The sequence below is a fragment of the Neolamprologus brichardi genome, chromosome 17 (assembly GCF_056152115.1).
Source record: "Neolamprologus brichardi isolate AB-2024 chromosome 17, ASM5615211v1, whole genome shotgun sequence".
Taxonomy (NCBI): Eukaryota; Metazoa; Chordata; class Actinopteri; order Cichliformes; family Cichlidae; genus Neolamprologus; species Neolamprologus brichardi.
The window spans coordinates 33,096,256-33,168,344 of NC_142120.1; the positions used below are offsets into that span (position 1 = coordinate 33,096,256).

Genomic DNA, 72,089 nt, shown 5'->3' on the forward strand with positions numbered 1-72,089 from the left:
TTCAAATGTAGGTGTCCTGGGTAGGGGTAAAAACATATAGGTAATGTAAAAAGTTATTTAGTTCTCATGTAAGCTCCCCCGTGGGCAGTTATCCTGAGGGATTTTCCAGAATTCTTAAAGCACCTTAAAATAAATATTTCACATGTGTTTCTATGGTTTTACCAGTGTTGTGTGGGGCTGTGAAGTTTCCTGTATGATGGCTCCCTTTCTACCTTGAACTGAACCTCTGAGTACCCATCAAATGCACGCACCTCTCTGTAATCCTGCAGCTGTGTCGCAGCCAAAGACAAAGGGCAGCTGAGTGAAACAAGTTTGGTTTCGCACTCCACTAAAAGTGGAATGCGAACAACAAGTCGCATCATACATCATGGACACTGTGGATTGATAAGAAAATTACAGATCCCACTTCTGAAGAGATGTCTCCACGGAAACAACAACACACGCAGAGTCACGAGCAAAAACACACACAAATGCACTCTGGCTACTCCTGCATTTTTGGCCTCCCCTGAGGCTGTGATAACCAGCAGTTACCATAGCTACTGGGCAACAAGCTGCATTTGTTTGCTTGCTACCAACGCATAAAGGACTTAAAAGTAGCAGCAGGGCATATTCCATGACCAATTTACACTAAGTATCAGAGCTCTGCATTCTTTTCCTCCCTTTTAGAGCCACCAAGGAAGTGAAAACCCTCTGATTAACAAGTCTCTGTGCAACTAGAAAGTCAGAACGTGGTGAGATAGAATCTAATATGGGAGGCCAGAGGAAAACAACATTGTACTACCGTGAAAGACTTGGCTGTTCTGGTAGGCTTCTACTAAATCTGTATTAACAAAGCTGTCAACAGAGTAGCACAAGTGACTGCATGAGTGCAGTGCAAGAAAGGATTTCAGCAGGTGACTGTTGGCATCGTGCTGGCAAAGAACTGAAGGAGATGAGGTTTCACTTATGGGGCAGGTTTCAAAAAACCAAGCTCAGAAGCTTCCTTTCACTAGAGGTAATTGAAAGATGAAAAAAATCAAATCAACTTTAACCCCCCCCCCCCCAATTGCTATGCGTCACCAGGTGTTTCATCAGATTCGAGGAGTTACCTCCTTTGCACAGTATCACCTTAAAGCACTTGTTGCAGGCTGCTGAGTTTGCATCTTTTGCTGTGAAGTTCAGCCAGACTTTTGACCGCTTCGCATTGGGCACTTTTAATCTGTAGCTCTACTCTAAAAGAACGTACGTACCTGGGCCCACCTACTACGCTTGCAAAGGTAAAATGATTGGCTACAATCCAAAGTGTATGACATCTCAGTAAAAAATAAAGCACCAAAATGTGCGCTGCTTTTCGGTCTGGTTACTACCGTTTATGTCAGACCGGATACAGGTACCCATCCCTACTGGTCCCTCACACTGTGCCTGTAACATCAGAGTTTCAGGCTCGCTCTCAAGCTACTGAGTATTAGACTTAAAATCTCCAGTTGAAAAGCATGAGGCAAAAACACATGGGCCTTATTTTGAATACTCTCTAACTACATGTCATAATCTTTGATGTGTTTATGTCTCCAAGAACCAGGCTCCCTGTCTTGAGTCTTTATTGGTGAGTTTTGGCAAAAACAAGGTATCAAATATATGTTTTCTGACTTTTCACCTCTAACCACCACAATTTCTCTTTGAGTTCAGATGACTGTTTCACCGTACTTCCCTTAAGATATTTAAAAGATATCACGTTAATAAGAATAAGATGAAAGGATGGATGGGCTGCCATAAAAACATAAAGCCTCTGGAAATGGCTGTTGTTATTATAAAGGCGCACAAAAAACAAAAAACAAAACAAAAAACAAAGAGAGAAATAGGACTAAAATGTGCTCATGCTGTCATTCTAAAAGAGTCAGTGAGTAAGATCTCCTCCCACACCCACTGTCCTCTCAGGCTGTGCCCCTGGACTGGTGGAGGGAAGAAGCAATCTGAAGCCACCAGTGTTGTTGATGATGCAGGACGCTAAAGGCACCGTGCCTTGGAGTGGTACTGCATGAATGTAACATCAGTACAGACACTCGGGCTGATCTGGAGTGGGAGTGTGTCTGTGTACTGTAGTGTAGTAAATGGCGGGCTGAGTCAGTGCATTTCTGAGGAGAAATCTATGTGTAAATTCTATGTGAAACTCACTGCTGGTTCAGGCCCTGTTTCCACAGACAGAAAACATTTTCCCAATTAGGATCCAACTGTATATTGTAGGGTAGACCCTACAATAATACATTCAGAGAAAAAAAACCCAACAATCATATGACCCCCTAGGAGCAAGCACTTTGATGACAGTGGGAAGGAAAAACTCCCTTTTAACAAGAAGAAACTTCTGGGAGAACCAGGCTCAGTGAGGGGCGGCCAGAAACCAAACCAGATTATTATGACTACTGCCAATCCCACACCTCCCACTTCCACGTTGTCAACAAGACATTGATAACTATAACAGTTAATAACTTGCGAATACATCCATACATCTATATTTGACTGAATGTCAAAAGGCCATAGTGAATGCGATTCAACAACCTAACTTAAGAAATTTGCCACATTAAACAAGGCAAAAAACACCACCTGACAACAAAATGGAGCTTTATCACCAGTCCTTCAGTTTACAGTGCTTTTGGCGTGAGCCTTCCTCTGCTCTTCCTCGTGTTGTGCCTCAGGTAAAAGTGCAGATGAGAGCAGTTCTTTTCCACTTGGTGGTACTGCCTGACAACCAATCAGTGTAACTTTTGCGACAAGTGGGCAAGTGAGTGATGTTGGAGACTTGCCTACGCAGGTGCTATAGTACATGCCGTGCGCTAAGAGACAGAGCTGCAGTGAAGCTTTGCTGGTCCAGCAGCGGCCCTCCCCTCCGCTGAAACTGCTAGCTGACTGCGAGGTGCTCTTCTCAGCCGTTCTCAAGTGTGACACGTTTGTGCGTTCACTCCAGTGGTTCCCCCTCAGAGAAAGCTCAATTAAATAAAGACAGGATCCGCTGCATTCCCAGTGCTCACTTCTATTTCAGAGGCACTCAGCAGCCATCTGTAGTCCACTAGTCTAGTCTCCTTGATGGTGCTCATATTGCTTTCATAATTTCTGTGTATGCCCTCTCTCAGTGGGCCACTGCTGCTGTTCTATTTTCCAATTATTTTGCTGTATCAGTTAATCAATCAGAAAAAATTTATTTTTTCAATTCACTCTTGTCAGCCAGCAGGTCATCAGCTGTTCACTTGGTTTTGGACACCACCAGTATTTCGTCACCGTCTTGGATGCTGTAGGAGTGGAGAGCTCGCGTGTTGTACTTCATTTCCTCTGGACCGAAGGCACTGCCCTTGTCGATGTAGTAGAGCCTCATGCTGTTGGTAGACAGCTGGACCACTGTCGTGAGCTGCTTTTTCAGCTCGGCCACTGTCTGGTCCAAACGGATGCTCAGCTGGCACAAAGACAAACAATTTCTACGTTCGCGACTTTCAGAGTAACAGCAAGAGCACAGCAGGTTAAAGTTAGGAGCCATCTGTAGGCTGACAGCTATACTGTTAAAAGTGAACCAACCAGGTCATGAACTCAAGAAACTGCAGTTCACGCTGTTACGAACAGTGTCGGGAAGGTTACTTTTAAAATATATTCCACTACAGATTACAGAATACATGCCCCAAAATGTATTTTGTAACGTATTCCGTTATGTTACTCAATGAGTGTAACATATTCTGATTACTTAATATATTATCATGCTTTTTACAACTACATGAACTGCTGTGTGATTTATTACTTTTACTAAAGGATACTCTTCATACCAATACCAACTAGATTTTTAAATCTTAATATAAAATGAAAAACAGTAGAGTGGACATTAGGTAAGGCTGCACTTTTTGCAGCGATCTCGTATAGAAAACTATTCCGTGCATATATAAAACGGCTCCGAACCGTAGTAAAGGGACCTCTGGCTTGTAGCTGAAAACAAGTTTTACTTTGTTATCTGGGTCAACTTTGCTAGCGAGAGACAGAGAGATGTGTTCAAAGGCTGCTCCAATGGAACTTATTGTTTTGGAGGAAAACACGAACACAGCGTACAGTCAAGCTTACTTACAACTGGGCTTGTCAGGCACTCTTTTTGGCTGCAGTGGTTATTATTATATTTACATGCTTCCATCTCCCATTTCTGGTGGGTGACAACATGTACTTCTTCTCCCTCCCTCAGACTCACAGACACATAACGGGTATGGCAGTCCATTCTCCCTGCAGCATGGCCTATACTGCCCATTAGGCTACATTCTTTAGGGCTATGCCTGTAACACTCTGCCTTTTGCCTTCTTATTAAATAATTTTTGTGAATAATTTTTAAAAAAATATTTCTTCATGTCATTTTGCGGGCCGCAAATAGTAGTGACACGGGCCACGAGACTGACACACAGGCATTAGAGCCTCTTAATGCTGGCTTTGTTTAGGAAAAAAGAGAGAGCATAGCCTAATATATGAAACAGGAAAAGACCGCCGTGTAATCCATTTCTTTCAACAAAGTAACTGTATTCTGAATACCACCCTTTTAAACGGTAACTGTAACGGAATACAGTTAGTCATATTTTGTATTTTAAATACGTAACATTGGTTACAAACCAGAACACAGATAGTATTATATTAATCAGCATGAACACAATGCTTTGACAATCTGCGCATAGACTAACTCTTTCATTTTTTTGTTTTAATAAAAGTAACTAAAAATCTACTTTTGACTGCTGCCTTATTCACAAGTGGCTAGCTCCACATATTTGATTTGCCAAATTTTTATGCCAGATGCTCATCCTGACACAACCCAAAGAGATTTGTGACATGAAGCAAAATAAACTAAAACAAATTGCACTAAAATGCTTTGCAGACCTGAAGGGAACTACACAGGCAAGTAAAAATAAGCTGTGGGGTTGCCACTATCAGTAACTCCCTCTACATTACATGCAGCTGTGGGGTTTATTGGTAATATAAAAATACTGATTCAAGCACCTGTAAACTATGACTGAAATGTCAGTGTTTGGGACAAAAATGCATATTTTTATATATATTTCACTACAATTGTGTCTAATATATGTGCAATCTTTTGAAAATTTAGGATTTGCAAATAAATGTAAAACTGTATTTTTTTAAGGTTTTGTTGTTTTGAGTTTTTGTGGGCTTGAACAAACATGTGCACTGATTACAACATTGATAAAGTATACCCAAGCAAAATAAATAATCTCCAGGGTCCTTCACAGCAAAGGTATTTTAAAATGTTAAACTGGTGCTGATTGAAATATTAAAATTGTTTTATAGTACTAGTTTTTAACACCGAGTTTTGTAAACTCTGTGTTAAGAGATTTCATCTACTTCTAAATGTCAAGTGCTTAGGCACTAAGGGCAAAGTACAAAGGCATAGTCATTTACTAAAGTGATTCAAAGTGGTATGAGTAGTAGAGAAGGAAAAGAAAGCAACGGTTACATTTTATAATTTCGAAAAGGTATTTTTCATTCAAGGATTCTCCAGAACAGCAGATTATTAAATGCCACACTGACCTGTTCTACTTTTTCCTCACAGTGAACCTCCACCTGGGCACAGCAGCGAGGTCGGAGGTCAATCTCAGCAAGTGGTTCAAGCTTGCCATACTTGTTTACGAGGGAATGGTATCTGAGGAGGAGAGCAGGGTGTGTCGTCTGTTTTAACAGCACTTACTGTAGCACACATAAACCAACACTCATACCACTGCTCATACAGTGTAAACAAGGGCGTGGGTGTACCTATAAGGCAGCTCCTCTTCAGGGTAGTCTAAGTAATAACGGATGAAGAACCTCTCTGCGTCCTCTCTCTCACTGTCACTCACAGCACTGCCATTTAGCAGTGATACTGAGGGAAGCCTGAAGAGGAGAGATGACATATTGTGCAGGTATCTGTTTATTGACCTTCTGCAGGTCAGAGTACAGCTCAGATCTGTGGATTATTCAAGCTCTCATCAATGTCCTCTACTTGCTGTGAAGGATGTCATTTCTCTCTAATGTCACAGACTTACTGCGCTATCATGAGGCTGCGTCGCTCTGCATTGGTGTAGGCCTGCAGTAAGGGAATGCCCTGCAGGCGCACCTCCTCCAGCCTGGGGAAGAAGTTCAGCTTCTCTATATCTTCCCACTGGTTTAGACCTGACAGTGCACGTGCGCGCACCAGCACACACACAAACACAAACACACACAGATGTCATGTTTCAAGCTTGCACACCAAAACGTCTTTATAGGGATGGGGTGTGAAACTGCATATGTGATGAAAGTTGGACACTGTGCACTATTTTTATTTATTGAGGAAGCTGTGTGATAAATGCCATCAAGTGGAGTCAACTGAGTTGGGATCGGGGGTGTAACGTTAAAATTAAGCCAGCTCACCAGACCTCTACAGTCTGGTTCTGTAGTAGCTACTCATGTCCACTTAAGACAGACAACCTGAGCCTACCTTACTTACAAGACATTATATATACAGTATAATATAACAGATGCAATATAATATCACACAAATGATCCTCCATCATATTACACAATATACATATAACATTATATCACTCTATTTAAACATGATACTTCATGTTAGTTTTAAAATGGTCCTATTGTGCATTTCCCCATTTATATATCTACTATTACAATGATGGATATGCATATTTAACCTGGTCACAGTTTTAAATGGTGTGATCAGAGCATAAACAAATAGATCCTTTGAGCCAGAAGCTCAAGCTCAGACTGCTGTAGCCTAAGCTTTTGTGCCTGACAGTTTTTCCTACCCTTGACTCTGCATGATGTCAATTACAAAGGAGTGTTCTACATTAGCTGATACTAGAACAGCTATATCTGCAGCTGAACCTTCAGAGGTCATGTATTGCAGGAAATCTAGTTGTCAGGTTCTGATAAGGAAGAACCCTGTGCATGTTCATCTATGCTCTCCTTTTTTTCCTCTTATTTTTACCCTCAACCCCAACAGGACCTGGTAGATGGCCGCTCCTGACTACAGAATCAGAATCAGAGAGACTTTATTTATCCCCAAGGGGCAATTAAGATACTGCATGATGTTAAAAATAAGGACAGGGCATAAACAGGCAATAAGAATGATATAAAAAAAAATACTTAAAATATACAGTATATACACAGTTTTAAAATTAAAGTGACTGAATAAGTGAATAAATAACTGTAAGTGACTAAAACTGAATAAAGTGTCTAAAAAAGAGTGTAGAGTAGTTTATGGGCGTAAGATATGGTCTGATTGGCTGGAGTTAAAAAGCAGAGTGGCTTTGGGGACAAAGGTGGCTCTCCTCCTCTCAGTCCTGCAGGAAGTGCAGCGGACGCGCAGCGCAGCAGGGAGCCATTGAAATGCGGGACGAAGAATGCGAGAGGGGTCATTAATAATTTTGGCTGCCTGTCTAAGGACCTGTTGGCTGAAAACCTGTGCAAGAGTTCTGACAGGCAAGCCAATGATTTTTGAGCACACTGATGCAGTGTGCTGCAGTCTGCTCCTGTTCTGAAGGCTGAGGGAGTGGAACCAGCAGGTAATGGAGACGGTCATGATGCTTTCCAGGAATACATAGTTAAAAAGTCATCATGATGGGTGTGCTGACTCCAAAGGAGCTGTTTCCTAAGGAGGTATAGCCGTTGGTGGCACCTCCTGAGAATCTCCTCTGTGTTAGTAGAGAATTTCAAGAGGTTGTCAAAGATGGTTCCCAAGTATTTGTACTCCTCAACTACCTCCACTGGCTTCCCATGGATGGTGGTGGTGACTGAAGCAGCCAGATCCCTCTGCCTACTGGAGAAGGTCACCACCATCTCTTTGGTTTTGCTCACGTTCAGTTCAAGTTTGGAGCTGTCACACCACTCTACAAAATCCTGAAGAGCGGGTCCGTGGTGTTGTGAGGGGCCTGACAGCAGTGACAGGAGAACTGTGTCATCAGCATATTTCACCAGGTGACAGTTGGGCTGTGTGGATCTGCAGTCATCGGTGTAGATGATGAAGAGCAAGGGGGAGAGCACACAGCCCTGGGGGGAGCCAGTGGAGGTGGAACGGAGACCAGAAAAAGAGTTGTCTTTTGTTGACCAACAGGACTTTCTGAGTCCTTTCTGAGGACTTTCTGAGTCCTGTTGGTCAAAAAGTCCAATATCCACAGGATTAGCTGATCATCCAGGTGAAATCGGGAGGAAAGTTTAGTGGCCAGGATATGAGGCTGCAGAGTGTTGAACGCTGATGAAAAATCAGCAAACAGAAGTCTGGCGGAGGAGTCAGGGAGCTCCAGATGTTTGTGGATGGAGTCCAAGATGAAGATTTTTGCATCATCGATGCCTCTGCGTGCACGGTAAGCAAACTGAAGTAGGTCCATCAGGGGGTCAGTTGCTCTTACAATGTGTTGTTTTATGATCTTCTCCGTGGCCTTCATTACCAGGGAGGTGAGGGCCACAGGACGAAGATCATTCAGAGACTTTGGGTTGTTTCTTTTGGGGATGGGCATGACTGTGGAGTGTTTCCGCAGCTGGGGGACGGTGTGACTGTCAATTGAGTGTTGAAATAGACAGAACACACTTCCTAGTTCCCCTGCAAAGTGCCTCAGAACTTGATGGCTGATGTTGTCAGGGCTGGGTGAGCTCCTCTCCCTGGTCCTCCTGAGGGCTCTCACCACATCCTCAGTCTTGAAGATGAGTGCAGAGCTGGCATATTTAAGTGAGGATCTGCACTCCTCAAGCTGGGTGATATCGTCTGTTCAAACCTGGTGTAGAAAGCGTTGAGGTCATCAGGGAGGGAGGAGGGGTTGCTGCCCTCTACCTGGATGGTTCTGGGGGTGGTGACCACAGTATTCACAGAGGCCCTGCCTGGCTGAGCAGAGGTCCCCTGTGGTGATTTTTTTTACCCTGGTTCTGCCAGAGATCTATTCCTGTTAAAAGGGAATTTTTCCTCTCCACTTTCACCAAGTGCTTGCTCATAGGAAATTGAATTAGTGCAGGGGTTTTCTCTCATTGCTGGGTTTTTACCTTACAATTAAAATCACCTTTAGGTGACTGTGTTTGTGAACCAGTGCTATCTAAATAAAATTTAGAATAAACAAGCAATAAAAAAAGTACTATATATGCTGCCACTGCTGGTGTGCAGCAGCAGTGGCACTAGTAGGAGGAGGGGGGCTTTTTAAGTTTCTGTAGATAAAACAGGAAAAAAGTTAATGGAGTCTGATTAGAATAGTGACAGTGCACAAATTAATAATGCTAAACTAGATTTCTCCTAGAGCATGGGAAATATATACGTGTAGGTTTGTATATATTCTGAGTTTATGCTGAATAAGTGATGGTAAGTAATTTTTTTGATTCTTGGTACTCTCATTTGGTCTAGCTAACAATGCTAATTACCTTAGCACATATATGAGAATTTACATTTTATTTCCATTATTTTCCATAATGTTATATAGTACCTGTGTGTCATGAACGTAGAAGTAATCCATTAAAAATACACAGGGGACCAGTTTGTGGAAGCCACAAACCCTATGAAACCCTTGGCCATCTCTCAGTGCGCTTCATGATGTAGTAACCTGAAATGGTTTTCACTTCTCCAGTGTGCCTTGTTAGGGTTCATTTGTAGAATTTCTTGCCTTCTTAATGTGGATAGGACTATCAGTTGTGCTGTGCAGAAATTACAAGCTAACAGTACCTCAGATTAGAGCAGGGGTGGGCAACTCCAGACCTCAAGGGCCGGTGCAGATTTTAGATGGGTCCTTGATCCAACACAGCTGATTTAAATGGCTAAATTACCTCCTCAACATATCTTGAAGTTTTCCAGAGGCTTGGTAATGAAGTCATCATGTGATTCAGGTGTGTTGACCTAGGGTCATATCTAAAACCTGCAGGACACTGGCCCTCGAGGCTTGGAATTGCCCACCTCTGGATTAGAGCCTAGAAAATGCCACACAGTTCCAGTAGCAGACACATCTCTACATCAACTGTTCAGAGGAGACTGTGCGAATCTGGCTTTTATGGTCAAATAGCTGCTAAGAAAGCACTACTTAGGAAAATCAATGAGCAGAAGAGATTTGTTTGGGCCAAGAAACAAAAGGAGTGAACATTAGACCAGTATAAATCAGTGATTTGGTCTGATGCATCTAAATTTGAGATCTTTGGTTCCACCTGCCATGCCTTTGTGTGGCGCAGATAAGGTGAATGGATGGTCTCTACATACATGTCCCACCCTGAAGCATGTGATGAGGTAGAGATGTGATGGTGTGGGGATATTTTGCTGGTGACATTGTTGGGGATTTATTCAAAATTGAAGGCACACTGAACCCCCATGGCTACCACGGCATCCAGCAACGACATGCCATCCCATCCGGTTTGCATTTAGTTGGACCATAATTTATTTTTCAACAGGACAACAACCCCAAACACACCTTCAAGCTGTGTAACAGCTATTTGACCAAGACGGAGAGTGATGGTCGCATGTCTGTGAAGGTTCTCAGTCATCCAGGTCATCATAGTCTAAGAAGCTTGGAAAGAAAAGCGTCTGGACCTCTTTAGGTTTCTTGAAGACGTTTCACCTCTCATCCGAGAAGCTTCTTCAGTTCTAATTCAGTTCAATTTTATTTATATAGCGCCAAATCACAACAAGAGTTGCCTCAAGGCGCTTTATATTGTACAGTAGATCCTACAGTAATAGATACAGAGAAAAACCCAACAATCATATGACCCCCCTATGAGCAAGCACTTTGGCGACAGTGGGAAGGAAAAACTCTCTTTTAACAGGAAGAAACCTCTGGCAGAACAAGGCTCAGGGAGGGGTGGGGCCATCTGCTGTGACCGGTTGGGGCGAGAGAAGGAAAACAGGATAAAGACATGCAGTGGAAGAGAGACAGCATGTATTTATGGAATGAGTTCTAGAGCAATTGGTGGAGAGTCCCAGATTTTAAGCCCTATGGGAATATCCCCAAAAGAATCACAGAACCCCTATTGATCCTCTACTTAATCACACGAGCCAAGGTGCAAAAACAGGTGTGGGTCATAATCAGCCAAGGTTTCCGGTGAACCCATTGTGAAAGCTAGCCCACCCTATCATGTGATTTACTGAGGTCACAAGGCGCCGGATGTGAGTGGCGTCTGGAAAGGGATCTCAAAACTGGATTATTAGTAGCAGACAGTTGGTGTCAAAATCCACCTCCTCTGTTCAAAGATGGTCATTCACAGTGGACATAGCTTCTTTCACTCCTCTTTCAAACCATCTCTCTTCTCTGTCCAAAATGGGAACATTGGCATGCTTGAAAGAGTGACCTTTGTCCTTTGGATGCAGATGAATAGCTGAGTCTTGTCCCGTTGAGGTGGCTCTTCCGAGAGACAAGTTGCCTTCAACATAGAGTCCAGACGCTTTTCTTTCCGAGAAGATGCATCCAAACCTTTGACTGGTAGCGTAAAACAGACGTAGGCACCTGTCATATTGACAGATGAGGTAGAAGTGAACTGACAGCTATGCTCACTCCAGAGTTTGAGGTGACTAAGGAGTAAAAACATACCATGAAATATTTAATTGCCTTCTATCAGTTTTTCATTTCTGATTTACTGCCAAGTATTGATATTATTAAAATATGTAAAATATTGTGTGTATAAAAATGTTTATATAACATATAAGCTAACTTGCATCTGAATTCATATTGTTGAACCCTCCTTTTTCTCTCCGTAAAAAAAACAACAACAAAACCTCATGAGCCTTTTTATACTATGACACAAAGGAAGTTTTGGTTTTGCTGATGAAAAATCTGCTGCTTAAAATCCTGACAATCCTTGCTGCCTTGTTATTTCTTCTTTCAAGCCACTTCTAAAACACCCTAAATAATGGAAGCTGGACTTTGAATGCTACATTTTAAGAATTAAGGGATAAATATGAGCCATAATGGCTTGTTCCTTGCCTCAGGCGTAGGAGATATAACTAATGGATGAACTGCAGTCAATATAAGCATGTCTTTGTATACTGTTTTTGTTCTTTTTTTTCCTCTGAAAAGAACTCTAAAAATAGACTCAGGACTGATAATCTCCAAATAGAAACAATTCCTGAGATAAAAGCTGACACATGGATAAATCTGTTTTAATAAACTACAAAGCCTGTAGGATTCAGTGCTATGTTTTCTCATGCTAATTTTATCAGTTGTTACCCAACTGACTGCTGCACACTAAGCTATGAACAGGAACATTTCAGCATTCCCTTCTGAAATGACCCTATCATGGCTAACCACTCACCAAGTATAAATAGTCCCATGTCTAAAACTAACACACAGAACAAGCTGGGAATGAAATGCACTTACCTGAGTTGTGCAGGTTGATGCTGCGTAGTTTGGGGAAGAGCCTTTGCAGGATATCCTTGCTGTCCTGGATGGAGGACAAGTTGTTGTTTGCCATAACCAGAGTGTCCAGACAGGGGAACATGGAGCCAAACTTGCGGACCTCGGCCCAGTCCTTGAGGCAGTTGTCGGTGATGTGAAGAAGGCGCAGGGTGGAGCAGGCCACGCTGGAGGGACTCACACTGCTGTACTCATTATGGCACAGAAACAACTCCTCCAGCCTGCACAACAACAAGGAGAGAGCATTCAGTCACAACCTTTTCAATAAAGACCTACATAAAGCCCTGCTCTACTCCAGAATTTCACAGATTACTACATGGCATAACTTAGTTGTCTATACTGTGCTAAACTACACTACAGTGGAATTGATTATACTGTACTATAGTATGTTGTACTATAGTGTGCAATATATATTCACTGGTCACTTCATTAGGTACACCTGTTCAACTCCTTGTTAGGACAATACTAATCAGCCAATCATATTGCAGCAACACAGTGCAGTTAGGCATGTAGACATGGTCGTTATGGTGACGATTCACTTTGATTGTGCCATGGTTCTCAATACCACATGAGCTAGTCTGAGTATTTCAGAAACTGGTGATCTAATGGGATTTTCCTGCACAACTATCTCAGAGAATGGTCTGAAAAAGAGAAAATATCCAGAGAGCTGCAGTTCTCTGTGAAATAATTGTCACTTATTACAACCAAGGTATGTAGAAGAGCATCTCTTGAAGCAGAAGGCTGCAATTTGCACAGGCTCACCAAAATTAGACAACACAAAATTGGGAAAACTTTGCCTGCTCTGAAGAGCCTTGATTTCTGCTGCAGCATTTGGATATTGAAGGCTTCTGATGGCTGACTCCAGGAGGATAACATTCAATGTCACAAAGCTCACATCATCTCAAACTGGTTTCTAGAATATGAAAGTAAGTTTACTGTACTCATACCGCCTCTACAGTTACCAAATCTTAATCTAAGAAAGCACCTTTGGAATGTGGTGGAATGGGAGATTCCCTGTGCAGCCAATGAATCTCAATCCGTGCTGAATTCAAACCATGAAGGTGAGAGCAAACGTGGCTGCAATCCAGAACTATCAAGGTGTACCTAATAAAGTGTCTTTTGATTTAATACTGTCTATGATGTACCATGTTGTCTACTAGTCATGGTCCTGGGTTGTTTGAGCTAGTGTTTGAGTTTTTGAATTCTGGTTCCTTTCATCTTAATTATGTACTTCATTTATTTTTCATCAGCATATTTAGTTTTGTTCCTAGACCCTGGTTGCTTCAGAATTTAGTTCTCTCTCAGTGTTCCTCTTGGCTCAAGTCTCCCATATTTCAAGTTCATGTCTGTGTTTTCCCCATGTAGCTATCTCACTTCCTACTTTGTTTTAATAGTTAGTTGCTCCTTGTACCTTACTTTTAGTTTCTCTTCCTTTGTCTTGCCTTCTGTCTCATCATGTCCTTTCAGCCTCATTGTCCACAGCTGTCTCCAAACCCCCAATTCTCCTTCTGTTTATATAGATTTTACTGTCCTCTCATTAACCCTCTGCAGAGTGTCTGGTCAGCTCACCCCAGTGTTTTCCCAGGCTTTATATTTCAGTTGTTACAGTTTTCAGTTCCCTTTTTGAAAAACCGGCCAACAGTGTGAATGAACAGCTTGCCCTATGTTGAATTCTGTCCATCTGAGATTCTGCATATTGTTCCTCATCTACACAAATTAATACTATACTGCACTTCAAATGTTATTTATCATATGATACTACCTGCACAAAACTATGTATTCATTGTACCTGGAAATTTTCTATTCTTCCTTTATCACCTTTTACATTCCTACACAAAGAAAATAAAACTCAAAAAAGCTTATCTTATATTGAATCTTAGTTATGCATTGGTTATCTAGTGCACTATTTGGAGGCAAAGATGAGAAAAAAAATTTATTTAGTTTTTTCTTTTATGTCTTTTAGTTCTTTTATTGATGTGCTTACACTTGCTGATGATCAATTATTATATATGCATTTGATTAACAGCACATAGCATACTTACCCTCTTAATTCCAAGGCTGTACTTTCTTCTACCTTGAAATAAACTAAAACATGGAAGCACGGCTCATGGAGTAAGTAAGAAAATATGTTTGTTATCATTTGGTTAAACTGCCATCATCAAATGCATTCAGTGATTTATCAGTGTTAGTTATGGATAAGGAAGGTGTTGTGCTAGTCATAGTGAGATGAAGTGAAATAAAGCAATGCTGTGTGTGCTTGGAGTTACACCCAGCTTAGGGTAGCTGTTCTTCTTACTCTGGTATTTCTCGAGTGAGCAGCAGCACAGTGTCCCAGGACACCTGAGTGTTGTTGAGGACAAGGCGTCGCACGCTGGAGAAGGCTTCAGCCCACCGTGGCTCAAGGGTCATTCCTGCCAGCGGGTTTGAGCTCAGGTTGAGGAATTCCAGGTTGGGGATGTTAGAAACAATTTTACTAATCTGAAAAAGGACAGTAGCATCTTTCTTAAATACACTTGGTGCTGTCGTCAACACTATCACCACAGGTTAAAGCCTTAAAAGAGAAAAGTGATTTCCTAAAACAAAAAAATGTTACTGTCAGAAACCCAGGGACTGCACCTCATGCCAATCCTGCAGCTTGTTGTGAGACAGGTCCAGCTCCACGACATGAGCACAGAAGGCAGCAATCTCAGCCTGGTCCCCTGACCTGCTGATCCCACAGCTATTCAAAACCAGCACACTGGGAAGGTTCAGACGGTCTAAGAGGAAGGATTGAATTATTAAGAATTAATCAAACAGAAAAGTGTATGCTGATGCTCCAAACAAAAGAACGTGAAATTTTAAACATTTCCCAAAATAACCTCTAAGTATCGTGTTGTATCCTTTGATCATGTCCTTTCAGTTGTGGGTCGAGTTCAACCACACACAGTTTACCTTCTAGAGGGAAAAAAAAAACCATTCCTAGATAAAGATTTTATTTTGTTTCAAAACCAACAAACTTTATAAGCAGCTTTTATCAGCTCTGGTGACTATATACGTGCAGTTTTTAAGTCCTGTAACCACTGACATTTTTTGTATTTTACAGAGTTTCAAAATAAAGGTCCAAACAAAGTGCCTTGTGGCTGCTGAATGTGAAGGCTTGCTTCAAGAAGGACTTTGGCTAGATTTATTCATGTTACATGATTATTTTAAAACTAGATGTCTAGTTAGGTGCTTGAATATTTTGTACAGTGAAAAATGCCTCGCTGTGGTAGTGAGTGCCACAATCCCAAAGTTTATTATGCTCACTGACATTTCTTTGCTTATTAGTGAATCATTACCCTTATTTCACTTCATATGCTGAATTATTATTGTTTCTATTAAAATCATCAAATATCAGTCATTCTCCGGGAAAAAGTGAAAATCTTCCAGAGAATCCTTCTGTAAACAGAAAAAGCTGTCCCACAGCTCTCCTTTGGATTTCTTGCTTTAGCTGGTGTGTAAATGGAGAAGCTCTAAGGATAACCCAGCTACCACAGAAATTCAATTTCAGGATCCCAGGAAAGTCCACAGTTAAGAAATATTCAAAAGGCCTGAGTCAGATGTTTGGATTTCCTGAGATCCCACACTTCAGATCAAGAGCCAATCTACAGGGCTAGAAAATGCAGCTAACCCAAAGTGAATAAAATCATAGTTAATGTTAACCGATGATGGCTCCAAGAGCAACTCAATCCCAACACACTGTCAGATTCAAATGTGCAACAAAAACACAATTAAAACTTTTGCATGAGTATTAATAAGTGAAATTCTAATATTTCACTGTTACTTTCCCTAATCGCCTGGACGCTAATCTGATAATTAGCACTAATTAGCAGATCTCTGCCTGTGTGTAGTGTATGTACAGTTTATAGTCGCAACTTGCTAATCAAACTTGTAATATAATAACAAATATAAGCAGATAACCTCACTACCTCTTCTCATCCAAAAATGCTAACTTCCAGCTTAAATGTGGAGTCACATTGCCTGCATCTATCTTTTATATATAGTTTGTAGCTCAGACATCGCCAAAATTCTTCTGAAGGAGTTATCAGAGTTTCTAGCTAAATTAACATGAAAACAAAGGAAACGAGATGACAGCATTTTTAATACTAGGTCTATGAGTTCACTGTCGTGGTGATGACACTGAATAAAGTGCTCGCTATCACTTGGAGGTGCTAAGATGTGACAAAGAGACCCGTTAGCCTTTTCAGTTGCCCAATAGTTCTCCTTGGCTCACCTTTCATAGGGGAACCTTGAGGACCTCCAGTGGACACCACTACCACCCCCATACCAGGCCCTCTGCGGTATGGGAAGTTCTCTGGGCTATACTTTTCACTGATCACCTCGACAAAGGTACGGCCATCCTTATCCTCTGGTGGCTCCATAGCTCCTTCCTGGTGCGCAGCCTCCCCTTCAGCTGCCCCACAAACAAAGCAAACACTCCCAGCAATTAGCTGCAAGCGTATGCATATTTTAACCAGCCAATGCTACAACACACACTTATTTTTATTCACTGATTCAAATGCAAGGATTTCTGAATAACCACTACATCATTTGACCTATAAAACATGACAAATGCACAAAGTAACATACTGAAGTGTTCTTGTTTTGGTGCTGAATTTACAGGCACACAAAAATGAGGCGAAATTCTGATATTCCAGGAACTGAAATCAGAAAATCTTTTACATTGGTGTCATAAAAAATTTAATTACTCATCAAAAAATAAATAAATAAATCTATTAACTAGATAATTATTGCAGCTCTGGTCCAGACTGGCTTATACAATAAATTCCATGGATTTTTAGAAGGTGACTGGAAGCTGGACTTAAAGCTTAGTAATAGTGTGAAAAAGCTTTAATAACCCAAACAAGCTATCATAACTAACAGAAATCAAAAGATGCAGCTGCCTAGATTCATAATAATGTAATGTAACAATGTACACTGCAGCCACAGCGTTATCTCTACTGAAATGAAAACCTAAAACAGATCTTGGGTAATGTTACCATAAAAATCCACATAAACTGAAGAAAAAGTAAAAATTAAATTGGTGGTAATATGGTAATTCACTCATACACACTCAGACATCTGAAAACCCTTTTTAAATATTACATTTATACAAACTACCTATGCAGCAAAGCAATCACTGTGAGAAATGCACAATTCAATTCAATCAAAACACAGCGCCAAATTACAACAACAGTCGCCTCAAGGTCCTTTCTATTATAAGGTAGACCCTTCACTAATACAGACAGAGAAAAACCCAACAATCATATGACCCCCTATGAGCAAGCACTTTGGCGACAGAAAAACTCCCTTTTAACAGGAAGAAACCTCTGGCAGAACCAGGCTCAGGGAGGGGCGGCCATCTGCTGCAACTGGCTGGGGAGAGAGACGGAAGGCAGGATAAAAGACATGATGGGGAAGAGAGCCAGAGATTAATTCAATAGCTGACAACACCAGACTGAAGGTATTCAGTTATATTCAAGGTGCTTATATTTGAACTTAGTGCGCTACACTTAGGTGGCAAGAAAACCAGCAAAGCCATCCGAGTTACAAAAGACACAACCAGAATAAACCAAACACACAGAGCCAGAACATGAAGGAGCAGTTAGAAACAGGAGGCAGATTAAATTAGCAGATGAAGACAGCAGAATTCATAAATAAGGTGCGCTGGATTATAAGGGGCACTGTCGATTTTTCAGAAAATCAAAGGATTTTAAGAGCGACTTATTTTCTGAAAAACATGGTAATAAGAAGTTCCACATCACTGAAGTTGCACAATTTTTACAAACCAATTCTGATTCATGTCTTTCATTCAATGATCCGCTTTCGCCCTTCTCATTCTCCGTCGCCGCCATGCTTTTTCTGCCATGTGTGTATGAAAACAACGGCACTGCAGATGAATGTTTTGCCCATATTCTATAACAATATTTCATTTTCTTATCATTCCCTAACATCATACCGGTATTACCGTGAACGGTATGATATGGCCCAGTCCTAAAATACACAATAAAAGACTGAGACATACACAAAGAACAAAAATACAAAAGAAAAGAAAAATCTAATTAACAACAGAGAACAAAACCAGTAACTGCAGAAAAGCAGAAAATGCCTACAGTCACATGTAAATGAAAGAACAATTGCCATTTTTTAATTTTTGCTAACCAGATTACCTCTGCAATCACCTTGCAACTGAAGGTGGTTGCCCAGAGTTTTCAGGTTTTAAATGCTTGTGTAAAAAAGACCCAAACACCAGTTTTTCCTTGTTTCGTTGAGTTACCTGTAATGTTTTTGCTTGTCTCACTGAGCAATTAATACAACAGTTAAAGATTAGACAAGAACTTTGACAGTTTGTTGGCTAATTTTCTCTCAACTAATTGTTTTAACTAACAGATATCATATGTGATCAAATCATTAACCAAGCAATTACCATATCATATCTATAGCCACAGATTTATTAGTGGAGTGCAATGGATTCAAGCTCCAGACACAATAGAAGCTCAGCTGTCTTCTTGCTCTTGACTGACAAACACCAGTCCAATAACATCCTATCGAGAAATTCCACAAGCAGTTCTGCCACTCAGTGAAACTTCCTCACATCACATTTCAGCTATTTATGTGCAATTTTACTAGAACCACAACATAATCACGTTGAACATGACAGGCTCACAACTGTTCACATCTCCTTAATGACACAAATGTATCCAGGCGGACAAACATCTACATTTCTTGATAAAAGAGTTACAAAATGACAATTAGATGACAGGACACAAGCAGGTTTCCTCCTCTCTTTATCAGCAGAGCACAGAGACATTGACCTGTTTAAATGTCCTTAGATTTACCCAAAAAAGAGGAACAAGAAGGCAGTCTATTTCTGCTGAACGTTTAAAATTAGAAAAAGAAAAAGTAAAGTGCTTTCTTGATCTCACTCAGCACTCAAGGCTTGGTGGGCAGAGCCTCACTGTGGAATCTGCTGCAGGGAAGCATAAATTATGTAGTGGATTAGACAAAATAAAAGGCTACTGTTACAATATCTTATTTGTCAAAAATGGGCTGTAGTAAATTGCAGTAAAGGATGATGTGGTAGGACTCGACTTATGCGGTCAAAGAAGTGCAGGAGACTGATGCTGTCCAGTGTAGCAAGTGATTTATTCACCATTTTGTGACCCAAACAATATTTACAAAGAAACAAATAAGAAACTCAACTCTATAATTAACTCAGTTCAAATAAACATAACTGAACTTAAATCAACAGAAATTAAGGTCAAACTGCACACAGCTACACTGACCCGAACCTTTTCCTGAAACACCTGAGTTCTTCTGCTTAAATAGTCCACTTAATCAAACAATTTCTCCTCTGGACTATTCCATTCAGTAGGTAGATACGATGAACATGATTATATTCAAGTCTCTACTACTCCTCTTTACTGGCAACATGAACTCTGGTGTAATCAATACATATTATAACAATAAATCTACTTCTTCATAAACCCTCTAAAATCAACTTTATTAAATTATAAGAGTTCTTCCCCTTCTGCACTTGGTCTCTTCCTGTGACCTCAGATGAACCCAGAAGCTATAAAGCAGGAAGTAAAACTACATTTCCTCCTTTTGTTTCTGGAAGACAGGTAGGTAAGGTAAGTTCTAAACAATACAAATTAACAGTTGAAATAAATAACATGTTAACTTAACAAACTTGTAGGAATTGATTTAAACCAAGATGTTATATTATATAATCTGTAAAAGTGCAAAACATAAACAAACCCGGGATAGTAGATGTTTGCCTATTGCAGATTAAATGTGAAATATGGTTAAATCAAAACAAGAATGTTAACTAAGAATATGGACAAATGGTCTTCTCATCCACTTTGTCAAAATCTGGACACTGCAAAACAGGTTTCTGACACAAACAGTCTTTCAAATCATTAAATGCATTCTCAGCATTTTTCGTCCACCTGACCTTTGTAGGACTAGATTTTCTTGTCATGTCAGTCAATAAAGCTGCTCTTGATGAAAAATTTGGAATTAGTCGACGGTACCAACCCACCAATCCCAAAAATGATCTCAACCTTTTCTTTGTGTTTGGCAAGAGTGCTGCAGCAACTGCATCCACTTTTCCAACTTGAGGGCGAATGCCTCCACCCCCTATTACATAACCCAGGTACTGCACCTCGGGCTTGGCGATGTGACATTTCTTGGCATTTATGACAAGTCCAGCATTTGTGATACGTCGAAACACATCAGCAAGATGTTTCAGATTATCTTCCCATGTACCACTATAAACAACAATGTCATCAATGTAGGCAGCTGCATATTGTTCTGCACCCTTCAACACTCGATCCACCAACCTTTGGAATGTAGCTGGTGCTCCATGCAAACCAAAGGGCATCACTGTGAATCTAAACAGTCCACTTGGCACTCTGAATGTTGTTAAGTCCTTAGATGAGTCTGTCAAGGGAACCTGCCAATAACCTTTACAGAGGTCAAGGGTAGTCAGAAATTTAGCATTTCCCAAACGATCAATTAGTTCATCAACCCTCGGCATTGGATAAGGATCAAAAGCAGACACAGAATTTAACTTAGAAAAGTTTACACAAAATCTAAGCTTAGGATCATCTTTCTTTGGTACAAGCACAACAGGGCTACACCACTCACTGTGTGATGGCTCAATGATTCCTGCAGCCAGCATCTCCTCCAGCTCACTTTTCAACTCAGGCAATAGCTTAGCTGGGATACGGCAAGTGGTATCTCTAATTGGCCGTTGGTCTGGAGAATGCAAAGTGATTTTGTGTTCAATGAGGTGTGTACGACCTGGCTTTAGACTGAAGAGTTCTTTAGTCATAAGTGATTGCACCTCCTGACGTCTTTCCAAAGGCAAATGGTCTAAGTCTGGAAACACAGTTTTGACAGCTGAAGAAGGGAAGTACTGCTCCTGAGGCTCTTCCTCATCCACAACTAAACATGCCCACATGGATGTTGAGTCCCGTGGCTGGTCAGTCCACTCTTTCAAAAGATTGACGTGGAACACCTGATGATTCTTTCGACGGTCTGGTAAATGAAGCTCATATGTGACTGGGCCTGTCTTCTTTGTGATTTCATATGGCCCCTGCCACTTTGCAAGAAGACTGCTCTCAGAAGTTGGCAACAGTAGATGAACTTTCTGTCCCTCACGGAAGACTCTTCTTCTTGACACTTTATCATATCTTTGTTTCTGCTGCTGTTGCGCACGGGCCAGATTGTTATTAGCAAGCTCTTGGAAATGTTTGAGCTTGTCTCTCATTTTGAGGACATATGAGAGTTCACTAAACCTCTGCTCTGACATCGAACCCTCCCAAGCTTCTTTCAGAACATCCATTGGACCTCTGACAGGATGCCCATAAAGTAGCTGGAATGGTGAAAACCCAGTAGAACCTCTCGGTAGGCAAATAACAAAAATGGGAGCCATTGGTCCCAATCTGACCCTGTTTCATTCACAAATTTCCTGAGCATGGATTTTTTAAGGTCTTGTTAAATCGCTCCACAAGGCCATCGGTCTGTGGGTGATAGGGACTGGTCTTGACACCCTGGATCCCTAACAAACTGTATACTTCTTTGAGCATCTTAGAAGTGAAATTGGTCCCCTGATCTGTGATGATTTCTTTTGGGATACCTACTCTGGAAAACAACTGAATCAGGCAGTTAACAATCTGACGAGCCTTTATTTTCTTCAGGGGGAAGGCTTCAGGATATTTTGTGGCATAGTCACAAACTACAAGTATGTACTTATGACCTGCTTTACTCTGTTCTAGTGGGCCAACAATGTCCATGGCAATGCGTGAAAAGGGTGTATCAATGATGGGCATACCGATAAGCGGAGCTCTATCTGCTTTCCTGCCTGGAGCTGTTAACTGGCACTGTGGGCAAGCTTTACAGTATTGTACCGTATCACTGAACTGTTGGGGCCAGTAAAATCTGGGAATCATTCTAGAAAATGTTTTAGATTGTCCCAAATGTCCTGCCCAGGGAATGGAATGACTCATTTTCAAAATGGTAGATCTCAAACTCTGGGGGATCACCAACTGGTCACCAATCTTGCTACGACGATGCAACAAATCTCCCTTAACCACAAACACTTCCTGCCTTCCCTCAACTGTAGTTGACTCTGGAACACATTTAGAGAACAATGGTTTAAGTGTTAGATCCTCTTTCTGAAGCCTAGCAACCTGACTAGCACTGGGGAGAGACTCAGTCTTTAAAGGATCTAAAATGTGTTCAGCTACTCTTGTTCCCTTCACCTTTTCATGTCTTCTCTGTCTCTTGCTCTTTTTTGGTTTAGAACGAGTGCTAGACTCGTCCAATGGTGCATCCTCATTTGCGAAAGGCAAGTTATCCCAACCCGAAGCATTAACCTGTTGCTCCTTAGCTTTAGACCTTGTGACTGCTAACAAACTTTCAACGGTTTCAGTCTGACAGGAATGCTTAGCTATTAGCTCTGTGAGTATTGGGAGATCACAGCCCAACACCACTTGATAAGGCAAAGTTTGCAGCACTCCCACTGAAAGAGTGTAAGACTGGCCTTCTACTTCAATTGCAACTTCAGCAACTGGGTATGATACCTTATCACCATGAATACAGCACACATCCACTGTTGCTCCTGAAAAGATCACATCCCTAGGAAGACTGTCTTGTCTAACCAGAGAGCGATTACTTCCTGAATCTAACAGAGCTACACAGGGTTTGTCTTCAACAAATACCCCAATTGATGGCTCACGTTGCTGACATTCAATTTCATTTTTGTGATTCTCACTGACTTTAGTTTGTCTAGCAGAACACATGTAATTTTTACTAACAGACATCTTTGTACACTGAGCTTTAAGATGACCTATTTGACCACACAAATGACATGCTTTATTGGTTTTATTTTTTGTCTCAGATCTGGCAGGATCTGAGTTATACCAGTTCTGTCTTGTGTGCTTAACTTTCAAGTCAGGGCCACCACCTAACATTTTCAATGGCATGTTGGAATTTGACTTAACTGGTGTGAAGACTTTTGATGGTCGACGAGCTGCTAAGAAAGCTTCAGCCAGTTCTGCTGCTTCCTTGGAAGTCTTTAGGTTACGTTCCTTAACCCACGTCCGAAGATCAGGATTCAGAACCTTGAGAAACTGTTCCATGATGGTGGCGTCTCCGATTTGATCCTTTGTCTTTGTTTCAGGATTCAACCACTTGATGTACAACTCCTTTAGGCGGACCTGCAGCTCCCTTGGTGTTTCCTCTGCTCCAAAGGTACTATAACAAAACCTCATTCGATAGGTGTCAACACTTATTTTATACTTCTGCAAGACAGCACACTTTACTTTTGCATAGTCCATAGTGTCATCAATATCCATGGCTACATAGGCAGAACATGCTTTACCAGCTAGCAGTGGTGCTAGGTGAATAGCCCACTCATCTCGCGGCCACTGGCAAGCATGAGCAATTCTTTCAAAGGTGATTAAATAATGTTCAATGTCCTCACCTTCATTGTAAGGTTGCATTTTTGGCCCCTTCCAGCCTGAATGTCTCACCAGTGTTGAAAGCTGTGCCTCACTGCGTTGATGTACCGGTTCCAAGTCAAGCCTATTTGATTCTTGTGTGCTGGCAGATGGTTCTGGAGTAGGTGCTCTCGAAGAAGCCGCTGTAGATGCTTGTACTTCAAGTAACTGATGCTCTAGATTGCCATGCTGCACCTGCTGTTGAAGCTGGGCAAACTGATGCCGGATTTGCCTCCATCTATCCTCCTGGCGCTTGTGCTCTTGCTCCAGTTTAGAATCGCGTTCAGCCTGCTGTTGCATCAGAGTTTGCAAAAGTTTGGACAATTCAGCCACATTCTCTTGTCCAGCAATATGGCCACTTATTGCCCCTTGTTGGTCACTGCCATCTTGTAAATCATCTGCTTCACATTCTGGAACAAGTCCCCTCTTTGCTCGGGTAGACATCTTCTCCACTCCTTAATTGGCCTGGAATCCCACTGCTGCCACCAAATGTGGTAGGACTCGACTTATGCGGTCAAAGAAGTGCAGGAGACTGATGCTGTCCAGTGTAGCAAGTGATTTATTCACCATTTTGTGACCCAAACAATATTTACAAAGAAACAAATAAGAAACTCAACTCTATAATTAACTCAGTTCAAATAAACATAACTGAACTTAAATCAACAGAAATTAAGGTCAAACTGCACACAGCTACACTGACCCGAACCTTTTCCTGAAACACCTGAGTTCTTCTGCTTAAATAGTCCACTTAATCAAACAATTTCTCCTCTGGACTATTCCATTCAGTAGGTAGATACGATGAACATGATTATATTCAAGTCTCTACTACTCCTCTTTACTGGCAACATGAACTCTGGTGTAATCAATACATATTATAACAATAAATCTACTTCTTCATAAACCCTCTAAAATCAACTTTATTAAATTATAAGAGCTCTTCCCCTTCTGCACTTGGTCTCTTCCTGTGACCTCAGATGAACCCAGAAGCTATAAAGCAGGAAGTAAAACTACATTTCCTCCTTTTGTTTCTGGAAGACAGGTAGGTAAGGTAAGTTCTAAACAATACAAATTAACAGTTGAAATAAATAACATGTTAACTTAACAAACTTGTAGGAATTGATTTAAACCAAGATGTTATATTATATAATCTGTAAAAGTGCAAAACATAAACAAACCCGGGATAGTAGATGTTTGCCTATTGCAGATTAAATGTGAAATATGGTTAAATCAAAACAAGAATGTTAACTAAGAATATGGACAAATGGTCTTCTCATCCACTTTGTCACAGATGAAATAAATTTGTTACTGTCCAGATAATAAATCAAGACATTTGTTACAATGGTGTGGTTTGTTTTTACTGACCTAAGACAAATAAATACCACAGCAGATGTGTGTTTGAACCAGTGACCTGATTAGAGGAATTCAGAACCATACCTGAATTGTTAAAACAGACAGCGTCTTACCTGAAGCGATGTCTGCCTTAATCTTACCACGATTGCTGCTCGCCGTCTTCTTTTGCTTTTGTACCGATGGCCTGTCAAAGAAACCAAGTAAAGCCTTATTCATTTTCAGTCCACTATATTATTCCATTTCCATACTGAAACTATGACAGGCACTGTGACTTAATCAGCAGGTCTTACTCCAGGCTGGTGGGGCTGACGGATGTCTGCAAAAAAATGCGGGTTCCTCTTTGGTCAGCGGGTGGGATTTGTTTCAGACTATCCAGAACAGGAAGGACTGGTAGGTCATTCACCACATAGAGAGCAAACAAGGCCAAAGGTCAATTTCTGCCTCGTCAGGCAGTATCAATAAAAGAGAAAGAGACGGGAGAACAGAAGCACTCCCAACCAGTACCACTAGATGTGAGTAGTGGTAGAAGCTGAGGTCTCTCTTAGTATTAACTTAAGTAATAAAGTAGTTTTAATGTACTTGTACTTTGTAAAAAATATTTCTATATTAACCTGCTTTCTACTTGTACTTTACTGTATTCTGGGTGCAAATATTGTTCTTTGGAGGCCACACCATTTGTTTTGTACCATCATCATTTTATTCCTGAACTCAATAAATAATCGGGGTAAAAGTCATAAATCTAAATATTTGCGATCTAAATAAATATTAATATTTGAGTATTTTTCTAATATGGCTTTCAGCACATTTCTAAGCAAAGTCTTTTGTTTTTGTTCTTGGTTCCATCTCTGTCCATCCATTAAAAAAAGCCATTGTGTGTGATTGAACGTGAAGCTATTGAACGTGAAGCTATTGAATATTCGGCGTAAACACTTTTGACAAAGCATTAATATTTACAGCGATCCAGACTTATTACAATCAATTTTCAATTCTCAAAACATACATAACAACACTAAAAGTTGCTTCTTTAGTATGGTATCATCTTATCTTCTTCAGATGGATTTAAGCCGATGTAATGAATGCGGATTATTGATTGGGAAAATGTGTTATATTAATCTCATTACACTACAAATAGGCCGAAAAGGCACTTACACTTCGAAATTGAGAGATATTCGAATAGAATTTGGCCTGTCCACCAATGCGTAAAGATAGCCCAGTACAGAACACAACAACATCCCTTTCCATTCTAGCACAAACTCAAAGAAATCAGCGAAACAGCTGCTGAACAACGAGCGCGAACTGTGTGCTGCTGACAGCCTGGGAGCAGACAGTGTCCAGTCCGGGCTCAACATCGCAGTGACCCCCAGCAGCAGCTCGGTGGAGCCGGACATGGACCTCTGAAGGCAGCGACACAAACACACTCTGAACAATCGCCTGCACAGTGACAGCCTGCTCACACACCGAGCCAGGACCACATAACTCACAATCTCCTGATTCTGCCTACCTTTAACGTCTACTTTGAAATCCCCCTTGTTGATGAAAACAAACCAGCTGTCAGTTTGCTCTCCCCTAACTACCGGAAGTGACGTGCTCGATAGCTGAAAATAAGTTTTTCCCCCTGTTTAATCCAATAATTTTGGGGGGGGTGATAAAAAATATTTGCTTGACATCATTTGTATTTTTGAACGTTTTTTTCCGGGATGGGATTAAATGAAAAAAAAAAAAATACATAAAAAATAAAACCGGAGGTAGCCAGTGTAGTATCTATGATGTCACTGAGTTTTTACCAATGACTGTATTGGTTTTTACTGCTGCTGCGAATTGGTGGTGTCTTGTTTCTCGTGCAGATGATCTTCGGCAGATGCTGTCTTTTACTATGATGTTACTATGATGGCAGACATGTTGTCACAGCAGGTGTAACTTAAATGGTGGCTACATTTAGCTCAGCTGAGCAGAGTTTCATGAAACAAGAAACCCATGTCAAACAGCAAAGTTCACTGATACTGTCTGAATGGGACAAGCAATAAATGTGATTATGAATGTGACTTTAGACCACCACTGAATGCTTTCTTGTATCCCTGCCACACACACAGTGTTGTGATCTCACTCAACTGCATTTTGTGCACACACAGACACATGGTTCAGTTTGTGGGAGGCAAAAAGAAAAAGCAAGGCTAGGTCGGCTTTTTTTAAACCACTACTTTTAGAGTTTATGGAGGCTGTTGCTTGTTAACTAATGTTAAGAAAATGTTACTGAATTTCCTGATGGAAACTGTTATACTGAACGCGACTGACAGAAATCATCATAGGTATGCATGACATGTTTCAAAAGTAAATAAAGAAATCTTGCTGGGACATGTGAGCTATTATTAATTGAAATATATTTTATTTTATTTTATTTTATTTATCAGTAGCTATCTCCCCAGTCAAAAGAAATAAAAGCACCTGGATATCAGAACAATTTCGACTCTCACATCTGGAACCAGGCAAACACAAAAAAGCACAGAAGAGTGAGGCGTGTCTACATGTCTACATGTCAAAATCTGAGAGCCTCAGTCACTGAGTATATGAGTACCTGATGCCTAATTTTTCTATTTTGCTTTTCATAAGTACAGATATTTGCATCATGAAATGGTGCAGGAAAGGTACAAACTGGGGCATAAAAATGATCATAATGCAGGGAAACTAATGATCACTTTTTCCACCTTCTTCTCTGTACAATTAAACATGTTTATGATTGCAAACAGATATGTAGTTCGATGCAGCCTTATATAAAAGTATAAAAGCTGGAATCTGCATAATAAATAAATATAAGGGAACCACCTACAGAAGGTAAACCCCTGTATCAACAATAAATCCAGGGATACACATAAATGATTACTTTAATAAGACTTTATGTGTTAGGAGGTAGATGTAAGAGGATAAAAGTGATGCCTACAAAATGATGGATGGATGGAGAGAGTGTAGAGCAACGCTAAAGCCGAAGGCAGACTCTATCGCAATCAGACCCTGCTCTTAAATACACAAACCTTCAGCCACCTGCAGCTCAGACTCCGTTCTATAGTGTGCTACAGCCCTCTAGTGATTGTGTGTCATGCTGACTGAAAGTGTGCTGATACATCAGTCGTTTGGGTTCACTTGCTGGTTCTCTGCTGCAGCTTTTGTTATTGTGACAGTTAAACTTAACTGTTTTTCCCAGTGGACACTGCACAACAGCATTGAATATTATAAATAATATAAGATTCTGTTTTCCAGTAACAATCTGTCAAAGTGAATGTTAAATCCCTGCCCAGCTCAGCCTGTTCCGTTTGGAGTTCGCATGTTCTCCCTGTCCTTGAGTGGATTTTTTCTTCTGGCTTTTCCGACATACACATTGGGTTACTACAAACTACACCAGGGGTCCCCAACTAAAATAGCAGGAGGTCCACTACCTCTATCCTCCAATCAATTTGGAGTCTGAACATTTGAAAAGAACCAGCAAAAATTATTTTATTTTTATTTAACATTTAATTAACAATATAGATTTTTGTCTAATAACTATTGATCAATTATTCATATGCCCATTAAATCATCTGCTGAACAGAAAAGTGTAATCCAGTTCAAGTACTAGTATTAAACAAAAAACAATTTAACAATGAAATTATACAATAATCTTTACCACATGTACTGCATAAGAACCAACATTAAGGTGTCTTGATGCATGCTCAATCATCCAGGTAAGTAAATCCCAAAAAGTTGATTCTGTTCATCTGGATGTAGCGTTTTTAGTGCACTCTCAGAAATAGAGGTACAAGAGAAGAACATTTTTGTACCTATAGGTACATTTTTTTTAAATGTTCCCTTAAAATTCCTTTAAATCATGCTTTTTATTTGTTTTTGTTTCTAATGTCTCTGTAAAGCACTTTGAATCACCTTCCTGTTGAATTGTGCTATACAAATAAACTTGCCTTGCCTTGCCTAAAAGTACAATACTGGTCTTTAAAAGTCCAGAAATGCCCCTTTAAAGGTTCAATTTGAAATAAAGTACAAATCTGTACCATTTTGACCTGTACTGCAGTGACAGTGGCAGAATGTGGTAATAGGTCAGCATGGGAAAATCTGGATGGGCCTGGTTAATTGTAAAATTCATATGAGATGTGAGTGTGCTCATAAAAGCTACATGTTATAATCAAATCTGTTGGTCCTCTCCTCTGTACGTAAATTATCCTATGATGCAAAGAATATCTGTAACCTACCTTTGTGTAAATTATATTTAAAACACACACACACACACACACACACACACACACAATGACATGCAGGCACAACCAAATGATGTTTAAAAAAACTGGTCCATTTCCATTTGATTAAGTTCCAGTTATAATTTTTAATGTTTTAAATCTTGGTTGTAGCCTTCAAAAACGTGAAATCATTTTACTGTTATGTTTGGGCATTTACTTTTTCGCTTTTACTACATCCTAGAATTGTTCATTAATTGTGAGGTTTTTATGGAATTTGCAACATCAAGTTAAACAGAGGTTCTCTGGAAGTTAAAATGTCAAGCAGATTTTTATGTTGCGGTGACTACATTTTGTAAGTTACAAATATAGTTCGCCAAGACAGCATAACGGTTTCTAAACAACTGCGCATTAAAACCACAATGTTGTATTTTCATGTGTCAAGTTCGCAGCACGCATTAATCCCAAAGGCTGAAAAGCCAGCAGCGATGAGTGCTCCGCCTCCGCGCTGATGCAGAAAATGACTCTCTGGGGGTTATCGACAGAGGAGCTCCTTAAAAACAAATCCTGTTTTATAGCCACTCACGGTTTTGTTGAACATGAAATTGGTTATGCTGTTTTGAGTCAGTATTAGCTACAAAGCCATAGATGTAGAAATTTAAAAAAAAAAAAAATCCTCCTGACATAGAAACTGATTAAATGTGATAGTGTCTTTCTACAAGTGATTTTGAAGTATGGTTATGCAAGAAATAGGGTGTGAACATATTGCACCTGCTTACTTTGAAGAGTTAAGGTGTGGTATCAAACATAAGTTTGAGTGACTGAACAGTTTCACAGTAGGCATCCAAAGCTTGACTGAGTGAAACGTTGTTGTTTGGTAGCACAGTAGGGTCTCATTCATTCAGTGCACGTGGGAGCTGAATCTCAGGAATGGTGATCTCCTTTGATGGGCGGTGATTATGTGGTCCTATCCAGTCCACACCATAATCCTCATCAACCTGAAAGAGCATGCACATGTTTTAAATCTAAACTGAAGAGGTGTTTCCTGCAGCTGTTCCTAGATGGACTTAATGAGTCTGTCAGGGCCTATGTGAGTTGCTTAGGCATTGGCTACCAACTAATTATTCATTCACCCATTCTAGGTCAGGATTGGTTCTCTTCAGGTATAACAAATTTAACTTTGTTTAAAGTATTGCCATCTATACCTGACAGATGGGATAAAAGGAGAGAATGGCTTGGGAGACATTTCCACTTACAGGAGAAATATTTGGTACACCAACTTGCACAGTAGAAATAAACTCATCTCAACTACAGATAGCAGAGTTTTACATACAAGAACAAATATGGATCAAATAGTCATGTACCTGTGACAAATCTTGTCCCTCCTTTCTGTGCAGCAACCAGAGGTGCAGGGGTGAATGGTTGTTTGCTTTTGTGAGTCCGTGCTGACTCCTTGCTTCCTGGAATGACTGAAGATGATGTTGAATGTGATGCAAAAAGCATCTGTGCAGAGCAAACAAGTGAATTTTTTTTCACCAGGGTTGAGCAGTCCTTGAATCCCCAGCTGGGTGAAGATGTTTTCATATACATCCCTCCACAGGCGCTCAATGCTGATTTCCATCTATATGCCAAAGGTGATTTGCTGCTGATACACTGTACTGAAAACGCCTTGTAGTCTAACCGTCGCATCTTGACCCCTTCTGGATTGACTCGTCTCATTGAATCCATCAGTCGAAATCCTGATTAACAAACAGATAATGTCTTAGTACTAACTACAAAAAGACTGTATTGTAAACACTGTAACGCTTATGGGACAGATCTTCATTGTGTCAGGCAAGTATCCAGATGCTGTACAGATTTAGTGAGGAGAGAGAATCGTGTACAGATTGGTTCAAACAGGAACAAAACTGCATAACAATGATAAGAACATGCTAGTCATTTCTGATGCCTACATTAAAATATCACATCAAGGCCACACTGACACGTGCTTTCCAGGCCGGAAACTGGTGTTTGGATATTTTAACAATATCAGCTTACTTTGACTGTATATGCCTCTGGATCATAGATGTCCCATCATCATTCTGCAGTCGGAATTTGGGTGATGACGCTGAATGTCCAGCACTTTCGAATCCAAATCCACATCTCCAATACAGTTAACATCTAAACAATGCTGTGTACAGAATCACACAGGTGCTCAATTACAGCATAAACTTACCTTAGACCTTCCTCCGTCATTTTCCTCCTAATTGTGCTCGGAGACACAGAAAACATATCGGCAATTACCCCGATGGTTATCCCGGACAGCACTAAAGTCCTGAGTGCTGCACCGGGATTTCAAGACACAACATTTGAAGACCGTTCTTCCTCGGCGTATTCCAAACGAACACGGCCCAGATAGCAAGGAAACATTGAACAGATGTTGATTTTCCATCTGAACCATCAGAATCGTCAGGGTTGAAATGTCAACACAAATCCAATGTTGAAACAACACTGAAATACTGATGAAACCGCTTACAGCTGCTACCACTTGGACTATTCCATAGCCCCCCCTCTCACAGTGGTACATCCCTTCAGGTAACCATTGTCTTGTACAGTAGAGCGGGACATTAGATTTACTCTCAGCGGAATTGACCGGAGAAGGCATCAGTTCATGCACTGCACTGGCCTGCACCACGATTAATATAAGGTAAGAATGAATGACTTTTGTTCTATTCGTTATTTCCACGGTTGCATTTGAATAACAGTAAAAAAACAAACAAACTTGTTAATGTAAAGTTTCGGACAAAATGTGGGAGCCCGAAATTGTGTCTACTTTCATCTTACAATCCGGCAACAAATAAATTGCACTGCGAACAAAGTCAACAAAGAAAACATTTTCGTTTCATACTTTTCCGTTATATTCCCTTACAAAGCTAGCTTAACGCTTCGAGGGTTCCTTTGTTCTTGCCGTCGCCTCGGCGCTTGACCCGGACTTTCGCTCTGTAGTTGCTTTTTAGCATAGTACTACAAAAAATTGTAAATCTGTGATATATGATTGATAAACGTAAAGGTAACTGTATAAATGTGTTCAATGACTTTGTTACTTTTAATGATTGGAGAGCACCCGCTTTGATTCGCACTCAATTCAAACTTTACGTTGCACGCTCACCTAACTTTACGTTGCACGCTCACCTAACTTTACGTTGCACGCTCACCTAACTTTACGTTGCACGCTCACCTAACTTTACGATGCACGCTCACCTACCTTGCGTTTGCACCTTTTGTCCACACGTAAACTACGTTTTATTATTTATATATTAGTTTTTCGCCTCTCACTGCTTAAGCCATTAATCTTTCTGGAATTGTTTTTTTAAACAGATGCGACCTCACAAAAGATATTAGCTATGCTGTCAGACCTGACGACAGCTGTTAACGAACTCCGTGAGGAGGTCAGAGCCATCCGCCATCCCTGCTGCAATGAATCGGTAGATGCTGGGGTATTGCCTCTGGATTTGCCCTTGCACAACATTGAGGAGCTAAACAATGCAGAGGCAGCTCTTCAATCATAAGAGGCAAATAAGGCAATGGTAAGTATATAAAGGTTATGTACACTTTGTAACTATAAAGTGTAATAGCTGTCAGATGTGATTTAAATACATAACAACGGCCTGTTGATTAAACACACAAGCACTTGCATACACATTTAAGACATGAGACACGCTAATTCCATCTCTTAAAATGTGTCTATAGGTGAGACGCTTTGCCTTGATTGGAGGGACCACACTGGAGGTGCGAGTCCGCCGTGTAATGGCTTATGCCATTACAAACGAGCTGGCCTCGGTACTCAACTGGGCAGGGAAAAAAACCAAGGACCAGACAAAGCAAAAAATGGCATTTAAAGATACAGCGCTCTGCAAATGCATATATGGTGGTAAGTTTTACAGTTTTTTTGCTATATTACTTTGTCTTTCTTAATAACAAGACTTTCATGTCCGGTTAATCTGGAGATGGAGTCTTTGGTCTTTGGCTTGTTTAGTCCTCGGGTTGTAGTTGTACAGCCCGAGGACCCCATGTTTATTTTGTTTTAAAGGATACACGGCACACCATGCTAAGACTTATCACTTATCACAGCTCATAGCTCTTTGGGAATCAAATGCGGCAGTTTGCAGATTTACGCCTGGTGACTTTCATGTTTATCAGCCTAGGAGTTTACATACTTTCTCCCCGCTGAAGACAGTTAACAAGAGCTTATTCATGTGCTCTAATTCACTTTTTTTGTTTGTGTGTGTATTTTTTTCCTAGATGGCCTGACGCAGCAGTTAGGGGCAAACTCTATGTCCAAGTTTGTCTTTGCACAAGCAGTGCAGAAATGGCTCCGATACGCCCCAGATCGTACGGGTATGGGTGGTGCAGGACGCACATCATGTATCCCCATCCCAGAGTAAAAAATTACAAACTTCTGTGAAACATATAAATGTAAATAGGAAACTGTCTTTTAATAAAGTATTTAGCAAACGAAACACGCCTATTGACCTTTTTTTGTTTATTTTTTTTCTCTGTTACATCACATGCAATGCTTTCTTATTTTAGGATATTAATATTGACATGATACATTGTGAGACATTTGTTGTTGTTTTTTTTTTATAAAGGGTGTCCAATTTGAGGAATAAGTACAATTATGTGTTTAGGTGGTTTAAGTATTGATGGAAACATGCAGTAGTTTAGTATTGGTTAAAATACTTATAAAGAAAGGTAGATTTCCAGTCATGATTTAACTGTTGTTTTAATAAAAAGCAACTGTGCGAAAGAGGTGGAAAATCAACACCATAGCTCAACAGTGTTTCAATATCAGAATCTGACATTGTTTCAATGTCAGGTTTCAACATTGATTCAACATCAAAACCTGACGTTGTTTCAACATTAAAAAAGGGTGCAAGAGTGACGTTAGGTCAACGTCACACTTCAACGTTGATTCAATGACGTCGCCTGATATTGACTCAACGTTGTTTCAATGTTTCCTTGCTATCTGGGGGTGCTGAATTGATCTTAAACCTTCGACAATGTTGTCATCGATGCTAACATCTTGAAGAGCAATTATCATCCAGGCATTTCAGAAACATCATCTAAACGACTCAAAACAGTATCTACTGGTAAATGATTCCTCTCTATCTGATTTGCTTAAATGAGCAGAACTGACTGAAGTTCACACCAGTCCGCCATGCTCCGGGACTTTTGACCTAGCACGCTGTTGCTAGCTGTAGCAGCCGTCCGCGGAGCAGATATCCAGGAAAACTACTCGATGGTAAACAATAAGCCAATAGGTGCAAAGGTCCAGCCCACTTACATTGATTGACAGACAAAGTCATTCTGCTGAAAAGTCGCATTATGAAATAAATAGGCCATTGGGAAAAACGGGATTTTGAAATAAAGACTGACTTTGAAAATAGGTCATTTTGGAATAAAAATGTCTGGAAATAAATAAAATGCCTCAGGAATAATCTCTATTATTGTGAAAAATAATGACCATGAAATAATATTTCACAATAATAAGTAAATTTATACAGCAGAATGCAATATATTTCACAATAATGAGCATTTTTTTCAAAATGTGTTCCATTATTTCACAATATTTATATTCTCACATTACATATCTGTGTCTTATTTATTCACATAGTTATTTATTTCATCATGACCTATTTATTTATTTATTTAATTTTGAACACTTTGGAGTTCCATATTTGTGGTGTATGAGATATGAAAGCAAGCATCAATATTTCAAAAATATAGCGAGTAAATGCAAAAACTTTGTAAACATCACTGCAACTCTTAGCAATCGTCATCAAATGAAACAGTGCTGGGAGTTTTCTTCAGATAGGTTGCTTGTTGACTTTGAACATTCACTCAGCACAAGTGTCAGTGTGCCATTTTCATCTCTGCCAGGTGACTTACAGAAATGGAAATGAACAAAAGTTATACAGATGTGCATTTTCAGGATAAAGTGCTTCAGCGTGTGTCTGCTATATCTGTCAGCAGTGTCAAATATGAACTTGAGGATGTTTTTGTAGTTGGCCATGTACACACTGAAGCCATACCTATATTCTTTAAAATCAAGTATATTTTGAATGTTGATACTTGTTGGGTATTGTGTGGGAAACTGTTACTTCCTTGCACTTATGAATGTCATTTCCATGCTTACCAAGTGGCAGTTGACAATGACTGGATCCTGTTCAATCCAGGAAATGAATCAGACTTTAAAGCTCTAGACACCTATTTAGTTGATGATAGGCTGTTTGTGTCCTTGAGGTATTTTGTGGAAAATGTGATTGCAAGCACATTTTCCACTTTGTCTACATATATGACATATATATATTCTGGGTTGTTGAAGTAGAGCAAAACATTTGTAACTCCGAAATGACAACACAGGCACAGCTTCTTCAAGACGGGCGCTTCGCTGCATTTATTGAACGCCGTGAAAACTACAAACATAAAACACAAAGGCTTTAAGCGCTTCAGTCTATCAAAAGTAACACTTGTGCTTTAACAACAAAAAATTACCTCGTGGCCGCCTGCCACTTCGGAGGTCCTAGAAGAATACTTTTACAGTCTTGTTCATTCTAAATTAAAACATAAAACAATTAGAACACCATACATTACAAATATTCACAATATTACAATACAGTTATGGCAAATGACAAATACCTTGTACAGCTGGTAGACTAACCTGGCCTTTGCAGATAGCTCGCTGAACTCCTTAGCGTGATTATTAAACGTGGGCTCACAGCCTATACTATCACGCCCAAACCTCGCGATAATAGCGGTGTAACAAAACTTGTTCTTTGTGACAAGATAAACACACCTTTACAATATTGACCACAGATACAGATACAAGCAAAAACATTTTAACTGCTGGAACCATCTATTAAACCATCTATTAAACTTCTTTATATACATAAGCCATTTCTGTGACACTTACAACATTTGTGTGGACAGTTTTTTAAATACATGCCATCTCTGTGATCTGTCAAAACATTGTGTTCAGGTGTTTAATGTCTTTATGTGATTGTTTACTTTTTTTAAATGAATGTATTTTTCTTGACATGTCCTATGGCAATATACGAATGTAATCAAGGATGTATTCCTGTGGTTGTTTAAATGCTTTGATGTGATTCTATTATCGAAAATAAATGGTTAAATAACCAAATATTTTGGACTATTGGGGGTACATTTTTATCTCTTTAGGTACGAAATAGGTTGTCGCTGGGGGGGTACCCTCATAGGTACCCTATTGTACCCTTTTCAAGGGAACATTTCTGTACTATAGTTTGAAGGTACATTTATGTCTTAGTACATGATTGTACTTCAGATGGTACAACTGCACAAGGTACAAAAATGTACCAAGCCTAAAGGGTACAGAAATGTCCCTCAAAAAGGAACACCCCCAGCGACAAGCATTTGTACCCTTTTTGGTACTTGATAAGCTGTTGTTATAATTTATTTAATATTACTTTCTAGTATCAGCTGATGTTTGTTGGAGCCACGGCTGTAAAAGCTGCTGGTCATGATGTCGGTTTCGTTATCTGGTGAGAGGGAAACATGAAGATGAAACCAGGAGATGTCCTTACTGAATCATCAGAGCTGAACAGGTGATGGAGAAACAGGTTTACCTTTTAGGTGACATAAATGGGTTGAAAGAAAGCTATGAACTGTTTCTGAGAGACAAATAACATCAGGATCCTTTTCTATGTAGCTGACAGCTGGTAACTGTGCAGGGGCGGGTCTAGCAAAGTTTTGCCATGGGGCCAGGTAGAGCATTAACAGGGAGAGGGGGGCACAAAGAAATTCCTTTCTTTCTTATTCTCATTTAAAATTTCTAGCTTTTAACAAATAATTATCCGAATCTTACAACCAAAGTTTTCATCTGATGTCAAATTTAAAGAAATCCATTATTATACATAGTAAGTTTTTTTCAGGGCCCCAACATAATTTCTTCAGAAGAAAGTACTGTACATGATGCCAGTATTTTCCCACATTTTCTAGATACTGTACTAGTACTTTGTGTAAAATGCCATCAAAAAGTCAGTTAAGTTTTATTCTTTCTCACCTGTCTTTCTGTCTCCTTTCCCTTTTAAAAGGTTGCCATGTTAGAAAAAATATTTTGCCCTGCCATGCTGTTTATTGATGTGGTAAATAAATAGTTTATGAAAATATCACTAAATCTGTCATTTTTATTTTTTTTTAATTCAGTAATGGTCATGTCTTACCTCTAGTCTTCTCTGTCTTAATTTCAGGTTTCCACCATATGTTGTAGATAGTTCAGGAAGTTAACTCAACCAAGCAGTCTTTGGGTTTCGGCTAAGTACTGTTTAGAATACCAGAATAGGGAGGATGGTGTAGGTTTAAGTTTATTAGATTGATACATATATACCAACAAGACAGTGTACATCACTGTGACAACAGCGTTTGTTTTCATTAAAAGGCTTTATGGTTTTTCCTATAATACCTGGTGGGCTGGTCTCTAGTCAAAATGCCATGGCAGATTTTTTGACCCAGTCCAGCCCTGCCCTTACTCCCAGGAAATGGGCGATAGAAAACCGATTGGTGCCTATGCCGTTCCCAATATGCGCTGGCTGACGTCGGGGCAGCATGAGTAGGAGCATTTTTTTTTTTTTTTTTTTTTTGCCGATGCCCGTGATGCCGCCCCCCACCACAATGCCGCCCCTGGAAACCGCCCGAATTGCCCTTATCTAAAACCGCTACTGTGTATTGTAATTGGTCCAGCCCAGAGTTGATCATGACCAATTGGCAAATCCACCACCTTTCATTGTTTATACCGTTAAAAAAACAAACAAACATAAAAATGCGGTCAGCTGGCAACAGGGATCTCCGAAAACGTTAGAGAACTTTTGTAAATATGTGATGTCTCGATGTCTCGAGCAGGTATTTTAAGTTTACACAGCACCATTCTCGCATGAAAATATCTTAAAATTTATTTTGTGACCCAGAAAGAGTAACATTTCATACTCTGCCACTATGTGTTCCTCCGCCATTGCCTCGTTTGAGTTTTGTACGAAATGCATTCTGGGATATTGCATTTCCTCATTTCGAGCTGGTTGGAGATATCCCCGTGTTGGGCAAACCTGTTTGCCCAGCACGGGGATGGATATTGAATTCTATAAGAGAAAGCCACAAATATGTGTGTATGCTTCTTCTATCAAGACTTACAGCTATTTATATGAAGTTGTACAAAAACGCTTTATTTCGTCAAGACAGTGCCTTTCCTACGATTACATGCATTTGAATGGGGGAATTCGCCAAAAACAAAGTATAAGTTTTCATTATGTGAATAACTTGAAAATCTTAGCTCAAACAGCTTCAAAACCTGTTTGCCCAGCACGGGGATGGATATTGAATTCTATAAGATAACGCCGTAAATATGTTTTACTGAGTCTTCTATCAAAACTTACAGCTATTTATATGAAGTTGTACAAAAACGCTTTATTTCGTCAAGACAGTGCGTGTCCTACGATTACATGCATTTGAATGGGGGAATGCGCCCGAAACAAAGTATAGGTTTTCATTATGTGAATAACTTGAAAATCTTGGCTAAAACAGCTTCAAAACCTGTTTGCCCAGCACGGGGATCTTGAATTGTATAAGATAACGCCGTAAATATGTGTGTCTGACTCTTCTATCAAGACTTACAGCTATTTTTATGAAGTTGTACAAAAACGCTTTATTTCGTCAAGACAGTGCGTTTCCTACGATTACATGCATTTGAATGGGGGAATTTTCCGAAACAAAGTATAGGTTTTCATTATGTGAATAACTTGAAAATCTTGGCTCAAACAGCTTCAAAACCTGTTTGCCCAGCACGGGGATCTTGAATTGTATAAGATAACGCCATAAATATGTGTGTATGCTTCTTCTATCAACACTTACAGCTATTTATATGAAGTTGTGCAAAAACGCTTTATTTCGTCAAGACAGTGCGTGTCCTACGATTACATGCATTTGAATGGGGGAATGCGCCCGAAACAAAGTATAGGTTTTCATTATGTGAATAACTTGAAAATCTTGGCTCAAACAGCTTCAAAACCTGTTTGCCCAGCACGGGGATCTTGAATTGTATAAGATAACGCCGTAAATATGTGTGTCTGACTCTTCTATCAAGACTTACAGCTATTTTATGAAGTTGTACAAAAACGCTTTATTTCGTCGAGACAGTGCGTTTCCTACGATTACATGCATTTGAATGGGGGAATGCGCCCGAAACAAAGTATAGGTTTTCATTATGTGAATAACTTGAAAATCTTGGCTCAAACAGCTTCAAAACCTGTTTGCCCAGCACGGGGATCTTGAATTGTATAAGATAACGCCGTAAATATGTGTGTATGCTACTTCTATCAAGACTTACAGCTATTTATATGAAGTTGTACAAAAACGCTTTATTTCGTCGAGACAGTGTGTTTCCTACGATTACATGCATTTGAATGGGGGAATGCGCCCTAAACAAAGTATAGGTTTTCATTATGTGAATAACTTGAAAATCTTGGCTCAAACAGCTTCAAAACCTGTTTGCCCAGCACGAGGATCTTGAATTGTATAAGATAACGCCGTAAATATGTGTGTCTGACTCTTTTATCAAGACTTACAGCTATTTTATGAAGTTGTACAAAAACGCTTTATTTCGTCAAGACAGTGCGTTTCCTACGATTATATGCATTTGAATGGAGGAATACGCCAGAAACAAAGTATAGGTTTTCATTATGTGAATAACTTGAAAATCTTGGCTCAAACAGCTTCAAAACCTGTTTGCCCAGCACGAGGATCTTTAATTGTATAAGATAACGCCGTAAATATGTGTGTCCGACTCTTCTATCAAGACTTACAGCTATTTTATGAAGTTGTACAAAAACGCTTTATTTCGTCAAGACAGTGCGTGTCCTACGATTACATGCATTTGAATGGGGGAATGCGCCCGAAACAAAGTATAGGTTTTCATTATGTGAATAACTTGAAAATCTTGGCTCAAACAGCTTCAAAACCTGTTTGCCCAGCACGGGGATCTTGAATTGTATAAGATAACGCCGTAAATATGTGTGTATGCTACTTCTATCAAGACTTACAGCTATTTATATGAAGTTGTACAAAAGCGCTTTATTTCGTCGAGACAGTGCGTTTCCTACGATTACATGCATTTGAATGGGGGAATGCGCCCTAAACAAAGTATAGGTTTTCATTATGTGAATAACTTGAAAATCTTGGCTCAAACAGCTTCAAAACCTGTTTGCCCAGCACGAGGATCTTGAATTGTATAAGATAACGCCGTAAATATGTGTGTCTGACTCTTTTATCAAGACTTACAGCTATTTTATGAAGTTGTACAAAAACGCTTTATTTCGTCAAGACAGTGCGTTTCCTACGATTATATGCATTTGAATGGAGGAATACGCCAGAAACAAAGTATAGGTTTTCATTATGTGAATAACTTGAAAATCTTGGCTCAAACAGCTTCAAAACCTGTTTGCCCAGAACGAGGATCTTTAATTGTATAAGATAACGCCGTAAATATGTGTGTCCGACTCTTCTATCAAGACTTACAGCTATTTTATGAAGTTGTACAAAAACGCTTTATTTCGTCAAGACAGTGCGTGTCCTACGATTACATGCATTTGAATGGGGGAATTTTGCCGAAACAAAGTGTAGGTTTTCATTACGTGAATAACTTGAAAATCTTGGCTCAAACAGCTTCAAAACCATTTTGCCCAGCACGGGGATCTTGAATTGTATAAGATAACGCCGTAAATATGTGTGTCTGACTCTTCTATCAAGACTTACAGCTATTTTATGAAGTTGTACAAAAGCGCTTTATTTCGTCGAGACAGTGCGTTTCCTACGATTACATGCATTTGAATGGGGGAATTTTGCCGAAACAAAGTATAGATTTTCATTATGTGAATAACTTGAAAATCTTGGCTCAAACAGCTTCAAAACCTGTTTGCCCAGCACGGGGATCTTGAATTGTATAAGATAACGCCGTAAATATGTGTGTATGCTTCTTCTATCAACACTTACAGCTATTTATATGAAGTTGTACAAAAACGGTTTATTTCGTCAAGACAGTGCGTTTCCTACGATTACATGCATTTGAATGGGGGAATTTTGCGGAAACAAAGTATAGGTTTTCTTTATGTGAATAACTTGAAAATCTTGGCTCAAACAGCTTCAAAACCTGTTTGCCCAGCACGGGGATCTTGAATTGTATAAGATAACGCCGTAAATATGTGTGTATGCTACTTCTATCAAGACTTACAGCTATTTATATGAAGTTGTACAAAAACGCTTTATTTCGTCAAGACAGTGCGTTTCCTACGATTACATGCATTTGAATGGGGGGATTTTGCCGAAACAAAGTATAGGTTTTCATTATGTGAATAACTTGAAAATCTTAGCTCAAACAGCTTCAAAATCTGTTTGCCCAGCACGGGGATCTTGAATTGTATAAGATAACGCCGTAAATATGTGTGTCTGACTCTTCTATCAAGACTTACAGCTATTTTTATGAAGTTGTACAAAAAGGCTTTATTTCGTCAAGACAGTGCGTTTCCTACGATTACATGCATTTGAATGGGGGAATTTTGCCGAAACAAAGTATAGGTTTTCATTATGTGAATAACTTGAAAATCTTGGCTCAAACAGCTTCAAAACCTGTTTGCCCAGCACGGGGATCTTGAATTGTATAAGATAACGCCGTAAATATGTGTGTATGCTACTTCTATCAAGACTTACAGCTATTGATATGAAGTTGTTCAAAAACGCTTTATTTCGTCAAGACAGTGCGTTTCCCATAAGGTAAAAAAATATATTTTAAAATATATTTTAAAATATATTTCAAAATATACAAAAAATGGCCAAAAAATATATGTGCTAAAATACATTTTAAAATATATTTATATATTTTGAAATGTATTTTAGCACATATATTTTTTGGCCATTTTTTGTATATTTTGAAATATATTTTAAAATATATTTTAAAATATATTTGGCCAAAATATATTTATATATTTTGAAATGTATTTTAGCACATATATTTTTTGGCCATTTTTTGTATATTTTGAAATATATTTAAAGATATATTTGGCCAAAATATATTTATATATTTTAAAATGTATTTTAGCACATATATTTTTTGGCCATTTTTTGTATATTTTGAAATATATTTAAAAATATATTCATAATATATTTTGAAATGTGTTTTAACGCATATATTTTTTTGGCCATTTTTCTATATTTTGAAATATATTTAAAAATATATTTCAAAATACAATTTAAACTTATTTAAAATCATCCAAAAATATATAAATTTAACCATTAACTCGGAATATTAATTTTACAATTTTATTCTCATTACATACTTAAACATTCTAAAAGAAACACACACACACATATATATACACATATATACATATATACATATATATACATATATACATATACATACATATATACAATACACATATACACATATACATATACATATATACATACATATATATAAATATATTGGAACCCCGACTTACGAAATTAATTTGTTCCTGAGGGTCTTTCGTAAGTCGAAGCACCCATCGCGCCTGTTGAGTGAGGTGATGCTGAACGATAGGCTATAGGCTAATTGCTAAGTAGAACAACAATATGTCGTTCAAGTGAAGCGAAGAGCAATTACAAAAGCCAAGGGGTTGTCACATGATTCGGAAGGCATTGTGGGCATTGTAGGCTTAGGTAATCAGAGCCAGCGGATTTCGTAACACGGGCATTTTTTTTCCTTATCAAGGGCAGTCCTTCACTCTGCGCCGATGTCCGTTTTGCTCTGTCCTCCTATAAAAAGCATGAACATTTGAGTATCTGACTAGTTTTAGATTTCCAAAAATCTGATATTTGTACAACTAAACATTTGAACTACAATGATATGCTATTGAGAGATACTTTTATGGGTACATATTGGTAAAGAAACTGGTGACAGAGAAGTAGGCTTTTTAGAATACTATTAGCTAACCATTTTAACTGACTTTCAAAGCTGTTTACCTTTTAAATTGCTGTGGATCAAAACCTCCAGTGGGAAGGCGGCCATTAGAAGAACACGCACCACTGAACCTAAAAACAACAAAAACAAACAAACAAACAAAAAACAGAACAATATATAAGAGTCCGGTAGGGTAATAAATCTCTTCTGAAGCAATATAGTTCATTTTGGGTGAAAAACAAAACATTCCTCTAAAATATATATACTGACACCAGCAATCAGCATCATGATTGTAATTATTTCCCTCCTGGTCCATCTACTGCTCTGTGCATGTGTCAAGCACTACGACTGTATCTATGCATATAAATTCACCATATATATCCTGCAAAAATGTTTTGTTATGGTCAAAAAAGCCCAACAAAAAAGGCATTCAAAATAAATAAATAATAATAAAAATAACATGATGTAATTAAAATGCACAACTTACATTAAGGACATCTGTATTTGTATCCACAAGCTAAAAGTAAAACAGTAAATGTGTTAGTAATAGTCCAGGTATTTGTGAAAAACAAAAAAACAAAAACGAGGCAGTAACTGTGACTCTTCTAGTCAGATGCTAAATGCAGAGATTTAAATTTACAGTACAGTACTGCATGTACAGGTAGCTGTGTTGTGAACTGTAACTGAATATCAGAGAATCTCAGAGAAATTAAATGTATTTATTTTTTGAGTTTATCAATCATAAAACCATCTGTTTTGTAGGCCTGTTACGATAACAACCTTTTGTTGGTCTGTATATTGCCCCATAAACAATTGCGACAAGTTATGTCATCGTCATTTTAAGACCATTTTATGCCAGTGAATGTATAATCATAATATAACACCATAATAATGCAAGATCTACACACTTTCAATTGACAAACCAACATCTAATTCTTAAAGTATTTAGATCATGGAAATTAGGTATCAAAATATTAGATACCTTAAAAACTTGTATAAACAGCAAATTTTTAACAAATAGAAAACAATGTTATTATTTTGTTATTATTATATTTTATTTTTGTAATTTTTTATGTAAATATAATGGCAGATATATTGCATCATCAACAATTATTGAGGTCATGTACATATATTGTGCGTTTGGTTGATATATCGACTATTGTGACAGGCCTACTGTTTTGGTATCATAACAAGCTTGCCAAACATGTATGACCACTAAGCAATGTCTAAACAGTAGTACTGGTCTGAATGACAACAAACATAGCTAGTGTTTGGGAAAATCTGTTAGAAAACAGTTATTATTTCAATAATTATGCTTAGCATTTGTGACACAGACACTGCATAAAAAACTACAACAACAAATACTTACTTTAGGAGGATGGGAGAGGGCAGCATGAGGTTGAGACTGTTCCCTGCTCAGATGCAGTGTAGGACAATCAGGGCTGTCACAACAATGGGGTGGGGCCAAGTGGCTGCAACCCTAGTTACAATGTACAAGTATATATAATTACATATAATATATGTGAATAAAGCAATAATCTGTTTAGGTTAGTTACTGTGATGACTGATGCTTGCTAGGTTTATATGATTGTAAACTGCACAAAAACAACAACAGCAACAATATTAATGATAACAACAAACAAAATTACTTAGATTTATGTAAATCTCACATTAGGAAGATCTGCATTCGATTTCATGGGCTGAAATAAATAGGCAGAAACATTACTGCTAAACAACCATAAAAACTCTAAAAAGCCTAAAAATGACTAAAAAAAGCAAGGAAATGTGGAACATTGTAATTAGTGAATATTAATAAAGCTTAACTGTGCTTTGTTTCTCACCTTGGTAAGTAAGTGCTCTGTAGCCAGAAGGAGAGGTGGGATTTCTGTAAAAGTCAAATTAAATGTGAATATTCTATATAACAAGTGTAAAAAGTTTTATTTGTAATTTTTTTCCCTTTCTGAGAAGGCAGAATAATAAGAAAAGGCAAAAGTACGTCACAATATAATTAATTAAGTTACATATTTTGATTACCAAATTATGGAAGCGTGGAGCTGCCACCCAGGCAAAAGCAAAATAGAGCTATATCACGTTATAACGTGAAAAGTTTATTGTTCTAACATTATGCTTTTCATGTTTGTATAATATAATATCACGTTATTATAATATACATAATTATCACGTTCGCACAATATTTTACGAACGTGAAAATTATGTATATTGTAATAACGTGATATTACATTGTTCAAACGTGAAAAGTATATTGTACAAACATGATAGTATATTGTTAGCACGATGTACTTTTCACGTTATAACGTGATATACTTATATTTCTCTTTTGTCTGGGTGGCAGCTCTACGCTTCCGCGCCAAATAGCGAGAATAAAGTAATATTATATTTGAGAAAAGGCACCTGCTAGCTTGATGATGGAGGCTTCGTAGACACCCGCCTTTTGGCTCCTTGTCGCCACTCCACGAAATAAACGTCCATTTCCTCCATGCCGGCTAATTATTCATCCTCAATAAAATCTCGTATATGTTCAGTTGGCAGAATTGAGAATTTTATATCTTCCAACCACTTAATTAACGCGAACATAATCGGCTTGTTTCTTCCCGTCTCCTGTATCCGGCCGTTCCTCTCACTGTCGGAATTCGCGCCTCAGAGACGTCGGTTATTTTTCAAAAGAAAGAAAAAAAAAAAAGAAACAGCAACGACTACTAAACAGATTTTTTGCACGTTCATTGCACATTTGTGGGAATATTTAAATATGTACTTTTTATTAATTACTTTTCATTTTATCGTCACCATGGCAATGCGCATGCGCATACTCTCCGCAATGCATTGTGGGAGCGCAGGCCACGAATCAAAACAAACACACTCTCTGTGTTGGAAGGAGCAATTCTGAACACTAGCTCAAAAGAAAAAGGACGGTATAGAGACAGATTGTGTCCAGATGGAAAGAGACGGTACTTGCAAAAAAATATTGTGCATTGGAAATGTGGACCCGTATGAAATCCGGCAGTGGAGTAGAAACCTTGAAGACCAAACCGCTATTGACGTAGCCTGATATATTCTCGTACCTTGCCTGTGAAGTCAGCGCATACACGGCGCACCAATTTTGCCATTATAAATCTCTGGAGGCTCACATCCAATTCACCAAGGATCTGGGTACAATTGTGAGTACGCCGTCATTCAAACAAAGGTAAGTCAGCTTGAGTACTGCGAGTAAAATGCGTTTGATTTCCCTCCGAACATTCAGATTAGTGCAGCATAAATTCATTCATGAGGGGGAAATTACAGTGAGAACACGTGGAGGCTCTGTTAGATGGATAACATAGTGAGTTCAGTGCACTGATGTGACATTGTCCTGAAGGATTTAAATATTCTCTATGGTTAAAGAAATTGCACTAATTAATTCATATTTATTATAAACAATCCTAATTACACTTAAAGTCGAACTTTATGCTTTCTCACTCTTGAAAGTGATTACATCCTTGCATTACATACTTAAGTTTTTTGCTGATAGGTTTCTAAAAAGAAACATGCAGATTTAAAATATAACATGCAGCTTTCTATAGATAGATAGATAAAAACACTTTATTTGTTACATTTATGATTAATGTATTTGAACGTAGATACAAAACATTTGTGTCGGCCTTGGCTTATTAAAGTTCGTGTCTTGAACTTTGTCTGTGTGTGTTTCAGGTCCTGCACTCTCAAAGACTGAATCAACCAGCATTGCAGCCATGGGTCATTGTGAGCATCACAGGGAAGGTTGAAGCCGCCTACTGCAGCTGTATGGCCGGAGTCGTGGAGACCTGCAGCCATGTCCCTGCTCTTCTGTTTAAAGTAGAAGCAACAGTGAGGATCTGTGGCACAAGGACTGTTACAGATGAACCTGCATACTGGGTTTTGCTGGGTAATATGACCAAGATACAGTCAGAGGGTGGCCATAAGATAGACTTCTCCTCTTCAGCTGCCCAAAAAAAGGCTCTCAATTAAAACATAAACAGACCATCTGTAGTGACAGGGAAAAGAAGCCGTCCTCAAAACAGAAAAATTCCACCTGCTACTGTGGAGGAGTTGGATCAAAATATTTTTCCAAGCATAGTTCTGTTCTGAATAACCCATGTTTTAATTTAGGGGGGCATGTAAATAATTTGCATTTACTGGTTATGTACTTACTAATTACCACTGTTCAAAAGTTGAATAAAGAAACAAACAAATGTTTGCCTATTTTTAATTAAAAGCACTTTGTAGAACATCACATCAGTTACAATGCAGAATCAATGTCATGTATAGTTTACAAATGACAAAATGTTTACATAAAATCATGACAGCATTTATATAATATCACCCACTACTAGCATTCTGTAATTTACTGTCTCTTTTGAAAATGTATCTCTACATATACAGCACAAGACTTTTAACAGTATTTAACAAGAGTATTTTCCCTGGTTTTACTAACACACTGGGGCACATGTTCACCAAAACGCAGCAAACCTTTGCCATCTTATCCAGGAGGGTCACCTTTTCACCCTCACATGGAAGAAGTAATCTGATTGGCATGGTGGTATGTAGCATGTAGTTTGAAACAAAGATTTCGTAGTGCCCCATGTGTAGTGTTGGAACCCAGTCAGGATGTGTTTCATTCATTTCATCGGCTGGTTTGCTGCAATAATGCCAAATAATTAGCAACTCTATAAATAAAGGTAGTTCTGCATGTTTGTTCTAATTTGCTATGACCTCAGAGCGCATTGAAAATAAAAAGAGTAATATGAACTTATTTAGAACTTACCAGAATGAAAATACTGGAGCACACCAACAGATATCTGTGGCTGGTAGAGAACTGAATATCAGCTCGTCTCACAGCTGCTATCCAGGCTAGACGCCTTCTTTTGGTAACATCTAATACATAAGCTCCCTCATGATGCTTCCAGGTGAGGAAACAATGAAAAGAGCCCATTTTCAAGCTTATTCTTTTGCAAGTAGTGCAATCCAACATTACAACCGACCACACAGCAAGCATTTGTTTGGCCTGCTAATATGGCGCCTCAACCAAAAATCCTAGCTACGCCCCATCCGGTAAGATCACGCACCAGAGCCCTATTAACGTATGGATCTAGAAAGAAGACGCTGCATTTTTAACTCTGAGGGAGATGGAGAATGAGCCTATTTCCAAAAAAAGTGGAGTGTGTTCCTTTAAGTACTATATTGTATATATTGTCAAAAACTAAAGTGTACATAGCAGTTGTTGTATCTTGTTTACTGTATCACTGACAGATAATTTCAAAGTCAAGTGAACGCTACATTATAGTGAGATATTGTGTAATGTGAAATACTGTAAGCAAATGAATAAACAGCCTAATTCTTGCTAAACCTTTGACTCTGTTTTTTTTTAATCCAACTGTTTTTTGCAGATGTAAATAAAACATGTTGTTACTTTTAGTATTATTATTATTAATATTATTATCATCATTATTGCACTAAATACATTTTAAATAAAGGATACTTTGATATACATTTTACTGTAAGGTTGGAAATGTATTTTCTTCACCCTGAAATATCTTTTGAAATGTATTTTGGTTTGAAAAAAATATATTTTCAATTTTAAAAATATATTTTTTTGAGCATCACAAATACAACATATATTTACCATATATTTGAAATATATTTTGGCCAGGAAAAATGTATTTTTTTGCCCAGCACGGGGATCTTGAATTGTATAAGATAACGCCGTAAATATGTGTGTATGCTTCTTCTATCAAGACTTACAGCTATTTTTATGAAGTTGTACAAAAACGCTTTATTTCGTCGAGACAGTGCGTTTCCTACGATTACATGCATTTGAATGGGGGAATTTTGCCGAAACAAAGTATAGGTTTTCATTATGTGAATAACTTGAAAATCTTGGCTCAAACAGCTTCAAAACCTGTTTGCCCAGCACGGGGATCTTGAATTGTATAAGATAACGCCGTAAATATGTGTGTATGCTACTTCTATCAAGACTTACAGCTATTTATATGAAGTTGTTCAAAAACGCTTTATTTCGTCAAGACAGTGCGTGTCCTACGATTACATGCATTTGAATGGGGGAATGCGCCCGAAACAAAGTATAGGTTTTCATTATGTGAATAACTTGAAAATCTTGGCTCAAACAGCTTCAAAACCTGTTTGCCCAGCACGGGGATCTTGAATTGTATAAGATAACGCCGTAAATATGTGTGTATGCTTCTTCTATCAACACTTACAGCTATTTTATATGAAGTTGTACAAAAACGCTTTATTTCGTCAAGACAGTGCGTTTCCTACGATTACATGCATTTGAATGGGGGAATTTTGCCGAAACAAAGTATAGGTTTTCATTATGTGAATAACTTGAAAATCTTGGCTCAAACAGCTTCAAAACCTGTTTGCCCAGCACGGGGATCTTGAATTGTATAAGATAACGCCGTAAATATGTGTGTATGCTACTTCTATCAAGACTTACAGCTATTTATATGAAGTTGTTCAAAAACGCTTTATTTCGTCAAGACAGTGCGTTTCCTACGATTACATGCATTTGAATGGGGGAATTTTGCCGAAACAAAGTATAGGTTTTCATTATGTGAATAACTTGAAAATCTTGGCTCAAACAGCTTCAAAACCTGTTTGCCCAGCACGGGGATCTTGAATTGTATAAGATAACGCCGTAAATATGTGTGTCTGACTCTTCTATCAACACTTACAGCTATTCATATGAAGTTGTACAAAAACGCTTTATTTCGTCAAGACAGTGGGTGTCCTACGATTACATGCATTTGAATGGGGGAATGGGCCCAAAACAAAGTATAGGTTTTCATTATGAATTGTATTGAATTGTATAAGATAACGCCGTAAATATGTGTGTCTGACTCTTCTATCAAGACTTACAGCTATTTTATGAAGTTGTACAAAAACGCTTTATTTCGTCGAGACAGTGCGTTTCCTACGATTACATGCATTTGAATGGGGGAATTTTGCCGAAACAAAGTATAGATTTTCATTATGTGAATAACTTGAAAATCTTAGCTCAAACAGCTTCAAAACCTGTTTGCCCAGCACGGGGATCTTGAATTGTATAAGATAACGCCGTAAATATGTGTGTATGCTTCTTCTATCAACACTTACAGCTATTTTTATGAAGTTGTACAAAAACGCTTTATTTCGTCAAGACAGTGCGTTTCCTACGATTACATGCATTTGAATGGGGGAATGCGCCCGAAACAAAGTATAGGTTTTCATTATGTGAATAACTTGAAAATCTTGGCTCAAACAGCTTCAAAACCTGTTTGCCCAGCACGGGGATCTTGAATTGTAAATTATAACGCCGTAAATATGTGTGTATGCTTCTTCTATCAAGACTTACAGCTATTTTATGAAGTTGTACAAAAACGCTTTATTTCGTCGAGACAGTGCGTTTCCTACGATTACATGCATTTGAATGGGGGAATGCGCCCGAAACAAAGTATAGGTTTTCATTATGTGAATAACTTGAAAATCTTGGCTCAAACAGCTTCAAAACCTGTTTGCCCAGCACGGGGATCTTGAATTGTAAATTATAACGCCGTAAATATGTGTGTCTGACTCTTCTATCAAGACTTACAGCTATTTTATGAAGTTGTACAAAAACGCTTTATTTCGTCGAGACAGTGCGTTTCCTACGATTACATGCATTTGAATGGGGGAATTTTGCCGAAACAAAGTATAGGTTTTCATTATGTGAATAACTTGAAAATCTTGGCTCAAACAGCTTCAAAACCTGTTTGCCCAGCACGGGGATCTTGAATTGTATAAGATAACGCCGTAAATATGTGTGTCTGACTCTTCTATCAACACTTACAGCTATTCATATGAAGTTGTACAAAAACGCTTTATTTCGTCAAGACAGTGGGTGTCCTACGATTACATGCATTTGAATGGGGGAATGGGCCCAAAACAAAGTATAGGTTTTCATTATGTGAATAACTTGAAAATCTTGGCTCAAACAGCTTCAAAACCTGTTTGCCCAGCACGGGGATCTTGAATTGTAAATTATAACGCCGTAAATATGTGTGTATGCTTCTTCTATCAAGACTTACAGCTATTTTATGAAGTTGTACAAAAACGCTTTATTTCGTCAAGACAGTGCGTGTCCTACGATTACATGCATTTGAATGGGGGAATTTTGCCGAAACAAAGTATAGGTTTTCATTACGTGAATAACTTGAAAATCTTGGCTCAAACAGCTTCAAAACCGTTTTGCCCAGCACGGGGATCTTGAATTGTATAAGATAACGCCGTAAATATGTGTGTCTGACTCTTCTATCAAGACTTACAGCTATTTTATGAAGTTGTACAAAAACGCTTTATTTCGTCGAGACAGTGCGTTTCCTACGATTACATGCATTTGAATGGGGGAATTTTTTCCGAAACAAAGTATAGGTTTTCATTATGTGAATAACTTGAAAATCTTGGCTCAAACAGCTTCAAAACCTGTTTGCCCAGCACGGGGATCTTGAATTGTATAAGATAACGCCGTAAATATGTGTGTATGCTACTTCTATCAAGACTTACAGCTATTTATATGAAGTTGTACAAAAACGCTTTATTTCGTCAAGACAGTGCGTTTCCTACGATTACATGCATTTGAATGGGGGAATTTTGCCGAAACAAAGTATAGGTTTTCATTATGTGAATAACTTGAAAATCTTAGCTCAAACAGCTTCAAAACCTGTTTGCCCAGAACGGGGATCTTGAATTGTAAATTATAACGCCGTAAATATGTGTGTATGCTTCTTCTATCAACACTTACAGCTATTTATACGAAGTTGTACAAAAACGCTTTATTTCGTCAAGACAGTGCGTTTCCTACGATTACATGCATTTGAATGGGGGAATTTTGCCAAAACAAAGTATAGGTTTTCATTATGTGAATAACTTGAAAATCTTGGCTCAAACAGCTTCAAAACCTGTTTGCCCAGCACGGGGATCTTGAATTGTAAATTATAACGCCGTAAATATGTGTGTATGCTTCTTCTATCAAGACTTACAGCTATTTTATGAAGTTGTACAAAAACGCTTTATTTCGTCGAGACAGTGCGTTTCCTACGATTACATGCATTTGAATGGGGGAATTTTGCCGAAACAAAGTATAGATTTTCATTATGTGAATAACTTGAAAATCTTGGCTCAAACAGCTTCAAAACCTGTTTGCCCAGAACGGGGATCTTGAATTGTAAATTATAACGCCGTAAATATGTGTGTATGCTTCTTCTATCAACACTTACAGCTATTTATACGAAGTTGTACAAAAACGCTTTATTTCGTCAAGACAGTGCGTTTCCTACGATTACATGCATTTGAATGGGGGAATTTTGCCGAAACAAAGTATAGGTTTTCATTATGTGAATAACTTGAAAATCTTAGCTCAAACAGCTTCAAAACCTGTTTGCCCAGCACGGGGATCTTGAATTGTAAATTATAACGCCGTAAATATGTGTGTCTGACTCTTCTATCAAGACTTACAGCTATTTTATGAAGTTGTACAAAAACGCTTTATTTCGTCGAGACAGTGCGTTTCCTACGATTACATGCATTTGAATGGGGGAATTTTGCCGAAACAAAGTATAGATTTTCATTATGTGAATAACTTGAAAATCTTGGCTCAAACAGCTTCAAAACCTGTTTGCCCAGCACGGGGATCTTGAATTGTATAAGATAACGCCGTAAATATGTGTGTCTGACTCTTCTATCAACACTTACAGCTATTCATATGAAGTTGTACAAAAACGCTTTATTTCGTCAAGACAGTGGGTGTCCTACGATTACATGCATTTGAATGGGGGAATGGGCCCAAAACAAAGTATAGGTTTTCATTATGTGAATAACTTGAAAATCTTGGCTCAAACAGCTTCAAAACCTGTTTGCCCAGCACGGGGATCTTGAATTGTAAATTATAACGCCGTAAATATGTGTGTATGCTTCTTCTATCAAGACTTACAGCTATTTTATGAAGTTGTACAAAAACGCTTTATTTCGTCAAGACAGTGCGTGTCCTACGATTACATGCATTTGAATGGGGGAATTTTGCCGAAACAAAGTATAGGTTTTCATTACGTGAATAACTTGAAAATCTTGGCTCAAACAGCTTCAAAACCGTTTTGCCCAGCACGGGGATCTTGAATTGTATAAGATAACGCCGTAAATATGTGTGTCTGACTCTTCTATCAAGACTTACAGCTATTTTATGAAGTTGTACAAAAACGCTTTATTTCGTCGAGACAGTGCGTTTCCTACGATTACATGCATTTGAATGGGGGAATTTTGCCGAAACAAAGTATAGGTTTTCATTATGTGAATAACTTGAAAATCTTGGCTCAAACAGCTTCAAAACCTGTTTGCCCAGCACGGGGATCTTGAATTGTATAAGATAACGCCGTAAATATGTGTGTATGCTACTTCTATCAAGACTTACAGCTATTTATATGAAGTTGTACAAAAAGGCTTTATTTCGTCAAGACAGTGCGTTTCCTACGATTACATGCATTTGAATGGGGGAATTTTGCCGAAACAAAGTATAGGTTTTCATTATGTGAATAACTTGAAAATCTTAGCTCAAACAGCTTCAAAACCTGTTTGCCCAGAACGGGGATCTTGAATTGTAAATTATAACGCCGTAAATATGTGTGTATGCTTCTTCTATCAACACTTACAGCTATTTATACGAAGTTGTACAAAAACGCTTTATTTCGTCAAGACAGTGCGTTTCCTACGATTACATGCATTTGAATGGGGGAATTTTGCCGAAACAAAGTATAGGTTTTCATTATGTGAATAACTTGAAAATCTTGGCTCAAACAGCTTCAAAACCTGTTTGCCCAGCACGGGGATCTTGAATTGTAAATTATAACGCCGTAAATATGTGTGTATGCTTCTTCTATCAAGACTTACAGCTATTTTATGAAGTTGTACAAAAACGCTTTATTTCGTCGAGACAGTGCGTGTCCTACGATTACATGCATTTGAATGGGGGAATTTTGCCGAAACAAAGTATAGGTTTTCATTACGTGAATAACTTGAAAATCTTGGCTCAAACAGCTTCAAAACCGTTTTGCCCAGCACGGGGATCTTGAATTGTATAAGATAACGCCGTAAATATGTGTGTCTGACTCTTCTATCAAGACTTACAGCTATTTTTATGAAGTTGTACAAAAACGCTTTATTTCGTCAAGACAGTGCGTTTCCTACGATTACATGCATTTGAATGGGGGAATTTTGCCGAAACAAAGTATAGGTTTTCATTATGTGAATAACTTGAAAATCTTGGCTCAAACAGCTTCAAAACCTGTTTGCCCAGCACGGGGATCTTGAATTGTATAAGATAACGCCGTAAATATGTGTGTATGCTACTTCTATCAAGACTTACAGCTATTTATATGAAGTCGTTCAAAAACGCTTTATTTCGTCAAGACAATGCGTGTCCTACGATTACATGCATTTGAATGGGGGAATGCGCCCGAAACAAAGTATAGGTTTTCATTATGTGAATAACTTGAAAATCTTGGCTCAAACAGCTTCAAAACCTGTTTGCCCAGAACGGGGATCTTGAATTGTAAATTATAACGCCGTAAATATGTGTGTATGCTTCTTCTATCAACACTTACAGCTATTTATACGAAGTTGTACAAAAACGCTTTATTTCGTCAAGACAGTGCGTTTCCTACGATTACATGCATTTGAATGGGGGAATTTTGCCGAAACAAAGTATAGGTTTTCATTATGTGAATAACTTCAAAATCTTGGCTCAAACAGCTTCAAAACCTGTTTGCCCAGCACGGGGATCTTGAATTGTATAAGATAACGCCGTAAATATGTGTGTATGCTACTTCTATCAACACTTACAGCTATTTTTATGAAGTTGTACAAAAACGCTTTATTTCGTCAAGACAGTGCGTTTCCTACGATTACATGCATTTGAATGGGGGAATTTTGCCGAAACAAAGTATAGGTTTTCATTATGTGAATAACTTGAAAATCTTAGCTCAAACAGCTTCAAAATCTGTTTGCCCAGCACGGGGATCTTGAATTGTATAAGATAACGCCGTAAATATGTGTGTCTGACTCTTCTATCAAGACTTACAGCTATTTTTATGAAGTTGTACAAAAACGCTTTATTTCGTCAAGACAGTGCGTTTCCTACGATTACATGCATTTGAATGGGGGAATTTTGCCGAAACAAAGTATAGGTTTTCGTTATGTGAATAACTTGAAAATCTTGGCTCAAACAGCTTCAAAACCTGTTTGCCCAGCACGGGGATCTTGAATTCTATAAGAAAACGCCGTAAATATGTGTGTCTGACTCTTCTATCAAGAGTTACAGCTATTTTTATGAAGTTGTACAAAAACGCTTTATTTCGTCAAGACAATGCGTGTCCTACGATTACATGCATTTGAATGGGGGATTGCGCCCGAAACAAAGTATAGGTTTTCATTATGTGAATAACTTGAAAATCTTGGCTCAAACAGCTTCAAAACCTGTTTGCCCAGAACGGGGATCTTGAATTGTATAAGATAACGCCGTAAATATGTGTGTATGCTACTTCTATCAAGACTTACAGCTATTTATATGAAGTTGTTCAAAAACGCTTTATTTCGTCAAGACAGTGCGTTTCCTACGATTACATGCATTTGAATGGGGGAATTTTGCCGAAACAAAGTATAGGTTTTCATTATGTGAATAACTTGAAAATCTTAGCTCAAACAGCTTCAAAATCTGTTTGCCCAGCACGGGGATCTTGAATTGTATAAGATAACGCCGTAAATATGTGTGTCTGACTCTTCTATCAAGACTTACAGCTATTTTTATGAAGTTGTACAAAAACGCTTTATTTCGTCAAGACAGTGCGTTTCCTACGATTACATGCATTTGAATGGGGGAATTTTGCCGAAACAAAGTATAGGTTTTCATTATGTGAATAACTTGAAAATCTTAGCTCAAACAGCTTCAAAATCTGTTTGCCCAGCACGGGGATCTTGAATTGTATAAGATAACGCCGTAAATATGTGTGTATGCTACTTCTATCAAGACTTACAGCTATTCATATGAAGTTGTTCAAAAACGCTTTATTTCGTCAAGACAGTGCGTTTCCTACGATTACATGCATTTGAATGGGGGAATTTCTCCGAAACAAAGTATAGGTTTTCGTTATGTGAATAACTTGAAAATCTTGGCTCAAACAGCTTCAAAACCTGTTTGCCCAGCACGGGGATCTTGAATTCTATAAGAAAACGCCGTAAATATGTGTGTCTGACTCTTCTATCAAGAGTTACAGCTATTTTTATGAAGTTGTACAAAAACGCTTTATTTCGTCAAGACAATGCGTGTCCTACGATTACATGCATTTGAAAGGGGGAATGCGCCCGAAACAAAGTATAGGTTTTCATTATGTGAATAACTTGAAAATCTTGGCTCAAACAGCTTCAAAACCTGTTTGCCCAGCACGGGGATCTTGAATTGTAAATTATAACGCCGTAAATATGTGTGTATGCTTCTTCTATCAACACTTACAGCTATTTATACGAAGTTGTACAAAAACGCTTTATTTCGTCAAGACAGTGCGTTTCCTACGATTACATGCATTTGAATGGGGGAATTTTGCCGAAACAAAGTATAGGTTTTCATTATGTGAATAACTTGAAAATCTTAGCTCAAACACCTTCAAAACCTGTTTGCCCAGCACGGGGATCTTGAATTGTATAAGATAACGCCGTAAATATGTGTGTATGCTACTTCTATCAAGACTTACAGCTATTTATATGAAGTTGTACAAAAACGCTTTATTTCGTCAAGACAGTGCGTTTCCTACGATTACATGCATTTGAATGGGGGAATTTCTCCGAAACAAAGTATAGGTTTTCGTTATGTGAATAACTTGAAAATCTTGGCTCAAACAGCTTCAAAACCTGTTTGCCCAGCACGGGGATCTTGAATTCTATAAGAAAACGCCGTAAATATGTGTGTCTGACTCTTCTATCAAGAGTTACAGCTATTTTTATGAAGTTGTACAAAAACGCTTTATTTCGTCAAGACAATGCGTGTCCTACGATTACATGCATTTGAAAGGGGGAATGCGCCCGAAACAAAGTATAGGTTTTCATTATGTGAATAACTTGAAAATCTTGGCTCAAACAGCTTCAAAACCTGTTTGCCCAGCACGGGGATCTTGAATTGTAAATTATAACGCCGTAAATATGTGTGTATGCTTCTTCTATCAACACTTACAGCTATTTATACGAAGTTGTACAAAAACGCTTTATTTCGTCAAGACAGTGCGTTTCCTACGATTACATGCATTTGAATGGGGGAATGCGCCCAAAACAAAGTATAGGTTTTCATTATGTGAATAAGTTGAAAATCTTAGCTCAAACAGCTTCAAAACCTGTTTGCCCAGCACGGGGATCTTGAATTGTATAAGATAACGCTGTAAATATGTGAGTATGCTTCTTCTATCAACACTTACAGCTATTTATATGAAGTTGTACAAAAACGCTTTATTTCGTCAAGACAGTGCGTGTCCTACGATTACATGCATTTGAATGGGGGAATGCGCCAGAAACAAAGTATAGGTTTTCATTATGTGAATAACTTTAAAATCTTGGCTCAAACAGCTTCAAAACCTGTTTGCCCAGCACGGGGATCTTGAATTGTATAAGATAACGCCGTAAATATGTATGTCTGACTCTTCTATCAAGACTTACAGCTATTTTATGAAGTTGTACAAAAACGCTTTATTTCGTCAAGACAGTGCGTTTCCTACGATTACATGCATTTGAATGGAGGAATAAGCCAGAAACAAAGTATAGGTTTTCATTATGTGAATAACTTGAAAATCTTAGCTCAAACAGCTTCAAAACCTGTTTGCCAAGCACGGGGATCTTGAATTGTATAAGATAACGCCGTAAATATGTGTGTCTGAGTATTCTATCAAGACTTACAGCTATTTATATGAAGTTGTACAAAAACGCTTTATTTCGTCGAGACAGTGCGTTTCCTACGATTACATCCATTTGAATGGGGGAATTCGGCCGAAACAAAGTATAGGTTTTCATTATGTGAATAACTTGAAAATCTTAGCTCAAACAGCTTCAAAACCTGTTTGCCCAGAACGGGGATCTTGAATTGTATAAAGAAAGCCACAAATATATGTATATGCTTCTTCTATCAAGACTTACAGCTATTTATATGAAGTTGTACAAAAACGCTTTATTTCGTCAAGACAGTGCGTTTCCTACGATTACATGCATTTGAATGGGGGAATTCGGCCGAAACAAAGTATAGGTTTTCATTATGTGAATAACTTGAAAATCTTGGATCAAACAGCTTGAAAACCTGTTTGCCCACCACGGGGATCTTGAATTGTATAAGATAACGCCGTAAATATGTGTGTCTTACTCTTCTATCAAGACTTAAAGCTATTTTTATGAAGTTGTACAAAAACGCTTTATTTCGTCAAGACAGTGCGTTTCCTACGATTACATGCATTTGAATGGGGGAATGCGCCCGAAACAAAGTATAGGTTTTCATTATGTGAATAACTTGAAAATCTTGGCTCTAACAGCTTCAAAATCTGTTTGCCCACCACGGGGATCTTGAATTGTATAAGATAACGCCGTAAATATGTGTGTATGCTTCTTCTATCAACACTTACAGCTATTTATATGAAGTTGTACAAAAACGCTTTATTTCGTAAAGACAGTGCGTTTCCTACGATTACATTCATTTGAATGGGGGAATTCGGCCGAAACAAAGTATAGGTTTTCATTATGTGAATAACTTGAAAATCTTGGCTCAAACAGCTTCAAAACCTTTTTGCCCAGCACGGGGATCTTGGATTGTATAAGATAACGCCGTAAATAAGTGTGTCTGACTCTTCTATCAAGACTTAAAGCTATTTTTATGAAGTTGTACAAAAACGCTTTATTTCGTCAAGACAGTGCGTTTCCTACGATTACATGCATTTGAATGGGGGAATACGCCCCAAAAAAGTACAGGTTTTCATTATGTGAATAACTTGAAAATCTTGGCTCAGACAGCTTCAAAACCTGTTTGCCCAGCACGGGGACCTTGAATTGTATAAGAGAAAGCCACAAATATGTGTGTATGCTTCTTCTATCAACACTTACAGCTATTTATATGAATTTGTACAAAAACGCTTTATTTCGTCAAGACAGTGCGTTTCCTACGATTACATGCATTTGAATGGGGGAATGCGCCCGAAACAAAGTATAGGTTTTCATTATGTGAATAACTTGAAAATCTTAGCTCAAACAGCTTGAAAACCTGTTTGACCAGCACGTGGATCTTGAATTGTATAAGATAACGCCGTACATATGTGTGTATGCTTCTTCTATCAACACTTACAGCTATTTATATGAAGTTGTACAAAAACGCTTTATTTCGTCAAGACAGTGCGTTTCCTACGATTACATGCATTTGGATGGGGGAATTTTGTGGAAAAAAAGTATAGGTTTTCATTATGTGAATAACTTGAAAATATTGGCTCAAACAGCTTCAAAACCTGTTTGCCCAGAACGGGGATCTTGAATTGTATAAGAGAAAGCCACAAATATGTGTGTATGCTTCTTCTATCAAGACTTACAGCTATTTATATGAAGTTGTACAAAAACGCTTTATTTCGTCAAGACAGTGCGTTTCCTACGATTACATGCATTTGAATTGGGGAATACGCCGAAAACAAAGTATAGGTTTTCATTATGTGAATAACTTGAAAATCTTAGCTCAAACAGCTTCAACACCTGTTTGCCCAGAACGGCGATGGATATTGAATTCTATAAGATAACGCCGTAAATATGTGTGTATGCTTCTTCTATCAAGACTTATAGGTATTTATATGAAGTTGTACAAAAACGCTTTATTTCGCCAAGACACTGCGTTTCCTACGATTACATCCATTTGAATGGGGGAATGCGCCTGAAACAAAGTATAGGTTTTCATTATGTGAATAACTTGAAAATCTTTGCTCAAACAGCTTCAAAACCTGTTTGCCCAGCACGGGGATCTTGAATTGTATAAGATAACGCCGTAAATATGTGTGTATGCTTCTTCTATCAAGACTTACAGCTATTTATATGAAGTTGTATAAACGCTTTATTTCGTTAAGACAGTGCGTTTCCTACGATTACATGCATTTGAATGGGGGAATGCGCCCGAAACAAAGTATTGGTTTTAATGATGTGAATAACTTGAAAATCTTGGCTCTAACAGCTTCAAAATCTGTTTGCCCAGCACGGGGATCTTGAATTGTATAAGATAACGCCGTAAATATGTGTGTCTGACTCTTCTATCAAGACTTAAAGCTATTTTTATGAAGTTGTACAAAAACGCTTTATTTCGTCAAGACAGTGCGTTTCCTACGATTACATGCATTTGAATGGGGGAATGCGCCTGAAACAAAGTATAGGTTTTCATTATGTGAATAACTTGAAAATCTTGGCTCTAACAGCTTCAAAATCTGTTTGCCCAGCACGGGGATCTTGAATTGTATAAGATAACGCCGTAAATATGTGTGTCTGACTCTTCTATCAAGACTTAAAACTATTTTTATGAAGTTGTACAAAAACGCTTTATTTCGTTAAGACAGTGCGTTTCCTACGATTACATGCATTTGAATGGGGGAATGCGCCCGAAACAAAGTATTGGTTTTAATGATGTGAATAACTTGAAAATCTTGGCTCTAACAGCTTCAAAATCTGTTTGCCCAGCACGGGGATCTTGAATTGTATAAGATAACGCCGTAAATATGTGTGTCTGACTCTTCTATCAAGACTTAAAGCTATTTTTATGAAGTTGTACAAAAACGCTTTATTTCGTCAAGACAGTGCGTTTCCAACGATTACATGCATTTGAATGGGGGAATGCGCCCTAAACAAAGTATAGGTTTTCATTATGTGAATAACTTGAAAATCTTGGCTCTAACAGCTTCAAAATCTGTTTGCCCACCACGGGGATCTTGAATTGTATAAGATAACGTCGTAAATATGTGTGTCTGACTCTTCTATCAACACTTACAGCTATTTTTATGAAGTTGTACAAAAACGCTTTATTTCGTCAAGACAGTGCGTTTCCTACGATTACATGCATTTGAATGGGGGAATTTTGCCGAAACAAAGTATAGGTTTTCATTATGTGAATAACTTGAAAATCTTGGCTCTAACAGCTTCAAAATCTGTTTGCCCAGCACGGGGATCTTGAATTGTATAAGATAACGCCGTAAATATGTGTGTCTGACTCTTCTATCAAGACTTAAAGCTATTTTTATGAAGTTGTACAAAAACGCTTTATTTCGTCAAGACAGTGCGTTTCCTACGATTACATGCATTTGAATGGGGAAATGCGCCCGAAATGAAGTATAGGTTTTCATTATGTGAATAACTTGAAAATCTTAGCTCAAACAGCTTCAACACCTGTTTGCCCAGAACGGCGATGGATATTGAATTCTATAAGATAACGCCGTAAATATGTGTGTATGCTTCTTCTATCAAGACTTATAGGTATTTATATGAAGTTGTACAAAAACGCTTTATTTCGCCAAGACACTGCGTTTCCTACGATTACATGCATTTGAATGGGGAAATGCGCCCGAAATGAAGTATAGGTTTTCATTATGTGAATAACTTGAAAATCTTAGCTCAAACAGCTTCAAAACCTGTTTGCCCAGCACGGGGATCTTGAACTGTATAAGATAACGCCTTAAATATGTGTGTCTGAGTCGTCTATCAAAACTTACAGCTATATATATGAAGTTGTACAAAAACGCTTTATTTCGTAAGAACAGTGCGTTTCCTACGATTACATGCATTTGAATGGGGAACTCGTCCGAAACAAAGTATAGGTTTTCATTATGTGAATAACTTGAAAATCTTAGCTCAAACAGCTTCAAAACCTGTTTGCCCAGCACGGGGATCTTGAACTGTATAAGATAACGCCTTAAATATGTGTGTCTGAGTCGTCTATCAAAACTTACAGCTATTTATATGAAGTTGTACAAAAACGCTTTATTTCGTCAAGACAGTGCGTTTCCTACGATTACATGCATTTGAATGGGGAACTCGTCCGAAACAAAGTATAGGTTTTCATTATGTGAATAACTTGAAAATCTTAGCTCAAACAGCTTCAAAACCTGTTTGCCCAGCACGGGGATCTTGAACTGTATAAGATAACGCCTTAAATATGTGTGTATGCTTCTTCTATCAAGACTTACAGCTATTTATATGAAGTTGTACAAAAACGCTTTATTTCGTCAAGACAGTGCGTTTCCTACGATTACATGCATTTGAATGGGGAACTCGTCCGAAACAAAGTATAGGTTTTCATTATGTGAATAACTTGAAAATCTTAACTCAAACAGCTTCAAAACCTGTTTGCCCAGCACGGGGATCTTGAACTGTATAAGATAACGCCTTAAATATGTGTGTATGCTTCTTCTATCAAGACTTACAGCTATTTATATGAAGTTGTACAAAAACGCTTTATTTCGTCAAGACAGTGCGTTTCCTACGATTACATGCATTTGAATGGGGAACTCGTCCGAAACAAAGTATAGGTTTTCATTATGTGAATAACTTGAAAATCTTAGCTCAAACAGCTTCAAAACCTGTTTGCCCAGCACGGGGATCTTGAACTGTATAAGATAAAGCCTTAAATATGTGTGTATGCTTCTTCTATCAAGACTTACAGCTATTTATATGAAGTTGTACAAAAACGCTTTATTTCGTCAAGACAGTGCGTTTCCTACGATTACATGCATTTGAATGGGGAACTCGTCCGAAACAAAGTATAGGTTTTCATTATGTGAATAACTTGAAAATCTTAGCTCAAACAGCTTCAAAACCTGTTTGCCCAGCACGGGGATCTTAAACTGTATAAGATAACGCCTTAAATATGTGTGTCTGAGTCGTCTATCAAAACTTACAGCTATTTATATGAAGTTGTACAAAAACGCTTTATTTCGTCAAGACAGTGCGTGTCCTACGATTACATGCATTTGAATGGGGAACTCGCCCGAAACAAAGTATAGGTTTTCATTATGTGAATAACTTGAAAATCTTAGCTCAAACAGCTTCAAAACCTGTTTGCCCAGCACGGGGATCTTGAACTGTATAAGATAACGCCTTAAATATGTGTGTCTGAGTCGTCTATCCAAACTTACAGCTATTTATATGAAGTTGTACAAAAACGCTTTATTTCGTCAAGACAGTGCGTTTCCTACGATTACATGCATTTGAATGGGGAACTCGTCCGAAACAAAGTATAGGTTTTCATTATGTGAATAACTTGAAAATCTTAGCTCAAACAGCTTCAAAACCTGTTTGCCCAGCACGGGGATCTTGAACTGTATAAGATAACGCCTTAAATATGTGTGTATGCTTCTTCTATCAAGACTTACAGCTATTTATATGAAGTTGTACAAAAACGCTTTATTTCGTCAAGACAGTGCGTTTCCTACGATTACATGCATTTGAATGGGGAACTCGTCCGAAACAAAGTATAGGTTTTCATTATGTGAATAACTTGAAAATCTTAGCTCAAACAGCTTCAAAACCTGTTTGCCCAGCACGGGGATCTTGAACTGTATAAGATAACGCCTTAAATATGTGTGTATGCTTCTTCTATCAAGACTTACAGCTATTTATATGAAGTTGTACAAAAACGCTTTATTTCGTCAAGACAGTGCGTTTCCTACGATTACATGCATTTTAATGGGGAACTCGCCCGAAACAAAGTATAGGTTTTCATTATGTGAATAACTTGAAAATCTTAGCTCAAACAGCTTCAAAACCTGTTTGTCCAGCACGGGGATCTTGAACTGTATAAGATAACACCTTAAATATGTGTGTCTGAGTCGTCTATCAAAACTTACAGCTATTTATATGAAGTTGTACAAAAACGCTTTATTTCGTCAACACAGTGCGTTTCCTACGATTACATGCATTTGAATGGGGAACTCGTCCGAAACAAAGTATAGGTTTTCATTATGTGAATAACTTGAAAATCTTAACTCAAACAGCTTCAAAACCTGTTTGCCCAGCACGGGGATCTTGAACTGTATAAGATAACGCCTTAAATATGTGTGTATGCTTCTTCTATCAAGACTTACAGCTATTTATATGAAGTTGTACAAAAACGCTTTATTTCGTCAAGACAGTGCGTTTCCTACGATTACATGCATTTGAATGGGGAACTCGTCCGAAACAAAGTATAGGTTTTCATTATGTGAATAACTTGAAAATCTTAGCTCAAACAGCTTCAAAACCTGTTTGCCCAGCACGGGGATCTTGAACTGTATAAGATAAAGCCTTAAATATGTGTGTATGCTTCTTCTATCAAGACTTACAGCTATTTATATGAAGTTGTACAAAAACGCTTTATTTCGTCAAGACAGTGCGTTTCCTACGATTACATGCATTTGAATGGGGAACTCGTCCGAAACAAAGTATAGGTTTTCATTATGTGAATAACTTGAAAATCTTAGCTCAAACAGCTTCAAAACCTGTTTGCCCAGCACGGGGATCTTAAACTGTATAAGATAACGCCTTAAATATGTGTGTCTGAGTCGTCTATCAAAACTTACAGCTATTTATATGAAGTTGTACAAAAACGCTTTATTTCGTCAAGACAGTGCGTTTCCTACGATTACATGCATTTGAATGGGGAACTCGTCCGAAACAAAGTATAGGTTTTCATTATGTGAATAACTTGAAATTCTTAGCTCAAACAGCTTCAAAACCTGTTTGCCCAGCACGGGGATCTTGAACTGTATAAGATAACGCCTTAAATATGTGTGTCTGAGTCGTCTATCAAAACTTACAGCTATTTATATGAAGTTGTACAAAAACGCTTTATTTCGTCAAGACAGTGCGTTTCCTACGATTACATGCATTTGAATGGGGAACTCGCCCGAAACAAAGTATAGGTTTTCATTATGTGAATAACTTGAAAATCTTAGCTCAAACAGCTTCAAAACCTGTTTGCCCAGCACGGGGATCTTGAACTGTATAAGATAACGCCTTAAATATGTGTGTATGCTTCTTCTATCAAGACTTACAGCTATTTATATGAAGTTGTACAAAAACGCTTTATTTCGTCAAGACAGTGCGTTTCCTACGATTACATGCATTTGAATGGGGAAGTCGTCCGAAACAAAGTATAGGTTTTCATTATGTGAATAACTTGAAAATCTTAGCTCAAACAGCTTCAAAACCTGTTTGTCCAGCACGGGGATCTTGAACTGTATAAGATAACGCCTTAAATATGTGTGTATGCTTCTTCTATCAAGACTTACAGCTATTTATATGAAGTTGTATAAACGCTTTATTTCGTCAAGACAGTGCGTTTCCTACGATTACATGCATTTGAATGGGGAACTCGTCCGAAACAAAGTATAGGTTTTCATTATGTGAATAACTTGAAAATCTTAGCTCAAACAGCTTCAAAACCTGTTTGCCCAGCACGGGGATCTTGAACTGTATAAGATAACGCCTTAAATATGTGTGTCTGAGTCGTCTATCAAAACTTACAGCTATTTATATGAAGTTGTACAAAAACGCTTTATTTCGTCAAGACAGTGCGTTTCCTACGATTACATGCATTTGAATGGGGAAGTCGTCCGAAACAAAGTATAGGTTTTCATTATGTGAATAACTTGAAAATCTTAGCTCAAACAGCTTCAAAACCTGTTTGTCCAGCACGGGGATCTTGAACTGTATAAGATAACGCCTTAAATATGTGTGTATGCTTCTTCTATCAAGACTTACAGCTATTTATATGAAGTTGTATAAACGCTTTATTTCGTCAAGACAGTGCGTTTCCTACGATTACATGCATTTGAATGAGGAACTCGTCCGAAACAAAGTATAGGTTTTCATTATGTGAATAACTTGAAAATCTTAGCTCAAACAGCTTCAAAACCTGTTTGCCCAGCACGGGGATCTTGAACTGTATAAGATAACGCCTTAAATATGTGTGTATGCTTCTTCTATCAAGACTTACAGCTATTTATATGAAGTTGTATAAACGCTTTATTTCGTCAAGACAGTGCGTTTCCTACGATTACATGCATTTGAATGGGGAACTCGTCCGAAACAAAGTATAGGTTTTCATTATGTGAATAACTTGAAAATCTTAGCTCAAACAGCTTCAAAACCTGTTTGCCCAGCACGGGGATCTTGAACTGTATAAGATAACGCCTTAAATATGTGTGTATGCTTCTTCTATCAAGACTTACAGCTATTTATATGAAGTTGTATAAACGCTTTATTTCGTCAAGACAGTGCGTTTCCTACGATTACATGCATTTGAATGGGGAACTCGTCCGAAAAAAAGTATAGGTTTTCATTATGTGAATAACTTGAAAATCTTAGCTCAAACAGCTTCAAAACCTGTTTGCCCAGCACAGGGATCTTGAACTGTATAAGATAACGCCTTAAATATGTGTGTCTGAGTCGTCTATCAAAACTTACAGCTATTTATATGAAGTTGTACAAAAACGCTTTATTTCGTCAAGACAGTGCGTTTCCTACAATTACATGCATTTGAATGGGGAACTCGCCCGAAACAAAGTATAGGTTTTCATTATGTGAATAACTTGAAAATCTTAGCTCAAACAGCTTCAAAACCTGTTTGCCCAGCACGGGGATCTTGAACTGTATAAGATAACGCCTTAAATATGTGTGTATGCTTCTTCTATCAAGACTTACAGCTGTTTATATGAAGTTGTACAAAAACGCTTTATTTCGTCAAGACAGTGCGTTTCCTACGATTACATGCATTTGAATGGGGAAGTCGTCCGAAACAAAGTATAGGTTTTCATTATGTGAATAACTTGAAAATCTTAGCTCAAACAGCTTCAAAACCTGTTTGCCCAGCACGGGGATCTTGAACTGTATAAGATAACGCCTTAAATATGTGTGTATGCTTCTTCTATCAAGACTTACAGCTATTTATATGAAGTTGTACAAAAACGCTTTGTTTCGTCAAGACAGTGCGTTTCCTACGATTACATGCATTTGAATGGGGAACTCGCCCAAAACAAAGTATAGGTTTTCATTATGTGAATAACTTGAAAATCCTAGCTCAAACAGCTTCAAAACCTGTTTGCCCAGCACGGGGATCTTGAACTGTATAAGATAACGCCTTAAATATGTGTGTATGCTTCTTCTATCAAGACTTACAGCTATTTATATGAAGTTGTATAAACGCTTTATTTCGTCAAGACAGTGCGTTTCCTACGATTACATGCATTTGAATGGGGAACTCGCCCGAAACAAAGTATAGGTTTTCATTATGTGAATAACTTGAAAATCTTAGCTCAAACAGCTTCAAAACCTGTTTGCCCAGAACGGGGAGCTTGAACTGTATAAGATAACGCCTTAAATATGTGTGTATGCTTCTTCTATCAAGACTTACAGCTGTTTATATGAAGTTGTACAAAAACGCTTTATTTCGTCAAGACAGTGCGTTTCCTACGATTACATGCATTTGAATGGGGAAGTCGTCCGAAACAAAGTATAGGTTTTCATTATGTGAATAACTTGAAAATCTTAGCTCAAACAGCTTCAAAACCTGTTTGCCCAGCACGGGGATCTTGAACTGTATAAGATAACGCCTTAAATATGTGTGTATGCTTCTTCTATCAAGACTTACAGCTATTTATATGAAGTTGTACAAAAACGCTTTGTTTCGTCAAGACAGTGCGTTTCCTACGATTACATGCATTTGAATGGGGAACTCGCCCAAAACAAAGTATAGGTTTTCATTATGTGAATAACTTGAAAATCCTAGCTCAAACAGCTTCAAAACCTGTTTGCCCAGCACGGGGATCTTGAACTGTATAAGATAACGCCTTAAATATGTGTGTATGCTTCTTCTATCAAGACTTACAGCTATTTATATGAAGTTGTACAAAAACGCTTTATTTCGTCAAGACAGTGCGTTTCCTACGATTACATGCATTTGAATGGGGAACTCGCCCGAAACAAAGTATAGGTTTTCATTATGTGAATAACTTGAAAATCTTAGCTCAAACAGCTTCAAAACCTGTTTGCCCAGCACGGGGATCTTGAACTGTATAAGATAACGCCTTAAATATGTGTGTCTGAGTCGTCTATCAAAACTTACAGCTATTTATATGAAGTTGTACAAAAACTCTTTATTTCGTCAAGACAGTGCGTTTCCTACGATTACATGCATTTGAATGGGGAACTCGCCCGAAACAAAGTATAGGTTTTCATTATGTGAATAACTTGAAAATCTTAGCTCAAACAGCTTCAAAACCTGTTTGCCCAGCACGGGGATCTTGAACTGTATAAGATAACGCCTTAAATATGTGTGTATGCTTCTTCTATCAAGACTTACAGCTATTTATATGAAGTTGTACAAAAACGCTTTATTTCGTCAAGACAGTGCGTTTCCTACGATTACATGCATTTGAATGGGGAACTCGTCCGAAACAAAGTATAGGTTTTCATTATGTGAATAACTTGAAAATCTTAGCTCAAACAGCTTCAAAACCTGTTTGTCCAGCACGGGGATCTTGAACTGTATAAGATAACGCCTTAAATATGTGTGTATGCTTCTTAGATCAAGACTTACAGCTATTTATATGAAGTTGTATAAACGCTTTATTTCGTCAAGACAGTGCGTTTCCTACGATTACATGCATTTGAATGGGGAACTCGCCCGAAACAAAGTATAGGTTTTCATTATGTGAATAACTTGAAAATCTTAGCTCAAACAGCTTCAAAACCTGTTTGTCCAGCACGGGGATCTTGAACTGTATAAGATAACGCCTTAAATATGTGTGTATGCTTCTTCTATCAAGACTTACAGCTATTTATATGAAGTTGTATAAACGCTTTATTTCGTCAAGACAGTGCGTTTCCTACGATTACATGCATTTGAATGGGGCACTCGCCCGAAACAAAGTATAGGTTTTCATTATGTGAATAACTTGAAAATCTTAGCTCAAACAGCTTCAAAACCTGTTTGCCCAGCACGGGGATCTTGAACTGTATAAGATAACGCCTTAAATATGTGTGTATGCTTCTTCTATCAAGACTTACAGCTATTTATATGAAGTTGTACAAAAACGCTTTATTTCGTCAAGACAGTGCGTTTCCTACGATTACATGCATTTGAATGGGGAACTCGCCCGAAACAAAGTATAGGTTTTCATTATGTGAATAACTTGAAAATCTTAGCTCAAACAGCTTCAAAACCTGTTTGCCCAGCACGGGGATCTTGAACTGTATAAGATAACGCCTTAAATATGTGTGTATGCTTCTTCTATCAAGACTTACAGCTATTTATATGAAGTTGTATAAACGCTTTATTTCGTCAAGACAGTGCGTTTCCTACGATTACATGCATTTTAATGGGGAACTCGCCCGAAACAAAGTATAGGTTTTCATTATGTGAATAACTTGAAAATCTTAGCTCAAACAGCTTCAAAACCTGTTTGCCCAGCACGGGGATCTTGAACTGTATAAGATAACGCCTTAAATATGTGTGTCTGAGTCGTCTATCAAAACTTACAGCTATTTATATGAAGTTGTACAAAAACGCTTTATTTCGTCAAGACAGTGCGTTTCCTACGATTACATGCATTTGAATGGGGAACTCGCCCGAAACAAAGTATAGGTTTTCATTAAGTGAATAACTTGAAAATCTTAGCTCAAACAGCTTCAAAACCTGTTTGCCCAGCACGGGGATCTTGAACTGTATAAGATAACGCCTTAAATATGTGTGTCTGAGTCGTCTATCAAAACTTACAGCTATTTATATGAAGTTGTACAAAAACGCTTTATTTCGTCAAGACAGTGCGTTTCCTACGATTACATGCATTTGAATGGGGAACTCGCCCGAAACAAAGTATAGGTTTTCATTATGTGAATAACTTGAAAATCTTAGCTCAAACAGCTTCAAAACCTGTTTGCCCAGCACGGGGATCTTGAACTGTATAAGATAACGCCTTAAATATGTGTGTATGCTTCTTCTATCAAGACTTACAGCTATTTATATGAAGTTGTATAAACGCTTTATTTCGTCAAGACAGTGCGTTTCCTACGATTACATGCATTTGAATGGGGAACTCGCCCGAAAATAAGTACAGGTTTTCATTATGTGAATAACTTGAAAATCTTAGCTCAAACAGCTTCAAAACCTGTTTGCCCAGCACGGGGATCTTGAACTGTATAAGATAACGCCTTAAATATGTGTGTCTGAGTCGTCTATCAAAACTTACAGCTATTTATATGAAGTTGTACAAAAACGCTTTATTTCGTCAAGACAGTGCGTTTCCTACGATTACATGCATTTGAATGGGGAACTCGCCCGAAACAAAGTATAGGTTTTCATTATGTGAATAACTTGAAAATCTTAGCTCAAACAGCTTCAAAACCTGTTTGCCCAGCACGGGGATCTTGAACTGTATAAGATAACGCCTTAAATATGTGTGTCTGAGTCGTCTATCAAAACTTACAGCTATTTATATGAAGTTGTACAAAAACGCTTTATTTCGTCAAGGCAGTGCGTTTCCTACGATTACATGCATTTGAATGGGGAACTCGCGCGAAACAAAGTATAGGTTTTCATTATGTGAATAACTTGAAAATCTTAGCTCAAACAGCTTCAAAACCTGTTTGCCCAGCACGGGGATCTTGAACTGTATAAGATAACGCCTTAAATATGTGTGTATGCTTCTTCTATCAAGACTTACAGCTATTTATATGAAGTTGTATAAACGCTTTATTTCGTCAAGACAGTGCGTTTCCTACGATTACATGCATTTGAATGGGGAACTCGCCCGAAACAAAGTATAGGTTTTCATTATGTGAATAACTTGAAAATCTTAGCTCAAACAGCTTCAAAACCTGTTTGCCCAGCACGGGGATCTTGAACTGTATAAGATAACGCCTTAAATATGTGTGTATGCTTCTTCTATCAAGACTTACAGCTATTTATATGAAGTTGTACAAAAACGCTTTATTTCGTCAAGACAGTGCGTTTCCTACGATTACATGCATTTGAATGGGGAACTCGTCCGAAACAAAGTATAGGTTTTCATTATGTGAATAACTTGAAAATCTTAGCTCAAACAGCTTCAAAACCTGTTTGCCCAGCACGGGGATCTTGAACTGTATAAGATAACGCCTTAAATATGTGTGTATGCGTCTTCTATCAAGACTTACAGCTATTTATATGAAGTTGTATAAACGCTTTATTTCGTCAAGACAGTGCGTTTCCTACGATTACATGCATTTGAATGGGGAACTCGCCCGAAACAAAGTATAGGTTTTCATTATGTGAATAACTTGAAAATCTTAGCTCAAACAGCTTCAAAACCTGTTTGTCCAGCACGGGGATCTTGAACTGTATAAGATAACGCCTTAAATATGTGTGTATGCGTCTTCTATCAAGACTTACAGCTATTTATATGAAGTTGTATAAACGCTTTATTTCGTCAAGACAGTGCGTTTCCTACGATTACATGCATTTGAATGGGGAACTCGCCCGAAACAAAGTATAGGTTTTCATTATGTGAATAACTTGAAAATCTTAGCTCAAACAGCTTCAAAACCTGTTTGT

The 72,089-nt window shown here is 38.3% G+C and overlaps 1 protein-coding gene and 3 long non-coding RNA genes across 7 annotated transcripts; 1 reads left to right on the top strand and 3 right to left on the bottom strand.

Annotated features, from left to right (window-relative positions):
* Positions 1-2,554: 2,554 nt before the first annotated feature.
* On the bottom strand, positions 2,555-25,563 carry LOC102797042 (tubulin-specific chaperone cofactor E-like protein). Of its 2 annotated transcripts, XM_087831205.1 has the most exons (9): positions 25,327-25,563; positions 16,588-16,767; positions 14,952-15,091; positions 14,632-14,813; positions 12,300-12,556; positions 6,021-6,147; positions 5,752-5,868; positions 5,530-5,641; positions 2,555-3,421 (listed from the first exon to the last, which is right to left on the bottom strand). In XM_087831205.1, the coding sequence occupies exons 1-9, from the start codon at positions 25,427-25,429 to the stop codon at positions 3,215-3,217; spliced, it is 1,425 nt and encodes a 474-aa protein (XP_087687331.1). In that variant the 5' UTR covers positions 25,430-25,563; the 3' UTR covers positions 2,555-3,214. The 2 variants fall into 2 exon arrangements, with proteins under 2 accessions (XP_087687331.1, XP_087687330.1); XM_087831204.1 differs by lacking the exon at positions 25,327-25,563 and having other exon boundaries at positions 16,588-16,799.
* A 4,641-nt stretch (positions 25,564-30,204) lies between these two features.
* Positions 30,205-31,791, bottom strand: LOC118456086 (uncharacterized). Its single transcript, XR_015716715.1, has 3 exons — positions 31,643-31,791; positions 30,792-31,166; positions 30,205-30,425 (listed from the first exon to the last, which is right to left on the bottom strand). It is a non-coding gene; the product is annotated as an uncharacterized LOC118456086 (long non-coding RNA).
* An 81-nt stretch (positions 31,792-31,872) lies between these two features.
* LOC148097993 (uncharacterized) lies at positions 31,873-33,793 on the top strand. The gene is made up of 4 exons (XR_015716714.1): positions 31,873-32,113; positions 32,785-32,993; positions 33,157-33,337; positions 33,709-33,793. It is a non-coding gene; the product is annotated as an uncharacterized LOC148097993 (long non-coding RNA).
* A 9,189-nt stretch (positions 33,794-42,982) lies between these two features.
* Positions 42,983-45,934, bottom strand: LOC148097994 (uncharacterized). 3 transcript variants are annotated; one of them, XR_015716645.1, is made up of 6 exons: positions 45,839-45,934; positions 45,268-45,311; positions 44,796-44,906; positions 43,914-43,943; positions 43,489-43,557; positions 42,983-43,281 (listed from the first exon to the last, which is right to left on the bottom strand). It is a non-coding gene; the product is annotated as an uncharacterized LOC148097994 (long non-coding RNA). The 3 variants fall into 3 exon arrangements; XR_015716644.1 differs by having other exon boundaries at positions 44,796-45,126; XR_015716643.1 differs by having other exon boundaries at positions 44,796-45,311.
* Between the last annotated feature and the right edge of the window lie 26,155 nt (positions 45,935-72,089).

What these genes read in the sequence shown, in the direction of transcription:
- LOC102797042 (XM_087831205.1), bottom strand. Translation starts at nt 25,429, where the DNA reads ATGAATAAGGCTTTACTTGGTTTCTTTGACAGGCCATCGGTACAAAAG. An exon ending in TAAGGCAGACATCGCTTCAG is followed by an intron (nt 16,768 to 25,326) that starts GTAAGACGCTGT and finishes TTTGTGGGGCAG; the next exon opens with CTGAAGGGGAGGCTGCGCAC. An exon ending in TCAAGGTTCCCCTATGAAAG is followed by an intron (nt 15,092 to 16,587) that starts GTGAGCCAAGGA and finishes CCTTCCTCTTAG; the next exon opens with ACCGTCTGAACCTTCCCAGT.